The sequence below is a fragment of the Sorex fumeus genome, unplaced genomic scaffold (assembly GCF_029834395.1).
Source record: "Sorex fumeus unplaced genomic scaffold, SorFum_2.1 ptg000002l, whole genome shotgun sequence".
Classification (NCBI taxonomy): Eukaryota; Metazoa; Chordata; class Mammalia; order Eulipotyphla; family Soricidae; genus Sorex; species Sorex fumeus.
The window spans coordinates 47,771,869-47,842,404 of NW_026606059.1; the positions used below are offsets into that span (position 1 = coordinate 47,771,869).

Below are 70,536 nucleotides of genomic sequence, written 5' to 3' on the forward strand. Positions count from 1 at the left end.
CCTCTTGTATGCAAATTTCATGACTTCATCTTTTCTAATAGCTGAATAATATTCCATTGTGTAGATGTACCAAAGTTTCTTTAGTCAGTCATCTGTTCACGGGTACTTGGGGTTTTTCCAGATTTTGGCTATTGTGAACAGTGCAGCAATGGACATACAAGTGCAGATGTCATTTTGATTGTACTTTTTGCATCTATGGTATATATGATTTGCCTTTATTTTATTGTATTAAAAGTTTAATGGGCTCATACTACGTTTTAGGTTGAGGATCACTCGATCACTTGACATTTCATTACTCATTGAGTTACTCGAGCTAGCGTCGGCAATTTGTCCCTGTCACGTAGTAGGCATCTGCTCATTCTAGGAACACGAAGAGCCTGAAACTGATTGTTCAGGGTCTTAATGAAGAAGTCTGACCATCTCGTAGGTGAGCAGCCACGCAATCTTTTGACATCCCGTGGAATCCAGTCAGTAATGGCTCTAGTCCAGTGGTCGTCTCCAAATCTCATTACGTGTCCAGCCCATCTGATTTTCAATGCTTTGGCAAATGAGACAGCGTCCCTGATTCTTGACTGTCGACAGAGGTTGGAACTCCAAATTTTTTCTCTCATTTGAGTGAAGCGTGATACTCCAAGCATAGCTCTTTTGATTCCTCTTTGGGAGACCCGAATAGCATTCTCATCCATTTTTCGTAGGGTCCAGGTCTCTTAGGAATATGTTAATGCAGGAAAAACAGTGGAATTGAAGAGATGTGCTCAGAGTTGGAGGTTCTTTGTTCTCTTAGCTATTTCTTCAATGCTCTTGAAGACATTGCAAGCCGCTCTCTTCCTCCTGTGCAACACAGGTGCCAGGTCATTCGTCATGTTGACTTCTAGACATAGGTACACATAACTGTTGCATTCGGAGATGTTCATTCCATTGAGAGAGAATGGAATGTCAGGAATGAGACTGTTTCTCATAAACATTGCCTTCGTGAGATTCAGCTGGAGTCCGACCTTTCCACATTCACGGTCAAAGTCAGCCAGAATTTGTGCCGCTTGGCTTATACTTGGTGTTATTATACGATGTCACCAGTGAAGTGGAAGTGGTGTAGTTGCCGACCATCTAACTTCATTCCCATTCCCTCCCATTCCAGTCATCGCATGACGTTCTTGAGGATGGCACTGAAGAGTTTCGGTGAAATGGTATCACCCTGCTGAACCCCTCTATTGACACCGATGATCTCTTCTTTGTAGAATGATGAGATCCTGGTAGTGAATCCCTAATACAGCTCACGGAGGATCCTTATGTATTGAGTTTGAACGTCCTGTTAGGCTAGGGCTCCAATAACTGCTTCCATCTCAACAGAATCAAAAAACCTTCTTTAAATCAATGAACATTAGACAGGGTGGCATCTTGAACTCCCAAGAAACCTCAATGATCTTGATTATCGTGTGGATATGGTCGATCATGCTGAATCCTTGTGGAATTCAGCTTGCTTACATGGTTGTCCTTCATCTAGTGTTCTGCCAATCATATTCAGGATGAGTCGAGTTAACAGCTTGTAGATGACAGACAATAGGCAGATCGGGGGATAATTGCCAATGTCCTGGATGTCTTCCTTCTTGTACAGTAGTACAGTCCTACTGGCTTTCCATTGGGATGGAACCTTGTATTCAGACAGGTAGCATGTGAGAAGCCAAGCCAGTGTATTGATGAGTACCAATGGCAGATTCTTCAGGTGTTTAGGGTCTGACCTTGTCTGGGCTTGGTGCTGTTCACTTCTTTTCTTTCTTTTTTTTAAAATTTTTATTAGTGAAACACCATGAAGTAAAGCTGTAGACTAACAAATTTTAGTGCTTGGCTTTCAGTTATACAATGATCGAGTACCCATCCCTTCACCAGAGCCCATTCTTCACCACCACTGATCCCAGTATCCCTCGCACCCCCCACCCCATCCCACCCTGCCTCTGTGGCAGGTCATTTTCTCTTGTTCTCTCTCTCCTTTTGGGTGCTGTGGTTTGGAAAAGAAGCATTGAGTGGCAATAATGTTAGTCTACAGTCTACTTTCAGCATGCATCTCCCATCCTGGAAGGACCCTCCCAAGACCCTTTTTTTGGTGCTCCTTTCTCTATCTGAGCTGCCTTTTCACCCAGCATGTGCGGCTGGCCTCCAAGTCATGGAGTTAGCCTCCTGGTACTTATCTCAGCTATTCTTGGGTGTTATTCTCTTATTTTGTTACTTTATGTTCTCCAGATGAAAGAAACAGTGACCAAAATACAAAGACAGTCTACAGAATGGGAAAGGATATTCACCCAATACACATCTGACAAGGGGTTGATATCAAGGATATACAAAGTACTGGTTGACCTCCACAAGAAGAAAACATCCAATCCCATAAAAAAATGGGGCGATGAAATGAACAGAGATTTTCTCAAAATAGAAATACGAATGGCTAAAAGGCACATGAGAAAATGCTCTACATCATTAATCATCAGGGAGATGCAGATCAAAACAACAGTGAGATGTTATTTCACACCACAGAGACTGGCCCACATCCAAAAGAACAAAAGCAACCGGTGCTGTTTGCTTCTTTACTGACAACATGGTGTGTCAGATTTTGGACGGGAGAATGTTGCGAACGACATATCCATCCTGTGGAATTTGGTATGTGGGCAAGTGGATGTCACTATCGAAGAGATACGAGTAGAAGTTACGGATAATCTTGTCCATTGCCCTTCTGGAAGATGTGATAGATCCATCAGGACGTCGAAGGGCAGTCATCTTGGTCTTATAATTGGTGAAGGACAGGCGGGCATTGCGAATGCTTTTTCTGGTTTCTGCCCCATCTGCCAGGACTGCTGCTCTTCTTTCTTTGAGGTCTTCCTTTATCGCTTCTCTGCACTGTTTTGCAAGCTCAGACGTGCGGTTGCCTGAGGCTTGCACCAAGCCATGCTGGTAAATAAGCTCAAGAGTTTTCAAAGACAAGATTTTGTGTGTGTGTGTGTGTGTGTGTGTGTGTGTGTGTGTGTGTGTGGCTATCTCTCTCTTGGCATTCCTCCCACAATCATGGAGGTGCTGAACCAGTCAATCGTATTAGGTTGAGGATAGAACTGTAAATAAAACTCAAAAATTTCAACTTTATGGAGCTCATTAAAAAATCTCATTTACAGTTTAACTGTACACAACTGTATGTATGGAAATGGAGAAAAAACAGACAAATTAACAAGCGAATTATATGGTATAAGAGGCATGGGGAAAAGCATAATTAATAGAGGGAGCAAAGAGAATTTTATGGTTAAATGACATTAGCCTGTAGCATTAAATAATAGGGTAAGGTAGAGTAGCATTGAGGCCAAGAATTTAGTGAGTTGTTAGATTTACAATGGACTTCTTAGAGTAGAGGGTACCATGTAGACTAAGGAAGTGTCTTAAGGTGGAAATGAATTCATTTCCTGGGAAAGGTAGACCAGCAGTCTGGATGGCTAGAGATGAACGGGAAGTCAAGTGAAAGATATGTTGCCATGGGGCAGATTATATTGCTCTTTCAGAGAGCTTTTTTTCCCCCTATTATTCCTATTTCAAGAGAAATCTGAGTAGGAACGGGGATGATTAAGGGTGGGAGCATTTAATTAATAAAGTTCTTTCTAAAGGTTCGGTCTGGCTGCTCTGCAGAGGCAAAGGGAAAGTCAGGAGCCTATAAGTACATTGGTGACATTTCAGAGAATGAGAAGCTCCTGTCTTGAATTTGGGAATTAAGGTTAGGGAAAATAACTAATCTGCAGATACTTTGAGGAGAGACACACAAAGATATGTAGATGGAATGTGTGTGTATCTTTTGAGAGAGGAGGTGGGGAGTCAAGAGTGACATGGAAGTGTTTGTTTGTCTAGAGAAAATGAAACAGTAAGTGGATTTTACAGAGATCTGAAGAGTAGGAAGGAATCACTGGGACTAAGGAAGCAAGAGAATTCAGCCTTAGACATGTTAAATTGAAAACATCTACTGGATATTCAAGGTAAAGTCTGAAATTCAGGGATGGGGATTGGAGTATGGGACTAGAGGCTGGTGGGAGGGGGTAGTATTGCTTTTAATGTTTTGACTATACCCAGAGATGAATGCCTTATCCTTACTGTGTAGTGAAGGAACTAGTTAAGGAACTTAAGTATTACACATGATCAATCTGCTATAATCAGAATTTGAACCCAATTTGGATTTCACCCTTTAATGCTAAATGATCTGTTTCATAGAAGATTTTAAATGAGAAAAAAAGAAAATACTCATGTAAATCCCCCATATTAAAAAAAATCCTTGTAGCTCAGTTCAAACTTTCACCTATCTAAGCTCAGAAACAGAGCCAGCTGGCCGCCCACTCACTTGAAAAAAGCAAAGTAAAATCCCACTTTCACAGAGCCTATGGTTGGCTTAAAAAGCAGTCACGCTTCACAGTCCACCCAACAGAGGATTGTTTTTGGCAGGCATAAGGAAAGATGATGTCATTTTCTGAGAGCAAGGAAAACCCCCAATGCCTTTGATTTCTCCTTCAAAATTCATCAGGCAGGGTTTCTCATACGTATTGCTGGCAGCAGAGTAAACAGGTGCAGCGTTTTGGATAAAGAACATTTATAAGATGTAGCAAGAATATTAAATATGTTTATGCCCCGTGAACTCAAAGTCATAATTCAGATCATCTAGTTTTAGGAAATAATCAGAATTGCCCCAAAAAAGGCTTATATGCAAAGATGTTTATCAAGACACACTTTTAATGCTAAAAAATTTAAAAGCATCTGATATACATAGGAGAAATGGTATAGTAAACTACAAATTATTTTTAGAAAGAATTTGAAAAATAATGTAAAATGGATCTTATAAAATATTAGACTTAAAACCAACGAGATAGGACAAATGTTAACGTACTTACCCAGAAGCAACTGTGGCCACAATCCTGGTTTGAATCCACCCTAGTGATGCAAACGGTCTCTTCAGCATCATCAGTTTGTCTTTCCCCTCCACCACACCCCCCACAAAAAATGTTAAGTTGGAAAGTCAGATGCAGCATTGTGTTTGGGTATAAATTAAATTGATATTGCAGTTAATTTAAAAATAAGTTGGTAGCTAGTCAAATAGAATGGGGACCTCACCATGTTATTCTAGAATGGAAAACCGAAGAAATGACTGAAAACAAAGACATGGGAACCTCACATTTTATTTATTTTATTTTATTTATGCTTTTTGAGTCGCACCTGGTGATGCACAGGGGTTACTCCTGGCTCTGCACTCAGAAATCACTCCTGGCAGTGTTCAGGGAACTATATGAGATGCTGGGAATCGAACCCAGGTCAGCCGCATGCAAGGCAAACGCCCTACCCGCTGTGCTATTGCTCCAGCCCAGAGAGCTTCACATTTTAACTAGTCACTTCCTCATGACTTACTCATAGGTGATATTTTAACAAAACAGCTTGTCCTCTAATCTCTTCCTCCACCAGTATCCTCCTTCCTGTATCAGTGGACTCTTAAGAAGAGAGAAGACACTTGATCATGAAATGTATGAATGACATATAAGTTTTAGTCCTCCTTTATTACTCTATTCCTCTCATATTCTAGGAATAGAGGATGCACAGAATTTCTCAGATTCAGAGTCTCATATTCAGAAGAGTGAGGAAGTAAATCACTCATCAAAGAGACAGCTGCAACCCACAACCAACATCATGTAATTTCATCCATTGGCCCAGCTTTACCGACTCATGATTCAATCTTGGAAGATATTAACAAGCCACAATAACTCACAGTATACCAATCTTTATGCTGAAAACTCTGGAGCATTCTGGGGGAGTGGGGAAATGGAGCAGGGAGCATAGCCTTCATATCAAAACCACTGCAGCCACACTCACACTCCCAGAACTGCTGCCATGCCAATAGTCCAACTTCACTGACTCATGACTAAGTTCTGCAGAGATGCCAAACAGCTGAAAACCCCAGGTACAGTGGTCTTTAGACTGAGACCTCTGAAGTCTTCTTTGAGTGGGGGCAGACAGTCTCCCCCAGGTCCCTGTACTTCTGGAAGCCCCAGGAACCATACCCACAATTGCTGTCATGTAAACTCACAGCCCAGTTAATAATCTGGAGTTTCTGAAGTGTGTTACTGTGTGACACTCCATATTCTACAATACTTACATTCCAGTAGTAGCATCCCCAATTAGATGAGAAAGTAATACAGAAGCCAACTAAGCTCAATAAACAAAAACATTATCACAGAAGGCTCAACTAACAATAAATACCTTAGCAAACCCTCAAACAAGGATCTAATGACCCCATGGTGATTCACAAATTTTCTTTTACTGAGGTATATCTCGATAATTATATTAGCCATTTAGTTATAACAAGCAATATAAAACCATTGTGTGCCTGTTAATGGGGTAGACTTGGAAGTGGCTGGGAAAATGAGGGCAGTGGTGGAAACAAAGTCACACTGGTGGTGAGATTGATATTGTAATACTGAATACCTATAACAAATATAATTGTGTACATCTTTGTATACCATGGTGTTTAAATAAAAGAGAACAAATAGATAGGTACAAACAAACAAACAGGAGAAACTGATTCTTAATCAAGTTTCTGTTTCACCACCATGCTTTCTGGACAACTGAAAAAAGAATAAGAATACTAGGAAGAGATTGTGGTAAAGCAAATGCCAAGCAGATAATGGCCCCTCTTAGATTTAAGATTCATAATTCAGGTATAACATAGGTCTAGTTGTGTACATTTGGGTCTAACCACTTTTATTAATAAACAAAAGGAAGAGGCATGAAACCCAACTCTTAATACAATGAATGTCAAATGATCAGTCAATATATTTGCTAAAGTTCACCTCTGTTCATAAATTACTTCACCACATGAAAAACACAATCATTCCCTCCAAGATCCTTCCAAACCTGTGCCACACCAGCATCAACTTCTCATTATCTAAATCAGGTCTGGGTTTAGTTTACAAAAGACTGACTTTGTGTATTTTTTAGAATATGATTCTTCTCAAAATCAAGAAGTCACTAACTACCAAATCCATGAGGTATATTGAAGAAAAGGTCGGAAAAACCCTCCATGACTCTGAAGCGAAAGGATTCTTCAAAGATGATACACCACTGACCAAGCAAGTGGAAACAGAGATAAACAAATGAGGCTATCTTAAACTAGGAAGCTTCTGCACCTCAAAAGAAACAGTGTCCATGGAGTAAACCTCCTGGTGTTTATCTTGGCTATTCTTGGGTGTTAGTCTCCTATTTTGTTACTTTATATTCCCCAGATGAATGCAATCTTTCTATGTCTGTCCCTCTCTTTCTGACTCATTTCACTTAGCATGATACTTTCCATGTAGTAAGGTAAAGGTAAAGGTAAAGGCCCTCCCGTTGATCGTCGATTTGCTCGAGCGGGCCCAGTAACGTCTCCATTGGAGACTTTGTTGTTACTGTGTCTGGCATATTGAATACTCTCGGTAGCTTGCCGGGCTCTCCGAGAGGGGCGGAGGAATCGAACTCAGGTCGGCCATGTTGGCCGCTTGTAAGGCGAACGCCCTACCCGCTGTGCTATCGCTCCAGCCCATGTAGTACCACTTGCATATAAATCTCATGACCTTATCTTTTCTAACTGCTACATAGCACTCCATTGTGTAGATGTATCAAAATTTCCTTAACCAGTCATCTGTTTTCAGGCACTCAGGGGGGAATGGGGGGTGGGAGGGATACTGAAATCTGTGGTGGTGGCAAATGGCACTGGTGGAGGGATGGGTATTGTATAATTGAAACACAAGCACAAAAATTTGTAAATCTAAAACTGTCATGGTATTTCAATAATAAAAATTTTTTTAAAAAGCAGTGACCAGAATACAAAGTCAGTCTACAGAATGGGAAAGGATATTCACCCAATATCCATCTGATAAGGGGTTCATATCAAGTATATACAAAGCACTGATTGGACTCTACAAGAAGAAAACATCCAATCCCATCAGAAAATTGGGTGATTAAATGAACAGAAACTTTCTCAAAGAATAAATCCAAATGGCCAAAAGGGACATGAAAAAATGCTCTTCATTACTAATCCTCAGGGAGATGCAAATCAAAACAACAATGAGATATCTCACACCACAGAGACTGACACACATCCAAAAGAACAAAAGCAACCACTGCAGGCATAGATGTGGGGAGAAAGGTACTCTCCTTCACTGCTGGTGGGAATGCTGACTGATTCAGACCTTTCGGAAAACAGTATGAATATTTCTCAAAAAATTAGAAATTGAACTCTCATTTGACCCAGCAATACCAATTCTAGAAATATATCCTGGAGATGCAAAAAAGTATAGTAGAAATGACACCTGCGCTTGTATTTCATTGCAGCACTGTTTACAATAGCCAGAATCTGGGAAAAAAACCCCGAGTATTGAGAACAGATGACTGGTTAAAGAAACTTTGGTACATCTACACAATGGAATACTATGCAGCTATTAGAAAAGATGAAGTCATGAAATTTGCATGTAAGTGGATCAACATGGAGAGTATCATGCTAAGTGAAATGAGTCACAGAGAGAGGGACAGACATAGAAGGACTGCATTCATCTGTGGAATATAAAGTAAAAGAATGGGAGACTAACACCCAAGGATAGTAGAGATGAGGGCCAGGAGGATTGCTATACGGCTTGGAAGCTGGCCTCACATGTTGGAGGAAAAGGCAGCTGAGATAGAAAAGGGACAACCAAGTAAAGGATGCTTGGAGGGCCCTCTTGGGATGGGATATGTGTGCTGGAAATAAAGTATAGACCAAACATGATGGCCACTTAATACCTGTATTAAAAACCACAACACCCAAAAGGAGAGAGAGAGTAAAAGGAAATATGCCTGCCACAGGGACGGGGGTGGCTAATAGGGTGGGAGTGGTGGGAGAGAAACTGGGAATATTGGTGGTGGTAAATGGGCACTGGTGGAGGGGTGGATACTCAGCCGTTGTATGACTGAAACGCAAGCACAAAAGTTTGTACGTCTGTAACTGTACCTCATGGTGATTCATTTAAAAAAAAAAACGAAGTACCTAACTTTCCACTATGCTCTGCATATTAAAATTTAATATGCATAAAATATATACAATAGAGGACAGGAAAGATAATAAAATTAGTAAGACACTTTTCTTGAAGATAGCTAGTTTTTGTTTGATCATTTTGAAATGCATATAGTTCCCTGAGCACTGCCATGAGTGATCCCTGAGTATAGAATCAGGAGTAAGCCTTGAGTACAGCTTGGTGTGGCCAAAACCCCAAACCCCCAAATAATTACATAAATATCTAGTGCTAAAAGTCTTTGGTCAGCTGAATTCTGTGAATGTAAATAGTCTTCATAAATGTCTTATGCTAAAAGATATTCCATCCAGACCTACTTATCATTTATAATTCTAAATTTATAAAAACCATTTGTTATCCAATGGAGAAATGGGTAAGAAAACAATAGGAGCTAAATATATTTTTAGAAATGAAATAAAATGCTATTGTAAATGATTGTATTAAAATGTTAGGCTTAAGTGTTTCCCAAGCTTTTCTGACTTGTTGGAAACTGTACCAGATACCATGAAGTATTCAGAATCTATATTTGCTTTTCAACAAACCTGCAGTCTTGTGCCACACAACAACATTTTAGTCAGTTATGAAGCACGTATATTTTGGTGGTCCTTGTGTATAGTCAAGGTGTGTAGTACGTCATCCAGATTTGGGGTATTGTAATCTGTGATGTTCATACAATGATGAACACCTACAGACACATTTCTCAATACATATTCTTATTTTCAGTGAATACTCTCGGCATATCGAATACTCTCGGTAGCTTGCCGGGCTCTCTGAGAGGGGCAGAGGAATCGAACTCGGGTCGGCCATGTTGGCCACTTGTAAGGCGAACGCCCTACCACTGTGCTATCCCTCCAGCCCCATTCTTTTAGTAATGATTTATAACAGGCAATATAAAATATATTATTGAAGACTTGCTATGGGGACAGGCTTACAGGGTGGTTAGGAAATTTGGAACTAATGGTGATGGGAAGGTGCAGTAGTGGTAGTACTAGTTTTGGAATATTGAATATAACAAATCATCATGAATAGCTTTCTAAACCAGTATTTATATAAAGTGTAAGGGGAAAATAAAATTTTAAAAAACAAATAAAAATGTTTTAAGTGAAATAAACCCAAAGTCATTGAAACAGACTCATACATAGTATGAATAATAAAGTTATAAGCATCAGGCTACAAAAATAATATATTCTAAAAAATACAAGATCAAGAATTTTGCAAAACTATTAAAATATTAAAATATCACAAGTGAAAAATATAAGTAATCACGTTATAAATTTATTTAGTAACATTAAACCAAGATTAGAAGAATCTTTGTAAATTAAAATGTGCCTATAATGAATGTGCCTGAAAACAAAAAATGCAAAAGAAGAGCTGGAGAGAGAGTACAGCTGGAAGAAGCTTACCTTGCATGCACGATCAGGTTCAATCTTTGGCATTCCATCTGACCCCTGAAGCACCACCAGGAGTGATTCAAATTTTAAAAGATAAAAGACTTCAGTGCAACAGATTTAAGAGTCTCTACAAACCCCAAGGAGAAAAAGAAAAAAGAAAATTACACTTTAGCATGTCAGAGTAGTGACCAATCAGGAATTGTAAAGAGGGGCTGGGTGTTGGGAGGGACCTTAAAAAAGAACTAGGAGAAACAAAGAAAACAGAGGGGAGAACATTGGGGTCAAGGAATTGTTCGATCAGGAGATGATGCTTAAGTTAAACCTTGAAAGATGTTATGGTTTGGTATAAAGAAACACCAGTGGAGAAGGAATGATTGACCAAGTTTCAGGAACTGAATATTTAAGACACACTGTCTTGGGTGAATGAGGTGCAATTGATTTTAGATAGGTAGCTTGGGGATAGATCGGGAGTTGAATGCCTCTTTATCTGAAGGTGGAAGGGAATATATACATATATACGTACACACATATATGTATGTGTATGTGTGACATTTCATCAGACGAATATAAAATAGTCCTCATTCCTAACATTATAAACAACATTGAGTTTGACATGGGAAAAGAGACAAGGAAACAGTCAGTAACTAGTGCTTTCTTTCTGTTATTGGTAATTAAAAGAAGCCATATGAAAGATAAAGCACTGTAGCACTATCCTCCCATTGTTCATCGATTTGCTCGAGCAGGCCCAGTAACATCTCCATTATGAGATTTGTTGTTACTGTGTTTGGCATATCAAATATGTCATGGGTAGCTTGCCAGGCTTTGCCGTATGGGTGAGATACTCTTGGTAGCTTGCTGGGCTCTCTGAGAGGGGCGGAGGAATCGAACCTGGGTTGGCCATACGCAAGGCAAACGCCCTACCACTGTGCTATCACTCCAGCCCAAGAAAGATAAATATTTATAAAAATATCAGAGTCATCATGATTTTGTAAACATGTATCACAATCTCTTTCATCACAATCTCTTCATTAGAATATTCATTTGTTTACCACATAGCTTCCATGAGAAGTTTTTGTCCTCCATCTCTATCTGTCAGGTAGTCCTCAAAACAGTCAACTACTACTTTTTGGCCTATCATTGTTCAGGTATCTATTTAAATGCAATTAATTCTATGAGCTGTCCAGAAAAATTTGTGGCTTTTTTCCCCATATAGCAACATTATTTTGAAATATATGTTCATTATAGCAATTATTTGTCTTATCTTAGTAACGTGCATATAACACTTGCATTAGCTGCAAGCTTTTCCAAGACTTAGCCAAGTCTTGTTCATCTTGTCTCCTTAGCACTTAGGGACTTCAGGATGTTGGAGGAGCCACAATCTTAAATACTGCTAGATATGATGACATGATACCAAAAAAAGACAGAGTATGGCAAATTGTAACCTGGCTCTTAAGGAAATAATAATCACTTTTGTTTTCTTTGCTAAAGTGAGTCTCGTGGTTGCACTTATTTTCCTAAGGACAAGGAAAGACATCACCCTTGTGGCAGGAAGAGAATTGGAAATGTGGGGTAGATGGTTCCAGTGACTGCTACAATGGAGGCACCTTGCAGCAACACATGAAATAATGTCACAAGTTGTAAGGATTAAGTAATGTACTTGTAAAGTGCTTAGAAAACTGTGAAATGCTGCCCAAATATTGTTGCTGAATCATCATAGACATATAATGCTGGGAATTTCAGATAAAAGCATTCAGCACAGAGTTGAATGTTGAGACTTCGTGGAGATCGTGGTTCTGTAAAATCATTAGAATGTGGATGTTTGGAAGAAGTCATTTTGACATTGCAGGAGAATAGCAACCCAGGTCTGAGACCAGACAGGAAAGGACACATTTGAGGAGTGAAATAGCTAGTGTTGCTTGCAAGAAGGCATCTGCTGTAAATATCAACTCTATAGAGAGGCACTTCCAATGGCCAGCTGGAAAATAAAATGCCAGCTGTGCCATTTTCTAAAGCAAAGGTGTCCAAATGTTAGAGCTCGGTGCCACAGACACGTAGGAGGCAGTCCACTCCAAGCCCACAGCTACTGCTGGAAATCCGATGAGTTCATCATCCTCGAGAGCTCATTATGCAGCCTGGCTGTATAATGTGAGGCGCTTCTGCCACTAATCCCCTCCCGCCACCCCCCCGCCCAGAACAAACTGCAGAGATGAGATCATCACCAGCTTTAAAAAAAAATAAATAAATACCACTTAAACAGCAGAAATGCTTGGCTTCATGCTGTCAGAAAATCTGTCACCATGGAAAGGAAAAAGAGAAAGTCCCCAAAATTAGTGTTGAATCTCTTCCAAGAACTGTCAATATTTTTGGAAGCCCCAGAGAACAAATGCTTTCCTGAGAGTAGCATGGCAGGAGCTGCTGCGTTGAGAAGTGACTGGCTCTGGGCTGATTGATGGTGGCCAGTAGGTGCCACATTCAGTGGATGACAGCTCAGACAGGCAGTCAGCTGCAAGAAATGAGAATTCAGTAACTCCCTCTATGGGCTGCTGAGAAAGCAAGCAACAGTCAGAAAGCTGAAAGTAGGCGACTTCTCATAGGCCTACTTCTATAACTGCAACTCCAGTTTTACTGGTTTTACATGAATATGTTTTTTTTAAAAAGCCCAGAAGTTAAAAATGTTGCCTCCCCCAAATCTTATAATAAGGGTCCTCCAGTCTTTTTTAAAAAATTTTGCCTTTTTTTGGTCATGTCCAGCAATGCACAGGAGTTATTCCTGGCTCATGCACTCAGGAATTACTCCTGGTGGTGCTTGGGAGACCACATGGGATGCTGGGAATTGAACCTGGGTTGGCCACATGCAAGGCAAACGCCCAACCCGCTGTGCTATAGCTCCAGCCCCCTAGGGTCCTCCAGTTTTATTGCTCATTGTGTCCATCAGAATCAAGAGTCTCAAAATTAGGATAATACAAGGCAAGCTTGTTTGTTTGTTCTTGATTGGTGTCCCTCTTTCATCAGCACTCAGGAGACAACAATGCCACACTAAATTGCATTGAAGGGGGTCATAAGGCTCATATCAAACTCAGGGCCCATCTATCTCATAGTCTACCAATTCTGATATCTCCCCAGCTTCAAGGACCTACTTAAAGACCACTTATAAAGTTGTGGAAAAGCTCAGGAGAGATCACGATGAATATAGTAGTGGGATCACTGTCCATGGAAGTTTGTTGTTAGCTGCCTAGAGCAAAATGTGATCTGAATGAAGAGTTCAGTCAACTCCCCATTGCAAACTACTAGAGGGTGTCTGCTAGTAACTCCCAGAAATGGCAGCAAATTTAGGGGGAAATGATCATGTCTTCTATAGGTCTCCACCTGTTCTGTTTGGTTTGATTTCTCTATATATGTTTGAGAATTCAGTCCTCCAGGGCTGTTGGGCTGTTAAAGGTAAGGTAAAAAATCAGAAAACTTTGATTTTTTTTCATTCATTCTTGATTTATCTTGCTGGTCAAGATAACAAAGTAGCTCTTACGTTCTTTATTTTGCTTGAAACTATAATCCAACACCACATATTTTGCCTTAACTAAACAAACTACTTCATAGGAACCATCACCATTAGGCCTGGGTGGATCATCAAGTTTCTTTGATGACAATGGTAGACGCTGTAACAACTTAGACTCTGGAAGGTAAGTACAGCTGTTTGGCTAATATTCAATTCTTTCAGTGTTCTGTCATTCTCACTGCTCATCTGCAAACCCATCTCCTGGCCTATGGAGGAGAACCATAGCACTATAGCACTGTCTTCCCATAGTTCATTGATTTGCTTGAGCGGGCACCGGTAATGTCTCCACTGTAAGACTTGTTGTTACTGTTTTTGGCATATCGAATATGTCACGGGGAGCTTGCCAGGCTTTGACATGCGGGCAAAATACTCTCCGTAACTTGCCGGGCTCTCCAAGAGGGGTGGAGGAATCAAACCGTGTCAGCAGTGTGAAACACAAATGCCCTAACCGCTATGCTATCGCTCCAGCCCAGGAGAACCATAAAATATTCAAATAATTTTAAATTTAATTAAAGAACCATGGTTTACAAAGTTATTGATAGTTGAGTTTTAGGCACATAATATTTCAATGTCAATTCCAGCACAAGTGTCAGATTCCCCCCACCAGTGTTCCCATATTCCCTCAATTCCCACCCCATCCCCAGCCTGTCAACTTAATAGGCACATTGCAAAGTTCCAGTGGTTGCAGCTTAGATCTCATGTTTGCAGTGCTGAGTTTGTGTTTTGGATATATGGCTATACCACTTGCCCCAAATACTATTATAACTGAAGCCCTGATGCCTGTTCCCCCATTACTTGTTATTCTCTTCTTCCCCCTTTATTTCTTTCCTTCTTAGTCCTTCACCTCTCTAAACACTTGGGTCAACTGTGATCTAGACATCCCACATTTATTACAATACATTTCCTCATCCAGTATTTTATATTCCACAGATAAGTAAGATCATCCTTTGTCTTCTGGCTTATTTCTATCAATTTTTGAAATACTGATGCACAGCAGAGTTTTCATTAAGCTTGTAGTAATTGTAGTAATAAGCCATTCCAGAACTCATCAGTGGTTTTCTCCAATGTAGAAATGTAACTCAATTACAGAATACCCACATTCATATTGAACTATTTATACTTTAATAATACTTAATTTTAATACTTTAATACTTTCAACCCCACCTTTACCACTTTCAGGGAAACTCTAGAATTTCAACACTGTTTAGATGGAATAATACTTTTACTCTGCTGCCAGGATCACAAATACAGACCAAGTCCATTGGTCCTTGATTTCATAAGTTAAATTCTATAAATCAAGAAGGTGATTTAAATTTTAAATCACCAGTTTAAATTTTGTCCTCCTTGCCAGTCTAGATGAAGCCTCCTTAGAGTAAATTCTAGTGCTTACTCTTCCAGAAGTATTGACTAGATCTCTATGTGTCCTCTCAACATAAGGGGACTGTCTATACTTCATTCAGTGACTCTAGTCTTATTTTTGTATTTATTATATTATTCCTACCTGTCGGTAAAATCGGGAAAATTTTTACCTGTTGGTGCAATTCAGTGAAAAATCTACGGAACAGAGAACAAAATGTGCACTGTATCAGGAAAATGAGGGAAGACCAAGACCTTTTTGGAAAACATGACCCACTGTGAGTGATCTCAGAGATGAGAACCAATAAAAAACTCTGGGATGTGGCAAGTAGAAGGTGACAAAAATCTGAGCAAGAGCTGCCTGATTAGCCAGGATAGTGACAGGAACTTGAGGATTTCTCTTGGTTAACTTCTGTGTTTTTCATTCTTCCTCTGGACTCAAACACAGAACCTAGAGTTCACTCTCTAGCAGAGAGAAGGATTAAATGCAGTTGGGTGACTCAAGATGAAAGTAATTTATCCCTCCTTCTAGGGATATATCTGAGTTCCCTGTATCCGGTCTGGATCACTTTCAGTATCAGAATGTTATGTGTGTGTGTGGGGGGGGGGGTGGCAGAGGGCGGGATAATATTCTTTTATTTCTTATATTGTAAGATTTATTTATGAGGTACAGTTGTTGACATTACAGGTTTTTGTGCTTGGGTTTCAGTTATACAATGATGGAGTACCCATACCTCCACCAGTGCCCATTCTCCACTCCCAATGATCCCAGTATCCCTCCCACCCCCTAACCCCCCATTCCATCCCGCCTCTATGGCAGGGCATTACCTTTTGTTCTCTCTCTCCTTTTGGTTGCTGAGGTTTGCAAAATAGTCATTGAGTGGCAATCATGTTTGGTCTATAGTCTACTTTCAGCATGCATCTCCCATCCTGCGAGAATCCTCACAACACCCTTTACTTGGTGTTCCCTTCTCTATCTGAGCTGCCCTTTCCCCTAGCATGTGCGGCTGGCCTTCAAGCCATGGAGGGAACCTCCTGGTACTTACCTCAATTATTCTTGGATGTTAATCTCCTATTTTATTACTTTATATTCCCCAGATGAATGCAATCTTTCTATATCTGTCCCTCTCTTTCTGACTCATTTCACTCAGCATGATACTTTCCATGTAGCACCAATTGTATGTAAATTTCATGACTTCATCTTTTCTAACAGCTACATAGTACTCCATTGTGTAGATGTACCAAAGTTTCTTTAACCAATCATCTATACTTGGGCACTCGAGTTTTTTCCAGATTTTGGCTATTGTGAACATTGCAGCAATGAACATAGAAGTGCAGAAGTCATTTTGACTATACTTTTTTAGCCTCTCCAGGATATATTCCCAGGATTGCCAAATCAAGTGGGAGTTCAATTTCTAATTTTTTGAGAATCGTGCATACTGTTTTCCAAAAGGGCTGAACCAGTCGGCATTCTACCAGCAGTGAAGGAGAATCCCTTTCTAGCCACATCCGTGCCAACACTGGTTGCCTTTGTTCTTTTGGCTGTGGGTCAGTCTCTGTGGTGTGAGATGATATCTCATTGTTGTTTTGATCAGCATCTCCCTGATGATTAATGAGGTAAAGCATTTTCTCATGTGCCTTTTAGCTATTTGGATTTCTACTTTGAGAAAGTTTCTGTTCACTTTATCCACCCATGTTTTGATGTGGTTGGATGTTTTCTTCTTGTGGAGTTCAACCAGTGCTTTTTATATCCTTAATATCAACCTCATATCAGATGGGTATTGGGTGAATATCCTTTCCCATTCTGTACATTGTCTTTGTATTCTGGTTGCTGTATCTTTTGAGGTGCAGAAGCTTCTTAATTTAAGATAGTCCCATTTGTTTGAAGTGATAGCACAGCTTTAGGGCATTTGCCTTGAACGCACCTGGCCCAGCCGAGCCAGGTTCTATTTCTCCACCCTTCTCAGAGAGCCCGGCAAGCTACCGAGAGTATCTCACCTGCACGGCAAAGCCTGCAAGCTACCCATGATTCAAAATGCCAAACACAGTAACAACAAGTCTTAAGATGGAGACATTACTGGGCCCTCTTGAGTAAATCGATGAACAATGGGAGGACCGTGACTGTGGCCCATTTATTTATCTGTTTTCATTTGGATGGTCAGTGGAGTGTTGTCTTTGAAGATATCGTTAGTGTCAATATCATAGAGGGATTTGCCGAACTTGTCTTCGATGTACCATATGAATTTGGGCCTGAGGTTGAGATCTTTAATCCATTTTGATCTGACTTTTGTGCATGGTATTAAGTCGAGGTCTAAGCCCATTTTTTATATGGTTGTCCAGTTATGCCAGTACCATTTGTTGAAGAGGCTTTTCTTTATCCACTTCACATTTCTTGCTCCCTTATCAAAGATTACGTGTTCATACATTTGGGATTGTGTGTACGAATATTCCATCCTGTTCATTGGTCTGTGGCCCTGCCTTTGTTGCATACCATGCTGTTTTAATTATTACCACTTTGTTGTAGAGTTTGATGTTGGGGAGGGTAATGTCTCCCCACGTCTTTTTCCCAAGAATTGCTTTAGCTATTCATGGACGTTTGTTGTTCCATATGAATTTCAGTAGTGCTTGATCTATTTCTTGAAAAAATTTCATGGGTATCCTTATAGGGATCACATTGATTCGCTTTGGGGAGTATTGACATTTTGACAATGTTAATTCTTTCTATCCATGAGCAGGGGATATGTTTCCATATCCTCGTGTCCTCTTTTATTTCATGAAAGTAGCATTTTGTAGTTTTCATTGTAGACGTCCTTTGACTCTTTACTTAGTCTGATCCTGAGCCTATTTGATTTTCTGGGGCACAGTTGTGAATGGGATTGTTTTTTTCCTGTCACTTTTTTCTGTCCCATTATTTGAGTATAGGAAGGCCATGGATTTTGGGGCATTAATTTTATAGCCTGCAACTTTACTGTACAAGTCTATTGTTTTTTGGTGGATGATTTAGGGTTCTCGAGGTATAGTATCATATCATCTGCGAATAGTGAGAGCTTGATTTCTTCCTTTCCTATCTGGATGCCCTTAATGTCTTTTTCTTGCCCAATCGCTATTGCAAGTACTTTCAATACTATATTGAACAGAAGTGGTGATAATGTGCATCCTTGTCCCTGATCTTAGAGGGAAGGCCCTTAGTTTTTCCCCATTGAGAATAATGCTTGCCATGGGTTTGTCGTAAATGGCTTTGACTATCTTGAGGAAAGTTCCTTCAAAACCCATTTTGGTGAGAGTTTTCCTCATAAACGGGTGCTGTATCTTGTCAAAAGCTTTCTCTGCGTCTAATGATATGATCATATGGTTTTTATCTTTACTTTGGTTGATATGATGGATTATGTTGATTGATTTCTGAATGTTAAACCATCCTTGCATCCCTGGGATGAATCCCACTTGGTCATGGTGTATGACCTTTTTGAAGAGTTGTTGGATTCTATTTGCTAATATTTTGTTGAGGATCATCGCATCTGTGTTCATCACGGATATTGGCCTATAGTTTTCTTTGTTGGTGATATCTTTGTTTGTTTTTGGTATTAGGGAGATATGTGCCTCATAGAAGCTGTTTGGGAGATTTCCTGTTTTTTCAATTTCCTGGAAAAGCTTGAGAAGAACTGGCAAAATATTTTCTTCAAATGTTTGGAAGAATTCATTAGTGAATTCGTCTGGGCCTGGGCTTTTGTTTTGGGGAAGAATTTTGATTACCACTTCAATTTCCTTGATATGAATTGGTCTACTCAGGTATCCCAAGTCTTCTGGGTTTAATCTTGGGAGATTATAGGAATCCAGGAATTTATCCATTTCTTCTAGGTTCTCTTGTTTCATGGCATACATACTCACAAATTAGTCTCTGATGATCTTTTGAATTTCATTGGTTTCTGTTGTGATGCCCTGAGTCCATTCAGTCCCTCGTTGGGACCCTGGTTTTGGGATTCTAGGAACTAAGGGCAACTGAGTCAAGAAAGGAGTATTTAGCTGGTCCCTCATTAGATGCGTATACATTTAAGAGTGTGATTTCTTCTTGTTGTATGTATCCCTTGATAAATAGAAAATGGCCCTCACTGTCCCTTCTAATCTTTTTCAACTTGAAATTTATATTGTCAGATACTACTATGGCCACCCCAGCTTTTTTGAGGGAGCTGTTTGCTTGCAGAATTGTTTTCCATCCTGTAACTTTGAGTCTGTGTTTGCTCTGATTGTTCAGATTGTTTCTTGTTAATAAGGTAACATCACAGAACTCATCACAGAAGAATGTTGGTTTCAGTTTCTGGATCCGTTTTGCCACTCTGTGTCTCTTGATTGGTGCACTTAGAGCACTAATATTCAGAGAGATTATTGTCATGAGGTTTTGTGCCATCTTTTTGTAGGGGTTGGTTGTGTTTATAAGTATTTTTCTTCTTATCTTACAGGATCTCCTTTAATCCTTCTTTTAGATTTGGTTTTGAGTCTATGAAGTTCCTGAGCTGCTGTTTATCTACAAAATGGTGTAGCCTTCTATCGAGTTTGATTGAGAGTTTAGCTGGGTAAAGTATTCTTGGTGAGGCGTTCAATTCATTGAGTTTTTTCCCACCATTGTCTTCGGGCTTGGAGGGTTTCCTCTGATAGGTTTGCTATAAATCTTAGGGGTGCTCCTTTGTATATGATTTCCTTCTTTGAACTTGCTGCTTGCAGTATCGTGTCTCTATCCACAGCATCCATCATTCCGACTATGATATGCCTTGGAGTGTTTATTAGGGTATCTTTTAGCTGCACTCTTCTGGCTCCTTGGATCTGAATGTCTGCATTCTTTAACTCTGGGAACTTTTCAGCAATGATTTCTTTGATTGTGGCTTTTTCATTGGGGTCGCCTCCCTGTCCTTCTGGTACTCTGATGATTCTAATGTTGTTCCTCTTGTCATCATCCCCTAGATCTCTGATTCTCCTTAGAGCTATTTTGAGGTCTTTTCCCATTGTTTGTTGTTCCATATGAAGGAGGTACTCTTTAATATTGGGCTTGTACAGCTTCTTTCGTACTGGTCTCATATTAGAATTGGAGTAGGCCAGTGAATTATTGTTGTATTGTAGTTGAGGCAGTCAGGAATTTTTCCACAGAATTAGGTGATAAAGACTGGAATGTGAGTCAAGAGTGCTGGGATTGGGAAATGTATCCCAGGGATCCGCTGACCTAGGAACCTGCAGAGGAGGGCGGGGCCCTAAAGAGGTAGATGGAAGGTCCAGTGGAACTGGGACAGGTGTTCCACAAAGTCTCCTCTGGCTGTCTGCAGTGGGGGCGGGTCAGGCACCCCAGGAAAATGGGCGCGAGAAAGGGATGCACTCCCTGGCTCCCTGACGAACCTGCCTTAACTTGTAAGGTTTAAGAAAGCTACAAAAATAAAATGGACCCAGCAAAGTCTTGTACACATTAAGTGTTCAACAAGCATTTGTTCAAAAAAAACAAATTAAGTAAATAAGAGAGTTGGGAGATCAGTGATACTCCCTTACATAGTTGGCTATTTATTTAATATACCTAAGTTAGCATAAATAGGGAAGAGGAAGCTCAAAATAATGAATATTAAGATTGGCTCATAAAAAAGGATTTCTTATGTGATTTGGAAAAGGAAGCTTAGAAGTGGAATTTTTCTGCCTATTATTTTTCATTTATTAATTATTAAAGATTTTTTAAATGTTGTTAATGGGCTGGAGCGATAGCACAGCGGGTAGGGCGTCTGCCTTGCACGCAGCCAACATGGCCGACCCGAGTTCGATTCCTCCGCCCCTCTTGGAGAGCCCGGCAAGCTACCGAGAGTATTCGATATGCCAGACACAGTAACAACAAAGTCTCCAATGGAGACGTTACTGGGCCCGCTCGAGCAAATCGCTCGAGTTGATGTGTCTACTAAAATTATCTATTGATTGTCATAATAAGGTAACATCACAGAACTCATGCTGCAAAGCCAGCTAGCTAGCTTCTTTTATACTTAACAGCTCATTTCACAGATGAGACTAAATATTCAGGTCGTGAACATTTGAGACTTTATAATTATTCTGAAATCTCAGTCAGCCCTAAGCCAAGACTTCATACAGAGTACCCATGAACATGAGATTGCGTGGCATATCTAATATATATGACTGTTGCCTTAGTCTTCCCTGGATCTGACAAAACAGAAATAGTAATCTCTGCTTTACAAATGAAAAATTGGGTAACAGAAAGGAATCCTCGACTTAAGATCACATGGTCACTTACTGTAAGAGTCTCATCCTAGAGACTTATTTGAATCTCATGTTCATTACTCACTAGGATTCAAACGGTAGAAAATAGGAAGATAAGTTCTCAGCAAAGAAGTTGGCTCATTGCTCCAAATGCAATTAATGTCAGTGTGTTCAGTCCCTTTTGTGGGCATTCACAAAGGAGTGGAGAGGAACATTGTATCTCTCCTTGGGAAGCTATAAAGCCACTTAAACAGGGCAGGGCAGAAGGAAAGCAACATGGACCGGTAATAAAGCAGATCCATTAAAGAAGTGAAACATAAAATAGGGGAGAATAATAGGCATTAACTAACAGGAAGCATTTCATCCAGATGAGACAGTCCAACCAACTGATGAATAGATGAAGAAAAGGTAGCATATTCATAAAATGCAACATTAGTTGGAAATAAAAAGAAATGAAATTGTGTTGTAGGCTGGAGCATGGATAAACTTTGAAATTTGTTGTAGCAGGTAAAATAAGCTTGACTCCAATGACCACAGATTGTATGACTCCACTTATGTGAGATATCTACCATAGTTATTTATATCTATAAAGATAGAAAGTTTGTTAGTGATTTTCTGTGGTTGCTAGTAGAAAGGAGAATAGTCACTCTAGTGAGTTTAAGGTTTATTTTGAGGAAAATGTAGTAAAACCCATTGGAGAATGATTGTGGTGATGACTACACAGATAATTGAACATTCTACAAACTATTAAAATAGGTGAATTACATGGTATTTGAATTAAAGCTGTTACTTAAAATACAAAGAGGATATTAAGATCTGCAAGAATGCTATGAAAGTAGGGGACTATTAGAGAACACCCACAAGGAGGTTCAGTAGGAATACAAATGAGTCTGTTTCTAGAGCCCACATCTGTAACCAAGAGGCTAGATGGTGTCACCGGAGCTGGCTGTGAGGTTGGCCTGACAGGAGTAGCCAACCCAGTAATGGCCGTGAGAAGCATGTCTGTGCAGAGGGATAAGTTTAGGTAAAGGCTTAGCACTGGTTCCTGGGAAATGGCTGATGTTGGGATTCCTGGAGCAGAGAGTACATGATGAAAGTGTGAGCAGGTCTTGAGACTGTGGAAAAAAATTAGACCTGTGTGGGCCATAGTAAGAAGTTGGATTTTAAGAGCAGAGAAGTATTCTCAATATTTCCAAAAAAAATCAGGTTGCCAGGAGGGCAGGAAAGAGGACCATTATATAATTTATTTTTTCTATCATTTTTTTTGGAGATACATGCAAGGTAAGTGGCAAGTGTTCTACCATTAGAGTCATTTCCCCAGTCATATTTATTTGTTTTTATTATTTTTTCGGTTTGGACTGGAGTGATAACACAGTGGGTAAGGCATTTGCCTTGCACGTAGTCAAAATGACCGACCCGAGTTCGATTCCTCCATCCCTTTCGGAGATCCCAGCAAGTTACTGAGAGTATCTTGCCCGCACGGCAAAGCCTGGCAAGCTACCTGTGAAGTATTCAATATGTCAAACACAGTAACAACAAGTCTCACGATGGAGATGTTACTGGGCCCACCCGAGCAAATCGATGAATAACGGGAGGACCATGACCATGACCGTGATTTTTTCGGTTTGGGAGGTTCACCCAGCAGTGCTCAGAAATTACTCCTGACTCTGCACTCTGGAAGCATTCCTGGTGGGTTCGGAGGACCATATGGGATTGAACCTGGATAGACCACATGCAAGGCAAGTGTCTTACCCACTATACTTTCTCTCCAGCCCCACGGCAATCTTATTTATTCATTTTTATTATTTATTACTTTATCTCATGTCTTTTTCTCTCTCATATCAATCTCCTTTTTTCTTTAAATATTCTATTTTTTTTTGAGTCACACCTGGCTTAATCTTGACTCCAAGCTCAGGGATCACTCCTGGTAGAACTTGGGAGACCCTATGTGGTGCCAAGGGTCAAAACTGAGTCGGCTGAGTGTAAGACAAATACCTTACCTGTGGAGCGATAGCACAGCAGGTAGGACATTTGCCTTGCATGAGGTCAACCAGTCGACCCCGAGTTCTATTACTGAACCCCTCTCAGAGAGCCCAGCAAGCTACTGAGAGTATCTTGCGCGCACAGCAAAGCCTGGAAAGCTACCCGTGGTGTATTTTATATGCCAGTTACAGTAACAACAAGTCTCACAATGGAGACGTTACTGGGTCTGCTCAAGCAAATCGATGAACAACAGGAAGACAGTGACAGTGTACCCTTATATCAGTTATTTTTAGGGGGAGAGTTGGGATTTTTGGTTTGGGTCACACCTGGCAGTATTCAGAACTTACTCTTGGTTCTGTACTCAGGGATAACGCTTGTTGATGGTCAGGATATCATACACAGTATAAGGGATCAAACCAGGGTCAGCCTTATGCAAGACAAGCACCTTACACCCTGTACTATCTCTCCAGCTCCTCATATATGTAAGCTCTTAATTGGATAATTGTGTCAAAGTCAGTATGCTAGGAAGAAGTCTGTGTTCTATGTAAGTCTACTCTACATCTGTGTCTGAGACTGAGGTCTCTACTCTCATTCTTTTTTAAATTTATTTTTATGTAGTAGTACTGCTATTTATTCAGCCACTGATTAGCTTATTGAATTGGGCATGAACTCCACCTTACTTTTTTTTTCTTGTGTTATTTATTTATTTATTTATTTATTTTTCGTCTTATATTTATTTATTGAATCACTGTGGGAAAAGTTACTAAGCTTTCAGGTTTAAGTCTTGGTTATACAATGATCAAACACCGTTCCCTTCACCTGTACTCATTTTTCACCACCAAGAACCCCAGTATACCTCCCTCCCACCCCTCCCTATGCCTGTGAGGCAGATGATTTCTACTTAACTCTTTTCTACATTGATTACATTATTTCAACAAAAGATGCACCATTATTGTTTAGAATTTCTCCCCCAACAATCAGAATTGCTGAAAAGGCATTGTGAAATACTTTGTTTTCAGCAGGTTATGAGAATCATATGTCATGCAGCCACGATTTTGGATTTCTGCAAAGAGCCAGATAATTACGAGATTGATTTCTGTGTGTCTTGTATTCTGGCCGTGCTGGAGAGGCGCTCGTGGGGGGGGGGGGGGCAACTCGTGACCTTGGTAGAGTGAGAAGGGCGAACCGGTACTGCCCCCCTTCCCATGAGACTGCAGTTTCCCTGTCACCATCGGCTCATACCTGGCTTTCCTATAAGCTCTGAGGTGGTGACCACCTTGCTGCCAGGGGGGGGGAAAGGCGAAAGGGAACAACACCCTTTCCTTCCCGGTGAGGCACGGCGCCGTAGTTTAATGCATGGTCCATTCACTTTTCTGCCACAAGCTGCCAGGCTCTGGATTAAGTCCTTTTGCCTCTGGAGCCATGGCCGTGCCAGAGAGCCGCTTATGGGGGGCAACTCGTGACCTCCATAGGGTGTGAAGGACGAGCCGGTACCATGCCCCTTCCCATGAGACTGCAGTTGCCCCGTCACTGCTGATTCATACCTGGCTTTCCAATAAGCTCTGAGCCGGCGGCCACCTTGTATGCAGTTCAGATGCATTTCTGCCAAAAGCCACTGGGTTTCAAGATTTGTTTCTGAGTCTCCGGGATCATGGCCATTAATCAGCTTGATCAGGAGCCAGAGAGAACGTTTGTAGTTGGTGACTCGGTGTCTCATTGGGATGGGGAGAAAAGGGTCGGCTCCACCCCCATCTGGTGAGGTCCCGTGTGTCTTGTCACTGCAGGCCCAAACCTGACTGTCCAGTGGCCTCTGGAGGATGGTGGTCACCAGGCCTCCAGGGGGAACAGGCCAAGGTATGAAACCTATTCCCACCTGGAGTGGCCCAGCGCCAGTAATCTACTGCAGGAACAGGACACATTTCTGCCAAAAGCCTTTGGGTTCCGAGATTCGTTTCTGAGTCTCTGGGATTACGGCCATTAAGGAGTTAGATCAGGAACCAGAGAGGGCATGCCTCCAGTGATATCTGAGCCAGAGGTGGTTTGTGGGTGTGTCTTCCACATACCTAACTTTTGGCTGTTTACTTTCTTGGTAAACTTGGCCCCAAGTTTTTGGGGTCTGGTCAAAGGCACAGCAGCAATTTTGGGGTATCTGGAAGTCTGACATTGCCATCAGGCTGCTGATGCACTCACCTCACAGGTACAGATTGACCTGCTGGTGGCACCATACCCCCCTCTCCTCTCATTCTTAAAATGAATCTCCTACCCACTTATCACCCATGGCTCCTTCTCAGCATAAACTATTTAGACATTTCCCAAGCTCTCAGTTTTAACAGATACATTTCACAAACTATATGTCATATCAAGCTTTAGCTGTGTTTTCAGGAGTAAAAACACTAATATTATTATTAGAAACAATCCTTTAAAATTTGCCATATGGTCTGAAATGAGTGTGACTGTGGGATTTTCCCTTTCTCTACATGCAAATGTCTTGGGGAGAGTAAACATCATATACAAATGAAGAAGAGTTTGGACATCACTAGTAAGTATGAGGAGGAAAATACCTAAACCCATCATTTCCAAGTAGTGAAAAAATGTCATGCAGGTGTCTGGAAATCCAGGAATAAAAGAATAGTCTTTGCCCCCCCCCCCCCCCACACACACACACATACAAACGCACATGCAACTGCACTGAGGGATGTTGTTAGTCCTGTCTGAGCACATGTGAGAAGCCCCAACCTCCCACCCCCACCCAATCTTCTCTTTTGTAGGGTCTTATGCATGAGTCTGCCCCACCCTACTCCACAGGGATTTTTGTCTCCTGAATTTTTGTCTCCTGGATTTTTGTCTTCTAAGAGATCTGCCTTGCCCATTTTTCCATCCTCTCTAGGATCTTAGCTCACATTGTTCAAGTCCTACATTATAATTCAGATCGCACTTAGATAGATACACATCCCTGATGCACAAAAAAGAGCAGAAGTTTTGTTGCAGCATTTTGATGAATGATAGAGTTCCCTGATCCCCAATCTTCCTCTGCTTGCAGTTTAATTGACCACAGTATCCTTCTTTGAGATGTACCTTGCACATCTTTGTGCATCCTACAGTAGAATGATGGGACTGACCCCAAGAGAATTGTGAGACATAAACCAGTCTAGCTGACCTTTATAAACCTCAAGTTCTTGTAATGGTGAAGATACAGTACTTTTCTTATGGAGCTTGCAAATAAGATGTCAGGCAAAGTTCTTGGAAAAGATCTGGGTTCCAGTTCTCATCTGTCACTCTGTGGTTGAGCTGTGCAGGTGACTCTAGGGAATGGGGTTAAAACATGTCTCTAATGCCAGGGCTCTGACCTGGTCCATAAACACCTCAAAGGACACAGGGGAAATTAGTTAGACTTTCTGCGCCTCTGTATTTATTTTTCAACTTGCCACCGAAGTATCTCACATTGACCCCCTCCCCAGAGGCAATGATGGAACCACCTCCATGTGTAGCTACTGAAAAGATTTCATATAAATTATGGGATTGTGTCTGGCAAAAGGTAAGACTTCTAAGTGTTAGTTTTGCTTGACATCTTTGGGTTATATCCACTTGACTGATGTGGAGAATGAGGCTAAGAAGATCAGCTTGTTTGGGGTCATGATATTAGCTGAAGGTTTGAACTAGTTATAAGATGTTTTGTCATTGCCCAGCACCTTGAGTGAGGAAAGGGAATTGGTGCTGAATCCCTAAAACCTCGGCTTCCTCTCCACTATGGAATTTCTCCTGCTTGCCTACCCACTCTTCCAGTTCCCAAGGGACAACATCTGATCATAGATATATACAGATGCTCATCACCTCGGTTGGAGAATTCTGCTCCCCCAGGCTCCTTCCATTCTCTCTCTCTCTCTCTCTCTCTCTCTCTCTCTCTCTCTCTCTCTCTTCTTTCTTCAAACTGAATTTATTTAGAAATGCAGTTTTTCATATGTGTTTCTAGAAAACCTAGCCTTCAGCACACCACTTCAGTAAAAAGTGCCTTTTCCATATAAAGGAACCAGGAAGGCTCCTGAGTCTCTGTCACAGAGCCCACTTGGGACTTATGTGTCTACAGGGAAATGTTACAAATAACTGAATTCTGGAGCTGATGCATGGGTTACAGGATGCTGGAAAAGGAGAGAGTCCAAGCATTATCTGAAGAGATGGGCAGGATGGAGTCAGAAAGAGCAGAAAAACTGGGGACTGCTGTGTCCATCTGGTACAGATCCCAGGAAGGGGTGCAAGCCTGTTAGAGGAGCTAAGAGCACTGAAGGGTGTATATACCCACTAGGCCTGAATTTCACTCCACTGAGAAGAAACAACATACTTTTTCCACAAATTACCTAACATTGTTGTGCCTGCAAGTACAAAGAACATGAAAGACAATAGTGTTTACTTCCTGGGATCATTCTTAGTCAATCACTGATGCAGGCAATGAAAGCTCAATTCCTTCACATGCTTGGGGAAAATTGTCTCAGGTGTATTCCTTGTACTCTAGAATTTTCTGCAAGAGTAGATTGAAGACTTGGCCTGAAACTGCACTTCTGTTTTGTTTGTGTTTTTTCTCTTTTTTTTTCTGGGAGCAAGTTCTAAAAAATGACTTGCATATGAATCTTTGAGTCATTAAGGGCTCTGGGAAGACCAATCCGGTTGATTTGTGAAGATGGAAGTGCATTTTCCAAATGAGAGGACTGAATATGAAATATCTTTTCCTGAGGCCAGAGAATTAGCACAATAAGCAGAGTGCATGCTTTGCATGCAGGAGGCCCAGCTTAATCCCCAGTATGGTATGGCTCCCCAAGTTCCACAGTGGAAGTAGACCCTTAATAGTGCTGGGAATGGCCCAAAACAAAGAAAAAGGAAAAGAAAAAGAGAGATAGAGAAAGAGATAGAGATACAGAGACAGAAACAGGAAAAAAAGGAAGAAAGAGAGAAAGAAAGAAAGAAAGAAAGAAAGAAAGAAAGAAAGAAAGAGAGAGAGAGAGAGGGAAGGAGGGAGGGAGGGAGGGAGAGAAAGAGAGAGAAAGAGAAAGAAAGGAAGAAAGAAAGGAAGAAAAGAGAAAAATAGAAGGAATAATTTCTGTCAGGATACAAGGAGGCTGGGGGAAACTGCTGCCTAGATCTAGGTGGGAAGTAATGTGCAAGGAGCAAGAATGTGCCTTAACACAGAAAAAATAGCTCAAAGGGCAGTGTGAATACTTTGTATGCAGGAAGTTTGCACCAGTAATGAATATACTGCCTGGAGTGACCCCCTGAGCACAAAGTTGGGTGTAGCACACAAACAAACAAACCAAATACACACACACACACACACACACACACAAATATTGCCGCCATCATCCAGAATCACTGACTAAGTTCTAACCAACATGTCTAGTTCCAACAATGAAAAGGTAGATTAGAAAGGAAACGCTTGGGGTCAGATTGATAAGGTTAAGTCACTGGCCTTGTATGCAGCTGACACCAGTTCAATCCTCAGTACCACATAAGGGATTCCCAGGCAGTGACAGGAGTTATTCCTTGCCTCCACCAGGTGTGTCCCACTCCAAAAGCAAAGGAAGTTTGCTCTTAATTTAAGAATAGCTTTTTGAAGTTTCATATTGCTAAAGGTCTCTTCAATTTGCAGGATATTGTTGCTGAGGGAGTGAAGAGAAGGGAAGGACATAGAAAGGAACTTATTATAAAATCCATAAAATTGGGTGTCCACGTGTGGAGGCAGTCAGAGAGCTAGAATTCAGTGACAGCTCTACATTCATGGTTTGTGAGATTGGGTGGAGACTGTGCTTCGGTAGTGAGGTGGAGGGATGGGGTTGGAAGTAGCTTTGTTTGTGAGCCTGTTATGCTTGCGGAGCATCCAGGTAGAAATCCTTGCCACAGTAACACAGAGGGAAAGCTTCAGGCACAGAGGGTGCTAAGTATATGTATTTGGGCTACAAAACTGTTAGAGCAGCAAATAGAAAAACAAAACCTGGGGAAAGGAAACACACAGGAATAGCAACACAGAAAAATGACGAAACAGGCACAAAATGCAGAAGACTCTGGATCCACAAACTAAAAAGTCCTTCCCAGGAATTTCTGATTCCATCTTCACTACCATTCATCCAAAACATCTTTCCCCTAGTTGAACTAATCCTCACATTAACTTTATTTTCATTTGTAACTATCCAGCTCTTTACTTCTTGCCCCTTCACATCTGCAAGTCTTATTTTTCAAACCTCTAAAATGATTGTCCAGCAGATGGGGTTACTCTAAGGTTTTGTCCGGGTTCCTAATTGAGCAATCTAGACACCGTAGGTGTCCAGCAAACATCACTGGCTCATCCAGCTGCTCACTACAGATCCTCCTGTCATGCTCTAAGGGTACCGTACTCTCAAGAGGACTGGTGCTGTTCCTTCAGCACTATGCATGTGTACACTCACATTGTGAACACCATGTCCACCTAAATTTAGAGCAGAGTCTTAAAGATTGCAGAATACTTACCAGTATACACTCATCCAATTTGAACCAAATTCCTTCCCATTGCTGTTTCTTCTTCTTCTTCTTCTTCTTCTTCTTCTTCTTCTTCTTCTTCTTCTTCTTCTTCTTCTTCTTCTTCTTCTTCTTTTTTATTGAATCACTGTGAGCTACAGTTACAAAGATTTCATGGTTGAGTTTCAGTCGTATAATGATCTAACACCCATCCCTCCGCCAATGTACATTTCCCAGAACCAATATTCCCAGTACTCTCCCACCCCCACCACCGTCCCACACTTATCATTGCCTCTATGGCAGACAATTTCACTCTTACTCTTTACCTATTTTTGGACATTGTGGTTTGCCATACAGATATTGAGATACCATCATGTTTGGCCCTTTATCTACTTGCAGCACACATCTCCCATCCTTAGTTATCCCTCCAACCATTATTGACCTAGTGATCCCTTCTCTATCCCAAGTGCCTTCTCCCTCAGCTAATAAGGTAGGCTTCCAATCATGAAGCAATCTTCCTAGTCCTTGTCTCTACTGTCCTTGGATGTTAGTCTAATATTGATCACTTGATCACTTGACATCCCGTTACTCATCAATTTGCTCAAGCGGACGCCAGTATCATCTCCATTTGACCATGTTGCGTGCTAGTGTAGCTCAATGGCATCTGCTCATTCTAGGAACACAAAGAGCCTCAAACCAATCGGTCAGGGTCTTGACAAAGAAGTCTGACTATCTCGTAGGTGGGTGGCCACACGGTCTTTTGACGTTCTGTGGAATCCAGTCGGTAACAGCTCTAGTCCAGTGGTCGTCTCCAAATCTCATTACGTGTCCAGCACATATGATTTTCTATGCCTTGGAAAACAAGACAGCATCCCTGATTCTTGACTGTCAATGGAGGTTGGAACTCCAGATTCTTTCTCGCATTTGAGTGAAGCGTGATACTCCAAGCATAGTTCTTTCAATTCCTCTTTGGGAGACCCAAATAGCGTTCTCATCTTGTTTTTGTAGAGCCCAATTCTCTGAGGCATATGTTAATGCAGGAAGAACAGTGGAATTAAAGAGATGTGCTCAGAGCCGGAGGTTCTTTGTCCTCTTGGCTATTTCTTTGATGCTCTTGAAGGTGTTCCAAGCTGCTCTCTTCCTCCTGCGCAACTCAAGTGCCAGGGCATTTGTCATGTTGACTTCTCAGCCTAGGTACACATAACTTGCATTAGGAGATATTTGTTCCATTGAGAGCAAATGAAACGTCAGGAATGAGACTGTTTCTCATAAACATTGTCTTCGTGAGATTCAGCTGTAGTCTACCGTTTCCACATTCATGGTCATGGTTGGCCAGCATTTGTGCTGCTTGGCTAATGTTTGGTGTTATTAGAACGATGTCATCAGCAAAGCAGAGGTGGTATAGTTGCAACCATCTATCTTCACTCCCATTCCTTCTCATTCCAGTCATCGCATGATGTTCTCGAGGGTGGCACTGAAGAGTTTCTACAGTTACACCTTCTACAAGATCATTGTCGGTGATTTTAATGTCCAGATAGAACCGAGACGTCTAATATTATGATATTTTATATTCCACAAATGAGTGCAGTCCTTCTGTGATCTGTCCCTCTCTTCCTGACTTATTTTACTTAGCATGATACTCTCCATGTCCATCCACTTATAAGCAAATTTCATGACTTCATCTCCCCTAACAGCTGCAAGTATTCCATTGTGTAGATGTACCAGAGTTTTTTTAACTAATCATCTATTCTTGGGCACTCAGGTTGTTTCCAGATTCTGGCTATTGTGACCAGTGCTGCAATGAACACACAGGTGTAGATGTCATTTCTACTGTGCTTTTTTGCACTCCTGGGATAGATTCCCAGAAGTGGAATTGCTGGGTCACATGGAAGCTCAATTTATAATTTTTGAAGGAATTCCCATATTGTTTTCAAGAAAGGCTGGACCAGTCAGCATTTCCACCAACAATGAAAGAGAGTTCCTTTCTCCCCACATCTGCATCACCATGGTTGTTCTTTTGGATGTGTACCAGTCTCTGTGGTGTGATATGATATCTCATTGTTGTTTTGATTTGCTTCTCCCTGATGATTAATGATTTAAAGTATTTTTTCATGTGCCTTTTGGCCTTTTGTATTTCTTTTTTGAGACAGTTTCAGTTCATTTCTTCTCCCCATTTTTTGATGGTGTTGGAGATTTTTTCTTGTACAGTTCTACTAATGCCTTGTATATCTTGAACATTAACCCCTTATCTGATGGGTATTGGGTAAGTAATTTTTGCCATTTCGTGGGATTTTTCTGTATTTTGGTTACTGTTTCCTTTGAGGTGTAGAAGCTTATTAGTTTAATGTAGTCCCATTTGTTTGTGTATGTTTCCATTTGCTTGATCAGTGGTGTTTCATTCTTAAAGATGCCTTTAGCTTCAATGTCATGGAAGGTTCTGCCTCCATTTTCCTCCATGTACCTTATGGATTTAGGTATGATATTAAGGTCTTTAATCCAGTTTTATTTGAGTTTTGTGGTTTCATTAGACAGAGATCATAGTTCATTTCTTTGCAGGTAGCTATCCAGTTTTCCCAGCACCCCTTGTTGAAGAGGCTTTTCTTGTTCCTCTTCACATTTCTTGCTCCTTTATCAAAGATTAAGTGATCATATATTTGAGAGTCTGTGACAGAATATTTAACTCTATTCCATTGTTCTGTGGGTCTGTTTCTAGTCCAATACCATGCTGTGTTAATTACGACTGCTTTGTAATACAGTTTGAAGTTGGAAAAGGTGATGGCACCCATCTTCTTTTTTCCAAGAATTGCTTTAGCTATTCATGGGGGTTTATTGTTCAATATGAATTTCAGGAGTGTTTTGTCTATTTCTTTAAAGAATGTCATTGATATCCTTATGGGGACTGCACTAAATGTGTATAATGCTTTGGGCAAATATTGCCATTTTGATTATGTTAATCCTCCCTATCCATGAGCAAGGAATGTGTCACCATTTCCTGTTGGGGAACAGTTTTTCCCCAATGTGCCTAGACAACTGCACACCAGTTCCAGGCAGACATGAGGCAAAGGATGACAGGTGTGTGGAGAAACCACTCTGGGATACTGCTGATGGCCACTCACCTTATTGCCAAATACACATATTTTATAGAGGGTCTTGGCTTAAGAGGATGATCCAATCACATAAAGTTTAGCATTCCTGACCTATCACCTTTTCAACTCTGCTTTGCCCCGGCCCAATCCCAATTAGGACTGCGGTTAGTTGACAATTCTTGGCAGATGAGACTCAACACCTGATACCTGGTGTTTGTAAAATGCACCCAGACACTCCCTACTGGGTCATGTCCTATGCAGGGACAGGTCTTATTTGCTATGCAGGATCACATCTCATCTGCTCTGTGGCCCATTGCCATGCTTCACAATTTCCTATTCGTCGATTGCCTCGAGCAGGCCCCAGTAACGTCTCTTTCATCCTAACCCTGAGATTATATTCAAGGCTCTTTAGGAGAATGAGACCCATCATTGTTACTGGTATTTGGCATATTTGGTACGCCACGGGGAGTTTGCCAGACTCTGCCCTGTGGGCAGGCTACATTCGATAGCCTGCAAGTTTGTCCAAAGTAGGAATGAGATAATAAGATGTCATAAAAAGATGTCCTGATAAGATGTCGCGTGGCCGCATTCGGTTCCGGGAGCTGGATTTTATAGTCTCTGAGTCTTGGCCGTTGATGGGATTACATGGTGCCAGGGGGCCAGGTGGTGGGTGTGACCCCCGCCTACTGGAATTTGGAGGATCTGGGTGGAGGATGCTCGACTCCAATCCGAGTAGGCTGGGAGATCTCGGCCCCGGAACCCGCGTGGATTTGTCCCTCTGCCAGTACTTTCATGTGTGTGGAGAATGGTCTCAGCATGGTGGTGGCTGGTCCTGGAGGTCTTCGGCTGCCGGAGCCCTGGTCGGGGCAGGGAGGAAAGCTCAACCTGCTCCCCTCCAACGGGCCCCGGCGAGGAACAGCCAGGTGCGGGGGCAGATGATTGCCAATTTCCTAATGTGAAGGAAATTTAATTTTAAATTTGATTTCTTGAAGTAGTGTTTTGTAATTTTCTTTGTATAGGTGCTTCACCTCTTTAGTTTAGCTGATTCCAAGGTATTTGATTTTCTGAGGCATTGTTGTGAATGGGATTGTTTTTTAATATCTCTTTCTTCTCCATTATTTGTATGTAGTAAAGTCATGGACTTTTGGGTGTTGATTTTGTAGTTTGTCACTTTACTATACAAGCCTATTGTTTATAGTGAATTTTTAGGGTTTACTAAGTGTAGAATACAGTCTGCAAATAGTGATAGCTTGACCTCTTCCTTTTCTATCTGTATGCCCTTGATATCTTTTTCTTGCCTAACTGCTATAGCAAGAACTTCCAGTAGTATATTGAATAGGAGTGGTGAGCGTGGGCAACCTTGTCTTGTCCCAGATGTTAGAGGGAAGGTTTTTAGTTTCTTCTCATTGAGAATAATGCTTGCCATGGGCAGGGGTAGATGGCTTTGACTATATTGAGGATCCCATTTTGATGAGAATTTTCATCATAAACAGGTGCGGGGGTCACAAAACAAGAAAAATCTCAGTGAAAATTAAGTCTTGCTAATCCAAATTCTGTCTATCACATGGAGTTAAATAGTTAAATAGAACCCTACTAAATTTAATATGTGCAAGCAGGTATTGTGGGTGTTCAGGTGTATTTTGTTCATGCATATGATTAAAGGAAATGATTAGGGGTAGGGGTATCTTCTATAGACATTTCTATATTGTATTTTAAAGTTAGAAAATAAGTTAAAGAATAATTAATTTAATTTAATTTTAGTTTGTGAGGAAAAAGATAATGTAAGTATGTTTTTATAATATACTTGCAAGAACTATGAGAAAATATGCTAATAATACAGGTTACCTTGGGGAGATGGATGGTAGTGGAAGACATAGAAGATGATGTTTGACTGGTAATATTTGGAATCACTGTTTTATAGCAACCTGTAGGGTGTGTTTGTGCATCTGTGTGTGTTAGTCTCAATACTTTAAAAAATAAAGAACCTTTAAATATTAAGATACTGGAATAATGAAGATTATGAGTTTGATTTAAGTGTGTAATTTTATTGTTTTTGAAATTTAATTCAATTAAGTTGTTTATCCATAATGATTTTGATAATACAAGATTGGTAAAAAACATATAGCAGATAAAGAAAGGTATTCCTGTAATTTTCTACAACTTGAATAGAATTAGAGAATTTCATGTTAAGGAAATAAATCAACATTTTGTAAAAAGAAGTTCAAGAAAAATGAGACAGAAAAACAAAGACATATATCACTTATTTTATCTTTTTTCTTTTTGGCCTTTTCCCCTTTTGGGGTCTTTTTTTCCTTTTGGCCCATCCCCATCAGTGCTCAAGGCTTACTCCTGGTCTGTGTTCAGGGATCACTCCTGCTGGGGTTCAGGAGACCTTATGTGGTGCTGGTGCTCAAACCTAGGTCAGCTGTGTGCAAAGCCAGTATCTCATCCACTGTACTATCTCCTTGGACCTTATTTTATTTTTTCAAGTGAATGGTCAAGACATTTTCCACATCTCTCTCTCTCTCACACACACACACACAAACACATACACATGTACATACATGTAAGACAATGAACAAATTCTGAATTCTACTCTTTCTCACTGCCAAGAACCAATTTCTTGACCTAGATATTGAAATTATTGAGGGGGGAAAGTGCTTTCATACATTTTTACATCCTTGGGTATTCCATAGTGCTTGGAAAATAGATCTTTTGAACAAATAAATGTATATTGAGTTGTTGAGTGACTGAATGAATAAACAGATGCACATTGGCATTAATTATCTGCAAGATTACACTATATTCCACTGGGAAGAAAGCATCCATGGAGAGAGAGCTAGAAAAGTAAAAGGAAATTTAGGACATAGCTTCCAAATCTGCAATTTGTGTTTTTTTGTGGGAACAATGCTGGGGGTGGTTATTAGTCTTCTAGTACTTCAAATATATTAAAAATTAAATATGCATTTCATATTTATATTATGGAGTATTTTTAATTCTAGAAAATGTCAGAAACACTTTGAAAATAATGTTTAACATCCCCCAATTTGTGAGGGATACTGCAAATTCTTTCTGAAATAACTTTCATTAAAGTATACAAGATATATATATATATAAATAAATTTTAAAAAATTTGGTACTTTGAATGACATTTGTACTTCTTTTAGTTCATCCTCCTTATTAATGATAATAAAATTAAGCCCAGAATGAAGAAGTTATATGCACAAGGATCATGTAATAGCATTTTACAAATGCTTCTTTCCCCAACTCCTCGAGCAAATTATATTATAAAGCCATAATAATCGAAACAATGTGGTACTGGAATAAAGACAGTCTCTCAGACCAATGGAATGGAATTGAGAGTCCAGAGACAGATCTTCAATTAATCTTTGGCAAAAAAGCAAAAACCTCCTCCACAAATGGTGCTCGGAAAATTGGTCAGTCATTTGTAAAGACTCCTTATTTTCACTCAAGCAACTCCATTTGTTCATTTATTCCAGAAATACTCTTAGGAGTCTCCCAATGCCAGGCACTGTTTGACATGATGATGACCCAGTGATGAAGTGAGCAGACTAAAATCTGACCTAATGAAACATGTCCTCTATCTGTGAAAATAGATAGCAGAGTCATAAAAAAGTGAAATGGGCTAACTCGACTTCAGATTGTGACTAGTGTGTGTACAAATATGATGCAAACTGGGTGAATGGAGATTAAATGGGTGATTTTTGCCAGATGGTCAGAGGAAGCTTCAAAGGAACAAAGTGTGTGCATGTGTCAGAATATGACTATGGACAGAGTATGTTATATTAAAAAACTCCACTGTAAACTGGCCTCATTCATGAAGAAACAGGTTTATCTCATATCAGGAAAGTTTGGTTCAACCAAGATCAAGGCTGAGAACACAGAAGCCATCTTGACTTTCCAAATTTCACTCCTCAAAAGTCTGTTTTTGAGACAAGAAATATCTTGTAAAATCTTAATGGGGGTATGGGGGAGGGTTGGATTACACATGGTGGAGCTCAACGCTTACTCCTGACACTGTCTGGGGAGTCATTCCTGTCAGAGCTCAGAGGACCAAAAGCAGGGATAATAATCAAACTGGGACTGGCTCCATGCAAGGTAAGTACCTTCACCTCTGGACTCTCTCCCCCTCTCGTCTCTGTAGAGGTTAATTTTGCTCTGTGTGCTTATTTTTCAGTTTTTATTTTTAAAGTATTCACAGTATTTGATTACATTTAATATTTGAAAACCAATCTCACCACGATTATACCTTCCCACTATCACATTTTTGATGTTTCCATCCTAAACCTCAACCCCTTCTCCAAAGTGAGCTGAAATTATTTATTTTGTATTGTTTGTTATGAAAAAGCACTGAAAATGCTACAAAAAGTTTCCTTAGAGGAAAGAGTGTGAAGATTGTTGTATTTCACACAGGGTCCATTAAGCTCTTCTATAAGAGAACACTAACATGCTATTAAAGGCTGAAATACCCGTATATATTTAATATGCCAAACACAGTAACAACAGTCTCAAAATGGAAATGTTACTGGGCCCACTTGAGAAAATCAGTACATATATATATAGTAAAAAAATTTCCCTCTAAGGTTGGTTGCCTCCTACTTTAAACCCTATCAAATATGGTGCAGTACTCTTGGAGTATGGGTGGTCTGAGGTATGAGTTGTCGAGCAGCCATGAATGCGGCTGTGCAGTCCAGGAGTAGATTCAGTCGTGGGTAAGGCTCTTCCTGAGCATGTGGAGAGCATCCATGAGCAGGGCAGTGGTTGAGTTCTGGAGGGTTTTGGCTGAGGGGGCTGGGTCCTTCAGGTGGAGAGGGGTCTCACCCACCTCCCTCTGAGGTGCCCCAAATGAAATAGCCTGGCATGGGGGTTCAGCAACATGGTTATGGCATGTGTTGTGTTATGCTCCCTTCCAGGAGAGAAAGACATGCGACTCTGAATCATGACCTATGACAAGATTCTGTATAGGTTAATTTTGAGGGAAGAATAAACTATTTTTAAGATATCCATTGAAGGCTTCTTTCTCATGCCATGTTTCCTAGAATAAGGTCAAATATTTGTTCCTACATTATTCTTTGACTAGAAAGACATAATTAGAGGATTGTTGGATTAGTCAACTTGGACACTATCAGCCATGCCTTCAATATGTAAATTTTTGCGTGTTGCACACTGTGCGTTAAATACTACATATAGGAAAAACCCTCAAATTAAAATTGCTAGTAGGAGTTTTTTAAAGCTTATGTTTGTATTTTAGTATAGCCACTCATTTTGCATGCACACACCTGCTGTATACTATATAATTGTCAGAAAGATGCCAGTCCTGGTGTGGTCTCTCCATTTCCTGGGCAACCTTACATATTTAGTAAGCCTCCTCATGTCTCTACTCCCAGTTCAAAAAATTCTTGGAAATAAGTTCATATCTCCTCAAATTGCTGAAAAATCAGACTAATAAATGTATATGCAACAGAAAGTAATTCCTCATTATGTCAATTATCTATAGAATGAGACTATGGTAAGTCAAGTGAGATACCCAAGATCTGGTTCTTTGTATTATTTATCAAGCAGATCAACTTTCCATTTATGTGGCTCTGCAATCAGCCACAGTCAAAGGCCACTGGAAAATACCCATCCTTGAACAGGTTGTGGCAAAGGCAGTTACATACCATGGAGAACAAGTAGTTCTATGTTATGAGGATGCTAGCAAGAACCTGTCCTAGTATTTCGTTTTTATTGAGAGCTAGAGACAGATCTAAAAAGCTAAGGATTAACCCCATGTAGTGTGATTTTAAATGTGGCAGTAATGACATGTTGGGTTTCTCAGGAAAAAAAAAAACCTACTCATTTAGAGATAAGAGGACTGACTATAGTCAGGATAATAAAGCCAGGAGTAGCTTCTGAGCACTGGGTCAGGAGTAGCCTCTAAACACAGGGTACTCATAAACAAAAACAAGAGACTGAGATTGATAAAGGGTCCCAGTCATTTCAGCCGAGAGAGAGTTTTTGATACTTTGCAAGTGGCAGAGTGACCTTATTTTCTTTCATTGTTAGGGAAAAATGATAAAATAGTCTGGTTTTGTCTCACTTTCTGCAGTCCCAGAATTACCTTGTCTGTAAGATTTTGTAATGGTGGCCAAGAGAATCAGGTGGTCCATTGGTAAGTGCATGCCTGGTCAGTTTCTAGATGGAAGGAGCTACTTACTTTTCTTGCTACTTGACGATGTTGACCAAACAATAAGTCCCTGTTCTCAATCTGCTCACAGACTGGAGGAAATAAATATTTACAATGCCATATAGAATGGCAGTGATGGGGGAGGGGCTGCTTTATCTGGAGAGGAGAGGGCTTGTGGGGATCGATGAAGAAAACAGGGACATTCACAAATGTGTACTGTATTGAATATTTGATATGGGACAAGGGGTGAAAGGGGCTGAGAGAGAAAAGAGAAGTTAGAGAAATAAGGCGGGGTCAGGGAGGGAAGGGAAGGAAATCTTTTATGTGTGTGGCAGTCTGTGTGTTCCAAATTGTAAATTCAATTCAAGCCCCAGCAACTTTGCAACTCTAGACATTTCTCTCTCTCTCTTTCCAGGAAGAAAAATAGCCTTTCTATTTTCATCCTTGAAATCGCCATTTGTCATTCTCAAGGTGCCTTGGTGCCTTTGTCTCTATCGTCAGCTGGCAGCAGCGTTGCTAAAAATAGCTGGCGGAGGGAATCGCTACACGCTGAACATTAAAAATAGAAAGGGAAGCACTGGTGTGAATAATGCATGGGAGAGAATCCCATTCACGCTGCCCTCTGGGTCCTCAATGCTGGGTAGAACCCCGCAGGGCAAGAGAGGATTAAACCGTAGCTTTGGCTGGAGCTGCAGGGAAAAAACATCCTATAAATTACATTGTGTCCCTCAGGCTGCTGTGGGCAGAAAAGGCTAAGAAGAAATGGAGACTTGGATCAGCATTCCGGAATGCAAATCAGATGTTTAATTTGTAGGCACAAATTCATTCAAATGCTAGCCTCTGGGAGACAAAGGAGGGAGTGAGCTGGTGTCATGACAGAGGGAAGGGCACACCGGCTCAAGAAATGTCCTTTTAAAAATTACACTATGCTTTTTAAAAGTTGCACAATGCTATCCAATCAGAATTGCTCTACAAGGATAGCTAGCTCTGAAACCATTAATTTATCATCTTTGCAAAAATCAAAAACAGGCTCCAAGTGGAGATCCATTGTATCTCAGTCAGCACACAGGGGAGCTGTCCCCCGAATCTGCAAATATCATATAGTATAGATTCCTCATTCCTCATTTCACTGCTGAATGACCACATGATTTTAGAAAGAGAAACTTCCCTTTTCGTCATCCCATGCTCCATCACACACACACACACACACACACACACACACACACGCACACGCACGCACACGCACGCACACACACACAGAGTCTGCCAGTACTACAATAACTCAAAGATTTTTTTTACATTTACAAATGCACAGCAAATGAATGTACTAAATTAAAATATCAACAAAAGTTTAGACTGCAAGATCAAATAGTGATAACCTGAATGGAAGGGGAAAAGAGATGAATAAATTGGATTAAAAAGAGTGAATTTATGGTGAAAGATGGAACTAGACTTTTAGTGATACACTCAATATATTACATATAGATATTCATTTAAATGATAAACAACTAAAACCTACAGAGTGTTATAAACAAGTTTATTTCAATACCTTTGTGTTTGGTTGTTGTGTTTGAAGAAAAATCTTAAATCTGAGTTGTTCAGTTGTTTTTTCCCTCTATGACCCCTTTTCAGAAAACACAAATTGTAGCATCCCTCCCTTTCACCCCCATCTTCTTTAAGTGAACAAGCAGAAAGCACACCCGCATTTTCACCGGAGACTTTACTACTTTCCCCTGAATAATTCCAGGGTAATTACCGTGATTGGTTGTTGGAGAAATGTTAGAGCCCACTTTGGATTAAATATAATGAATTAGAGGGTAAGGAGGTCAAAGACTAAGAAAGTTGTCTCACAGTGTTGGTCCCCTGTAAGTTTTCAATATAAGAAAAAAAAAAGTTGGGCCCTAACAGACTGGTCACGCAGGATTCCAGCTTTCAGTGGCCATTGACTGAGAAGTTGGAACTCTTCTCTATCAGACTCCAAGTCTTCTACTACCTACAAGTCTCTCTGCCAGCCACGTCTCCTACCACCTACAAGTCTCTCTTCTAGTCCCTTACGGCATAGTTATATAGGAATCACGTAAAGGTAAAGGTAAAGGTAAAGGTAAAGGCCCTCCCGATGTTCATCGATTTGCTCGAGTGGGCCCAGTAACGTCTCTATTTGAGACTTTGTTGTTACTGTGTTTGGCATATCGAATACGTCACGGGGAACTTGCCAGGCTCTGCCGTGCAGGCAAGATACTCTCGGTAGCTTGCCGGGCTCTCCGAGAGGGGTGGAGGAATCGAACTCAGGTCGATCATGTTGGCTGTGTGCAAAGCAAATGCCCTACTGCTGTGCATGTAGGGTGGGGATACAAAGGTGGGGTTGAACATTATCATAACAACAAAGGGAGGTAAAGGCCACTCCTTTAAGGAGATTAATTTAAGGACAAAATCTCATCTAAGGAGATTATTCAAGATTACTAGGAGATCCCGCTCAAGCACAGGATTCCATCCAGGGTGTATTGCTTTCCCTTTTCTCAGCTAGTAATCCATTTAAACAGCCATAGTAAATTTACTTCTTATAGCACAGCGGGTTGGGCGTTTGCCTTGCACATGGCCGACCAAGGTTTGATTCTTCTGTCCTTCTCAGAAAGCCTGGCAAGCTACCGAAAGTATCCCGGCCGCACTGAAGAGCCTGGTAAGCTACCCGTGGCATATTTGATGTGACAAAAAACAGTAACAACAAGTCTCATAATGGAGGTGTTACTCGTGCTCACTTGAGCAAATCCATGAACAATGGGAGAACAGTGATACAGACAGTGCTAATATTTCTAGAAATGTCATTTTGTATGAGCACAGTAAGATATATATTAAGCTTAAAGTTTGGCTCTTCCCGGGGACATCTCACTACATATTCAAGGCCACAGTGCTCAGGCCAGGTTAGTCTTTCCTAACCCCAGAAGGGTCCTTATTCAGTTACTTCTTTTTGAATCATGACAGTGTTTGTCCATGACCATGCTCTTAACTTATAGTTAAGTATCATGGCACTTGGCCTGGACCATTTTGATACCAGGGTAGCTCACAGCTTGCCCTGGTTCCATCAGTCCCTTGTCTGGACCAAGCTTTTGGAGTGTTAGGAACTCATGATTCCATCCCAGTCAAAGGACAACTGTTATAAAGAAGTAAATATGGATGCCCAGGAGTAAATATTATTTTGGAGTCAATTAACTCATGTTATATAGCATAACATCAACTGTCTTCCTATGTCTATGCAAAAAAGGACATTACTAAATAAACCATGCAAATGACATAAAGGAAAGAGAAAAGCAATATAGAATTATTAGTTCCTGATGGAATTGGGTGTGTCTCAGTTGCATTGTTGTGGGAGTGGCTCAATAAACCTTAAGCTCCCTGCGGGAGCAGCAAGGACAACCCAGTGTTATCCAACAGCTACCCAGCTCTGGAAGAAGACTGAATTGTTCCTTCACTGCTCCTGATTTTATTGCCTCGGTATTTCCCTCTGAGTCACCTTTTTTATTCCTTCGTGGAATTTGTATTGTTAGAAGTATTTCCGATTACATGTTTTATCTGTTACTCCAAGCTCTGAGATAACTAGAATCCACCCTGTCCATGCAGATTTGTGTGCCAAGCAGTTTCCTCCTGCTACTGCAGGACCAATAAACCCAGGTACCTGACATTCCCTCTGCAATGAAATATACTGAGGAATCAGGGGTATTCATTGATCCTAGTCCTGCTCTAACCAGGTTTTGCACTTTAACATCTACTTGACTTTGAGTACTCTACCTGATATCTCTAAGCTCCAGTTTCCTCCTCTTGAAGTGGTACCAATAACTCTTATCCACTGGGGGTTTTACAAAGCAAGACCAGAATGAGAAAGACTGGCTAGAAGTTATAGCCTATAAGTGCCACTCAACATATGGACCAATGGGAGTCACCCCTGTCCAGATGACTCTGGTCTTGACTGATGGAGAGGTGGAGGCAATGAAATGAATTTGCAGGCCATTCATTACAAAACCAGCTTTTGTTATGAAGGCACTGGCAAACAGATGAAAGAAAGGTAAGTATACCTGATTTGGGGCTGTAGGCAGAGGCCAAAGGGCTGGAAGCAGTAGGCATTCTGGAGGCCATGTTCAATGCCCAGAAATACATTCCTAAGAACTCTGCCAGACATAGCACCTGAGTACAGCTGGACTTCTGGTAGCGGCTGATCTCAAGTTGTGCCACCATGTCTGGCCAGTAGCGCTGGATATGACCCATAAACCAAACCAAAACAAACAAAACTGTTTTTTCCAGAGAACAAATCCAAATTAAATTAAAATTATTATTTAAAAAAAATTTTTTTAATGAATCTCCGCCCCCCCCCCCCCCCCCGAGAGCCCTGGAAGCTACTGAGAGTATCCAGCCTGCACGGCAGAGCCTGGCAAGCCACCCATGACATACCAAATATGCCAACAACAGTAGCTAAAATGGGTCTCATTTCCCTAACACTGATGGAGTCTTCAGCTGAGTTGGGAAGAACTAGAGGGCCCGTACTAAGCAGATTGCTCACAAGTCAACAGGGCGGTAAGGTGCCCCGCAGGCAGCTGGCCAATGAGGCAGCCTGCAAGAGCACACCAGCCACAGGCGGCATGAAGAAGCCACACCACTACTGGTCCGACATGGTGGCACAACTCGAGATCAGCCGCTACCAGAAGTCCATAGAGCTGCTTATCAGCAAGCTGCTGTTCCAGCGGCTGGTGCATGAGATTCTATAGGACTTCAAGACCAACCTGCACCTGGTGCTGCAGGAGACATGAAAGGCCTACCTGGTGGGGCTCTTCGAGTACACCAACCTCTGTGCATTCCCTGCCAAGCGTGTCATCACCATTATGCCCAAGGACATCCAGCTGGCATGCCACATCTGCGGAGAGAGAGCATTAAGTTTACGATGCTAAGATCTCAGGGCTAGGACAAATGGAGACACTACTGTCACCTGATTGAGTAAATTGGTGATTAATAACATGACAGTAACAGTGACAGTGACATTTTAATGACTCACCATGAGATGTAGTTACAGACTTAACAAATTTTTGATTGCGTTCCAGTCAAACAATGTTCAAGTACCCAACCCTCCGCCAGTGCTCATTCTCAACCACCAATGTTCCCAGTATCCCTCCCTCCCTCCCACCCCTACTTCTTCCTACCCCCTGCCTCTGTGGCAGGCACATTCCCTCTTACTCTCTGTACTTTTGGGTGTTATGGTTACAATACAGGTATCAAACGGCCATCATGTTTGGTCCATAGTCTACTTTCAGCACACATCTACCATCCTGAGCGATCCCTCCAACTATTATTTAGTTAGTGCTTCTTTCTCCATCCCAGATACCTTTCCCCCCAGTCCATGAGATCGGTTTCCAAGCCATGGGGCAATCCACCTGACCTTTATTTCTATTGTCCTTAGGAGTTAGTCTCCTGTACTTTATATTCCACAAATTAATGCAGTCATTCTATGTCTGTCCCTCTCTTTTATGATATGTCCCTCTCTTAGCATGATACTATCCAACTTGAACCACTTATATGTAAATTTTATGATTTTATTTTTCATAAAAGCTGCATAGTATTTCATTGTGTAGATATACCAAAGTTCCTTTAACCAGTCTTCTGTTCTCAGGCACTCAGGTTTTTTCCAGATTCTGGCTATTGTAAATAGTGCTGCCACAAACATACAAGTGCAGGTGTTATTTCTACTATCCCTTTTTGCACCTCCGGGATATATTCCCAGAAGTGGTATTTCTGGGTCAAATGGGAGCTTGATTTCTAGTTTTTTGAGAAATTTCCATGTTTTGCAAAAAGGCTGGACCAGTTGGCATTCCCACCAACAGGGCAGGAGAGTCCCTTTCTCCTCGAATCCACGCCAACACTGGTTGTTTTTGTTCTTCAGGATGTAGGCCAGTCTCTGTGGGGTGAGATGATATCTCATAGTTGTTTTTATCTGGATCTCCCTAATGATTGTGATGATGAGCAGCTATTTGATTTCTTCTTGACAAAGTTTCTGTTCATTTTATCGTCCCATTTTCTGATGGGATTGAATGTTTTCTTCTTGTAGAGTTCAACCACTGCCTTGTATATGCTCCAAGTTAAAATCAACTGACGATCCTGGTAATATATCTCTCCAGGCAATATTTTTTTTTTAAAAAAAGATAAAACTGAATTAAGCCAATCTGAGATGCTTTGGACTCCAAGTCTGAGGGTCTTTGAAGTCTTGTCCAGAAGCTCTGTCACTTCATTCACTAAACATATGTGTGCACCACACACACACACACACACACACATACACACACACACACACACACACATACACACATACACTGACAAGTGAAGGAAGTTCCTACAGGAAGGAGTTTACTTACTTCCTTCAGGCTGGCCTCCCAAACCTCAGCAAGTGATTTGTGTCCTTCCCCTTTTTACTATCAATTGGATTGTATGTTTTGATTGTTATACTGTAAATTAATCCCCCACCCTGTCCCCCAAATCATAATGTGATTATAAACAATTGGCTTGAGCCACAAGTTCTGTCCTCTCTGATGGAAGTCAGCACTTTAGAGATCAAAGTGCTTCTTATAACTGATGCCAGTGGGGTCGCCAGGGTGACTTATGTGAAATGGAGAGGAGAAAGACAGAAGCAGCAGCCTCAACAAGGGAATCTGCCACTTTCTCTCTAGACACCTCTGCCACCTCAGGAATGTCTGAGGAAATCTAGGTCTACGATCCTTGTAGTAAAGTCAGTCCTAGACCGTACTCAGGCCTTTCGTGTCCCTGCTTTCCCTCACATAAAAAGAATTTCAGGAGGAGACAAGTAGTGAAGTACACCAGATTTTATTTGGAAGTTTTGAGGAAGGGTGAGTGTGTGTGTGTGTGTGTGTGTGTGTGTGAGAGAGAGAGAGAGAGAGAGAGAGAGACAGAAACAGAGACAGAGACAGAGACAGAGACAGACAGACAGACAGACAGACAGAGTCAGAGATAGGAGGGAGGGAGAGAGGGAGTGTATTCAAGAGAGTACCTGGGCTTCTCCAGAGTGGAGAAGGAGTCCCAGTACACATCCAAGCATTAGATATGAAAGTACGAAAGTACACATCTCAAGAGGGGAGATGTGGGTGATACATGTGCTCGGGCACCACATGTGCTTGGCAGCAACACATGGGTTCAGGCAGCATATGCACACATTTCCTTTTGAAAGATTTGGCTACCCTGTCCAGCGCAGACAGAGGAAAAGAGAAGAATAAAGTGAAGGAAATACGAGAGGTATTGGGATGCACTCCCTGCAGATTCTACGAACCTCAGGTGAGACTGAGTGGAGCCACGTCCTAGAAGAGACTAGGTAGGATTTTTAAGTTGCCTTGGATGGGGAAAAGGGAACCAAGACCAGTGGAACTGGTGTGCTTGGTCTCGCTCCTGTTATGCGTCGGGTTGATGATGAAGCATGGAATGATTCCTGCCTTCCTTCAGCCGGAGCAAAGCTCACACCTTTGTTCAAACTGACTGTTATAGGGTTTTCTCAACCTACTCCATGTGTGTCTTTGTACCTAAGTAAGTCTGTGGCTTGGGGGTTGCCCAAGAATAGAGTTGGGAGTACTTGATGGTCTTCTTTGACATTCCTTTCCTGGTCTTTGTACTTGCTGGAGCTTCCCTGGAAGCAGCAGGGGGAGATGGGGTGAGTTGTTCTGCTTTCTCTGGGTCTGTGCTGGTGCCAGAAAAAAGGTCTTATCAGCACTTAATTCCTGTGTCCACAAGATGGGTTTCTTAGCAGTCTTAGGGCTGTTGATTTTATTAGTTGCCAAGAATTCATTGCCATGACAGCGCTCTTTCCTCTCTACTTGCCTGCCTGCTTTGTATCTGCCCTTTCGTGCGCTCTACCAATCTCCCTGGATTTCCTGTAAGCTGGTTTTAAATACCAGGCCATGTCTATAACAATCCCCCTTGGAGCCTCTGGATTTACTTATGGATAAATAAAGAGTTCTACCTCCCTGATTTTTCAAAGGCCTCATGCATATTTCTAGCCCCACCCACACCCCCAAGAGTCTAAAAGCCTCCTTTCTCCAATATATCCAGGAGATCCCCTGTCTTCCTTCACTTCAGGATGTACTCAAAAACAGACCTTTACTTGCATCTTGCATGAGGGTCTGTGAGACTTAATTAACCCAAAGGAAAGTCTCTTTTACTAAAAGCCGTATGCTCCTGAGTTTCCCTGATTTCCTTTGGAGCCTTTTTTTTTTTAAAGAAATAGAAATATGAAAATGACCAGACTCCAATCCCTGATATGAAAACTGCTTTCCTTTTAAGGGCCATAAAGTCATGAGGAAAGCTACTTAATTTGGTGGCAAGCAATCTTTAATTTTCCTGTCTTCCCCCAGAGCTCACTTTTTCATGCATTCTTTTTCTCATCTATGCATTTTGAAATTGATTTGTCAATTGATTTCTCTCACTCTCAAAGTTTCTACTCTGGACTGAATCCTATGCTGCTGTGTTTGTTACCAGAGGGAAGGATGTAGGATTCCTAGCCTCATGTGGAACCCTAAGAAGTAACATACCTCTCTGATTCACATTTATAAAGAACTTTGAAAATTCCATGAAGATCTACTCTTTTCCTGTTTTAATTTAGACCTATTACTAACCTCGTAAATGAATACTGTGGACTCAATAATATGCCCTCCAAATATGACAGTCTTAATAATATGCCCTCCAAATATGACTTAATGACTTAATGACCTTCAAATATGTCTTAATCCTTGAATTCTATAGGTGTTACCTTGCCTATCAGGAGAGAGTTTTACATATATGACTGATATAGGGAGATAATTGTGGGTGATTGTCATGGCATGTGCCCCGAGTCAGTATAAGAAAAAAAAAATATATATATATTGCTTTTTGGGAGTCATATTCAATGATGCTCAGGGGTTACTTCTGGCTCTGCACTCAGGAATTACTGCTGGTGGTGTTTGGGGAACAATAATGGATGCTGGGAGTCAAACCCAGGTCGGCTGCGTGTAGGGCAAGTGCACTACCCTCTGTGCTATCACTCCAGCTCCCGAAGTATCTTTATAGGAAAGAAAGGAGCACAGGAGATGGTCTTTTGAAAATGAAAGGCAGAGGTTGGAGAGGGTTGGCTAGGAAATGCCCACAACCTTACAAATAGAAAGGACTTAGGATGGATTCTCTCCTGAAGCCCCAGAAAGAACCATTTCTCTTACATCCTTATTTTTAGTCTGGAAAAATTCCTTTTGGACTTCTCGCCTCCAAAACTGTATAAAAAAACCCCAATGTTTTCTTGCTAATTTACAGCCAGAAAACTGAGGTTTGGAATAGATAGATAAGTCAAGCACAAATTTTCCAGCTCTGTTGATAAGTCAGTATTACTTTGTGTGAAGGCTAAGGAGGTAGAACAAGAGGGATCAGGGTCCATACAAAATGCAGGAAAGTAGACAGGGAAGGGTCCTCATGTCAGTGGAATTGCTAGGATGTAATAAAACTGCCTAGCCTTAAGGCCATCAGGGCCCACCTGTGAGCACAGGTACTAGACCTGATAAGATTTTCACCTAGTGCCAGCAATACACCCAGAAAAGGCTAGACCTGGACAGTATCCTCCCAGCAACCCCCAGAAACTCCAGCAGGAACAAAAGTCCAGGAAAAGGAATTTCAAAGATCATCAACCACTCCCAATTCAATCCCCCTGGCAACCTCCCTAGCAACAAACTTTTTTTTTTTTTTAGCAACAAATGTTTATCTAGGTAAAGCCCCATGTAGGCTGAAGTTGGAAAAATTCTATAAAGGCCACCTTGAATAAACGAAGGGCACACATATGCTGCCCAAGCCCATGAGCTGTTTGAACAACTCTGAGGCCGAGCACATGTGGCACCCGAGCACATGTGGTGTCAGCATCTCCCCACTTGAGATGTATACTTTTATGCTTTCATATCTAATGCTGGGATGCGTGTATGGGCTCTCTCCGCCTTTGGAGAAGCCTGTGTTCTCTCTTGAGCGTGTTACTCTCTCACTTTCTCGCCCTCCTTCCCCTTCATAAAAGCCTCCCAAATAAAATGTTTCACTTCACTGCTTGTCTACTCATGAAATACCTATCTTTTAGAACAACAAAGAATCTGTAAGCCCTGGGTAAGGCCTAGAACTCACTTTCCAGATTATCAGTTCTAGTCTTTCCAGCAGGTCATGGGGTGGCAGAGGTGGATGGGGGAAATTGCCAGTCTCTCTTTCTCCTCTCTGCCTCACGTAAGCCACCTGCGGGGTCCCACGGACCTCATATGCACTGACACTCAGGTTTTATCCTCAGCACCACATGGTCCCCCGGCAACACCCGGTAAAACCCTGTAGGCTCTGAGCACTGTTGTGGTGACCCCGGGGGTACCATCACCACCGGGCTCCAGAACACCACATCTTGGGTCCTATCATGGATCCAAACAGCTTGGTTGCTTAAGAATCACGGGGCTACCTGAGACTGCTCAGCAGTACCCCTTTTGAAATTTCTCTGTTTGGAAAAAGGAATTGAGCACTCACTCTTGCTTTATTTCTCTTTAAATATATGACTGTGTGTCTTCTAATAATGAAAACATCCAGTTGAGAAATGAACATTTGTAGTATCTTGGTCATGGTTGTGGATTTGAATATGGACTGTTCTTACTGCTTTCTTACAAGAAGGAAGCCCTTGAGACAAAAAGGAATAAATTAATAACAAATATTAACAATTTCACTGTACCAGCTAGGAGTTGTGTTCAGTTTTGAGATATATCCAACCCTACCTTCATGACTTATTCAGGGACGCAATTATTTTTCTCATGTTTTATAAAGTCCAGAAGTAGGTGCAATGATTCAAATATGCCATCAGGGAATGAGATTACCATTCTACTTCTTTATTTTTTAAATTTGTGTCTTTATTTTGTAAGTTCACATGGCTGTTCTGTTTCTAAGACTGTATCTGCAACGTATGCAGATGGGAAAAGGAAGAACAAAGTGTATATGGATTTCATGTAGTACAGGAGTTTTGGCGCTTGTCTCACATACGACCATCCTGGATTAAGTCTTCCATACACATGGTCTCCACAGCACCACCAGAAGTGATCCTTGAGTACTTACCATGAGCATTGTGTTGGCCCCAAGCCAAAAAATTTCTCCTAACGTAAGAAAATATCAGTCACACCTCTATTGAGTATGTGTGCACATGCACTCATGCAGATGTGTACAGTATTGCACATGTACACATGCATGTTCCTCAATTAACCTCTCTAGTTTGAAAAAATTAACAGAACACTTAATACCCATTCCTTACTCATTCTGTGCCTGAGAGAAAAATAATGCCCAATTTATATATAGTGACAAAAAAATTACAAATGAATCCCACAACATCAGAGCAATAAAACATCTGCACAGAGGTATCTGTGCAGGGACAAGATGGGTAAAATGACACAGTGACTAAGCAAAATATAGCATAGAATAAATCAATATACCTTCTAGATGAATAGATCATGCAGAAGTTAAGCAAAAATCCCACCTATAAGAAAATACAATTCACAGAAGAGAGGATAATCTGTCACAATCTCACATTATAGAATGACGTAGTAACGACATTCATTTCAAACTTAAAAGTAAAAGCAAAAATTGACTAAAGAGCAAGGTATGAATAAAGGAAAGTTGTGCTTAGTTTCTTAGTCCACTGGTGCAGGGATGGGTATTTGATCATTGTGTGACTGTAACCAAATATGAAAGCTTATAACTATATCAACGGTGATTCAATATTTTTTTTTAAAAAAGAAGGTACAGAACTAGAATTTTATTTAATTTTATATTTGTTTTACTTTTTATTAAATCGAAACACTGTGAGCAACACTTACAAAGCTTTCATGTTTGAGTTTCAATCATACAATGATCGAACACCCATCCCTCCATCAGTGTACATTTTCCAGAACTAGGAAAAGTCCCCAGAACTAGGATTTTAAAGAGAATTTCTTCAAGGTTCCAATTACAGTACAAGTCTATTGTTTCTAGGAGTTTCTTGGTAGAGTATTCAGGATCCTCAATATATAGTATCATAAGCTTCTATACCTCAAAAGATACAGTAACCAGAATACAAAGAAAATCTACAGAATTAGTCATGGTCACGGTCCTCCCATTGTTCATCGATTTGCTCGAGTGGGCCCAGTAACGTCTCCATCATGAGACTTGTTGTTACTGAATTTGGCATATCGAATACCTCACGGGGAGCTTGCCAGGCTCTGTTGTGCGGGCGAGATACTCTCGGCAGCTTGCCGGGCTCTCCGAGAGGGGTGGAGGAATCGAACTCGAGTTGGCCATGTTGGCCGCTTGTAAGGCAAATGCCCTACCGCTGTGCTATCGCTCCAGCCCAATCTACAGAATGGGAAAGGATATTCACCCAATACCCATCTGATAAGGGGTTGATATCAAGGATATACAAAGCACTGGTTGAACTCCACAAGAAGAAAACATCCAATACCAACAGAAAATTGAGTGATGAAATGAATAGAAACTTTCTCAAAGAAAATATCTGAATGGCTAAGAGACACATGAGAAAATGCTCTACATCACTAATCATCAGGGAGATGCAGATCAAAACAACAATGAGATACCATCTCACACCACAGAGACTGGCCCACATCCAAAAGAACAAAAGCAACCAGTGTTGGCGCGGATGTGGCGAGAAAGGGACCCTCCTACACTGCTGGTGGGAATGCCATCTGGTTCAACCCTTTTGGAAAACAGTATGGATGATTCTAGAAAAATTAGAAATTGAGTTCCCACTTGACCCAGCAACACCACTCCTGAGAATATATCCCAGAGAGGCAAAAAAGTATAGTCGAAGTGACATCTGCACTTGTTTGTTCATTGCAGCACTGTTTACAATAGCTAGAATCTGGAAAAAACCTGAATGCACAAGAACAGATGACTGATTAAAGAAACTTTGGCCGCCTTTCTCCCCCTGGACAGCAAGATGGCAGCCACCTCGGAGCTCTTTGCCAAGCCAGGTATGAGCCGATGGTGATGGGGCAACTGAAACCTCATCGGAAAAGGGGGTGTTCCTAGCTCGTCCTTCACGCCCTACCGAGGTCATGGGTTGCCCCCCACGAGCTGTTTCTCCGGCACGGCCATGGTTCCAGAAGCACAAGGACTTAACGCAGAGTCCAGCCCGGCAGCTTGCAGCAGAAAAGTGAATGGACTATGCGTTAATCCATGGCACCATGCCTCCAGAGCCACAAAAACCAATCTCAAAATTATCTTGCTCTCGGCAGAAATACTTCCAGGCTTAATAAGTAAAATATCAGAAATCCAAAATCATGCGGATGCTATTGCGGCCACGCTACATCATTTGGTTCTTGTAACCAGCTGTAGAAAACAAATTATTTTGCAATGCCTTTTCAGCAGGTCTGATTTTGGGGTGTAAACTCTAAACAATAATGGTGCATCTTTTGTCTAAACAATCAATATAATCAAAGTAGATAGAGTGCTAATCAGAATTCATCTTCCTCACAGGCATTGGGAGGGGTGGGAAGGGGGTATAATGGGGTTCTTGGTGGTGAAAAATAAGTACTGGTGAAGAGAAATGTGTTTGATCATTGCATGACCGAGACTTAAACCTGAAAGGTTTGTACTTTTTCCCACAGTGATTCAATAAATAAATAAATAAGAAACTTTGGTACATCTACACAATTGAGTACTATGTAGCTATTAGAAAAGATGAAGTCATGAAATGTACGTACAACGGTCACGGCCCCGGAGGCACAAGGACTTAGCACAGAGAGCCACCCACTTGGAGCAGAAAAGCAAATGGACTATGTGTTAAACCGCGCCACCAAGCCTGCCCGGAGGGGAAAGGGTGTTGTCCCGCTCGCCCGCTCCTCTCTGGAAAGAAAGATGGAGGCCGCACGGGAGCCTTGTGGACAGCAGGTTTGAGCCGGGGGTGGGGGGCAGCAGGGGCTTCATGGGAAGGGGGGCGTTCTGGGCCGTCCTTCACGCCTGACCGAGGTCGCCAGCTGCCCCCCACGAGCGGCTCTCCGGCACGGCCACGACTCCAGAGCACAGAAACCAATCTCTTAACTATCTAACTTTTAATAGAAATTCTTCCAGGGTTAATAAGTAAAATAGCAGAAATCCAAAACCGCGCGGCCGCTATTGCGGCCGTGCAACATCATTTTATTCTTAAACAAAGTTGTAGAAAGCAAATCATTTCACAACGCTGTTTCAGCATGTCTGATTGGGGGGGTCGTAAACTCTAAACAATAATTGTGCATCTTCTATCGAAACAATGTATCTAGCCAAAGTAGATAGAGTATTAACTAGAATTAATCTGCCTCACAGGAATTGGGAGGGGTGGGAGGTGGGGTTCTATTAGGGTTCGCGGTTAAAAATAAGTATTGGTAAAGGGAAATGTGTTTGATATTTACATGACTGAGACCTAAACCCGAAAGCTCTATAACTTTTCCCACAGTGATTCAATAAAGAAATAAATTATAAAAAAAAAAGAAATGTACGTACAAGTGGTACTACATGGAAAGTATCATGCTAAGTGAAATGAGTCAGAAAGAGAGGGACATACATAGAAAGATTGCATTCATCTGTGGAATATTAAGCAACAAAATAGAAGACTAACACCCAAGAATAGTCGCGATAAGTACCAGGAGGTTCACTCCATGGCTTGGAGGCCAGCCGCAGATGGTAGGGGAAAAGGCAGCTCAGATAGAGAAGGGAGCACCAAGTAATGGGTGTTGAGAGTATCCTCCCAGGATGGGAGATGCATGCTGAAAGTAGACTATAGACCAAACATAATTGCCAACCAATGTCTCTTTAGCAAACCACAGCACCCAAAAGGAGAAAGAGAACAAAAGGGAATGCCCTACCACAGAGGCGGGATTGGATGGAGGGGTGGGGGGAAGGATACTGAGATCATTAGTGGTGGAGAATGGGCACTGGTGGAGGGATGAATACTCGATCATTGTATAACTGAAACCCAAGTGCAAAAATTTGTAAGTCTACAACTGGACCTCATGGTGTTTCACTGTAGTACTGTAGCACTGTCTTCCTGTTGTTCATCAATTTGCTTGAGCGGCCCAGTAATGTCTCCATTGTGAGGCTTGTTATTACTGTGTTTGGCATATCGAATACGTCACAGGTAGCTTGGCAGGCTTTGTCTTTGCAGGCAAGATACTCTTGGTAACTTTCCGGGCTCTCTGAGAGGGGCAGAGGAATCGAACTCGGGTCAGCCTGGTCGGCTGCATACAAGGCAAATGCTCTACTCACTGTGCTAAAGGACTGCTTAGGAGAAGAGATACCACTGAGAATGTTATAGCACCAAGAACTGGTGAAAGTATGAAGTTGTTACTAATTCTATGTTTATGAGGGTGTGAAGAAACTTATTACCACCCAGGTCTACCCAATGAGCACTAAGTCACAGAGGATTGCAGTTACTGCTAATATCACAGCACTAGTGAAGGAGAAAAATGAGAGAAGAAATCCTCTGACAACTGGTTTCTCCATTTTTATAAACTCCCACTAGCCTTTCTCATCGATGCATGGAATCCAATCAGAGAAGATTAATGGAGACAAACAGGATAATTTGGTCTAGGGTCAGCTTATCAAGGTACAAAATCGAGCAGAGAAATGCAAATAAAAAAAATGGGAGGCCTGGGGGAAGCAAATGGAGAAATACCACACAGGTACACCAGGTGGTGTATTATTATTAAGGTAAAAAAAGGTAAAGTCCCTCCCGTTGATCGTCGATTTGCTCAAGCGGGGCCAGTAACGTCTCCATTGGAGACTTTGTTGTTACTGTGTTTGGCATGTCGAATACTCTCGGTATTGCCGGGCTCTCCGAGAGGGGCAGAGGAATCGAACTCGGGTCAGCCATGTTGGCTGTGTGCAAGGCAAACACCCTACCTGCTGTACTATCGCTCCAGCCCACCTGGTAATATTATGTAGGGCTGGAGCGATAGCACAGCGGTAGGGTGTTCGCCTTACAAGCGGCCAACATGGCCGACCCGAGTTCGATTCCTCTGCCCCTCTCGGAGAGCTCAGCAAGTGACCAAGAGTATCTCGCCTGCACGGCAAAGTCTGGCAAGGTACCCATGACGTTTTGGATATGCCACACACAGTAACAAGTCTCACAATGTTACTAGGCTCGCTTGAGCAAATCAATGAACAATGGGAGGACAGTGACAGTGATTACCAGGTATGCAATTTTTTCAGAAGCCTCCTAGCTCATATTATTCATATAGGGTAAAGCTCCTATGACCAGAGTGGTTTTTTTTTTTATCTGAACACTGCTATTATCTCTGCCTCTTCTCAACCCAACCTCAATCAGGCCTTTCCTAGAGGGAACTGAAGCTTCTTCATCACTGGATCTTAGCCAACTGACTCAATCTAATTCTGGCTTCCCTAGTGGCTGTCCCTGGGAGCCAAAAACCACTAATTAAATGCTCAAGAGTGTGAATGCTGTCATTTAATGAATTTTGATCAGCAGTGCATGTGTTAAGTCAGAAAAAAAAACAGCAATTTTTTACAACCTCCCCTGTGATAGTTTATCTGATCAAAGAATCAACTGTGTTTTCTTGAACTGCTATGACCAACTTGTATTTGCTTTTTTTTCTTCTCTGCCTCTCTCTTAAACTCCTGGGATTGCATCCACTTAATTGAAACTTAGCTCCATTCATTGCTTTTGAGGAAATCTAAACTAAGACAATCTGTTTAAAAAGTGATCCAAGAAAACAGGCCTTCATGAAGAAGCCCTAGACTAGAATTTCCCGGGAGTCTGAGGAAGGATAACCTAGTTGTATTTGGTAAGTGCAGAAATAATAACCTGCTGTATTTTCATGTCATTTCTGACATCAATGCTACTAAAATTTCACTGAATGTTAATTGGAATGAGTTGTGATTCAAAAATTAGGAGACTAAATGATTTCTGCTTTTGACCAAATGGAGGCAATGATACTTGTGAGAAGTGTGATATAGAGTGATCTCTTTTTATGACATCTACAACTTCAAAAATAATAGAGATAAGATAGTAGTTAATTGCTCTTAGTGTTACTATAAAAGGCAGACTATTCTAGGACAGTTTCATAATCTTACTTTAAATAGCCATTGGATAGACTGAAAATATAGGTCAGGAAGTGAGTAAATTCAAAGAACAATGAAATTTTGAAAATACTCATAGTAACATCTGAGCTATGGTAGGCGAAGAATGAGACCATGAGACTGACATGGAGATATTGGGGTAGATGAACTTGGAAGTCTAAAGCCAAATTCTCCAAACTTTCTGGCTGCAAAAGAGGTTTCCTCCTTGAAAAAAAAAGCAGCCTCTGATATGTTAAAAAAAAAATAAAGACCTCCTCTGAATTAGATGTCTCTTGAAATATTTAACTTTTTTCAAGATCTGTCCTCTCCAATACCTATAGACTGATAAACCATATTATATTTCACTGAAGTCACAGTCTTTGTGGGACATGTCTTACTCTTGTAATAAAGAGTTCATAGAAAAGAAACAGAATATTCCTCTTCATCATCATGAGTCAGCTTTCCTAACCTTCTTTGATTCACTGTCTACCATATGTCTCCAGTATTCTAAGTCAGAAGACATGCTTACATACTCAGTCATTATTTTTTCTTAGTGACTTACACTCTTTTACACAGGGAAAGAGAAATACACAGGGAGCTAGATAGAAAACTTCGGTTTTAAATTTCAGTTTTAAAGTTAATTAACAAAATGGCCCATCTAATTTCCTATTTTAAGCACATGTACTCCAACACAGAACTTTCTTAATTTGAACAGGTCATGGATTATCAACTAAAAATAATTGTATATACCACTCCCATTGTATATAGCACAATGTATATATAACACATTGTATACAAGACACACAGAGAAAAACCTAAACTGACAACAGTGTAAAAGTGATAGTTTACTTTTCTCTCACTTAAGAGATGTCAGGAGCAGAGAATCCTAGGCCGAAGTAATAATTTTATACTTTCTTCAGAGAACTAACTGCTTGTCTGTCAGAACCACCTTTTTCCTTTCATGAAGAACCTCCATCCTGAAGATGAGTCCTAACATGAAGCATTTGGAAGTGTGGAAGATGTGGAAGTCCAACATTAAGTATCCACTCTCTGCATTCAGCTGGAGCACCTGTAGAAGAAAATATATTAATCAATTAATTATTTTTTTTATTTTACTCAGCAAGTTGAAACCACTTTCTAAGAAGCTCACCTAGTCAAAAATTCAAATGTCCTCTTTTCATCATGTATGTTTTACCTATACGCACAGGGAGATGGGAAATTTTGAGCTTTAACTGGGTGCATTACCGTATTGAATAAAATTAAGTTCTTAACATTGAGAAAGCAGTGATGGGAATGGGGAGGCAAAAAAGTTTCTTTTCATCACCACAGATGCCTTTCTTCACTCAATGAATGCTGGGAACTCTGTCAAGAATGAGGAAAAAGCAAAAAATAAAAAATAAAGACAAACATATTGGCCCTGGTATTGAGGAACTCATATCTGGTGAGATGAGACAAATATGTCATAGGTGAATGTATTTCAGTGACTGCTGCCCTCAAAACAGACATTATCAGGTAAATTGGTACTAATAAAGTGGGTATTATCATCTGAGTCTAGGTTTTTATTGAGACACAAAATTTGTAGGTTACAGCCTTTGAAAGCACAAAGATTTTCTTGAAGTGAATTGGAAAAATATTTAAAACAAAATAGAAGGCTAGAAATTATAACCCATGCCTTAGGGACAGCCTGGTGAGAGTGCGAAGAATTTAAGAGAAGAAATGGAAATTGGAAAGGGGGCCAGGCTATATATGTCATCAAAGGCTTGAACACTACACTCAGCTGTTGGGGTGTTCTAATTATATGAGACCCAGTGAGCAGAAATTCATGATCAGCCACTGTCCTCTGAAGAGCAGTGGCCAATTTTTTTCTTTCTAATAATAGCCTGAGGATTCCCCTTTCAGCAAATACTTCTTTACAATAAGCTCAATCATTGCCTCCCTTTAAATCCAAAAGTTCACAAGTACTCCTGAGAATAATGTTCAACTTATAGAGTTTTTCCTAGGTGCACAAAAATGGGACTGACTCAGTTAAATTTTATTGAAACTCCATGTATTTGAGGACAGGGAACTGAGTCACACCCACCTGTGCTCAGGACATACTCCTTTCTCTGTGTTCAGGGATTATTTCTGGCAGTGCTCAGGAGACCTGTGCAGTGCTGGATATCAAGATAAAATCCCATGCATTTAGAAAGCTAGATTGTTTCAGCAGCTCTGACTAACTTCAGGTTCTTGAAGACAATGAGAGATGTTTTTAATATTGTAAATTCTTTATTTACAGAGCACATATATACATCCTTTGCTGTCTGACTCTTCAGTGGAACCAGTAGCAACTGTAATGGGGACAATATGGTGCCAGCAATAGCAAATTCCATGTATGGGACCAAAACTTCAACACATCACCTTTCTACAGAGAATTGAGTTTATATATGTTCCAGCTGAATTTATATATTTTCTATATTTCAATCCGTTAAGTACTTCTGCACCTGATTGCTTATTCCCTGTGCAAATGAGGTTTTGTAGAATGACCAAATGGGTTTCATATGCAAATAAGGGACTAATTGTAATTCTTGATTATTTGGACCCTTTATCCTCACTTCCTCCATAATAGGGTCACTGTTGCAAGATCACTAGGTAGGAGAATAAATCCTGGATAGCTCCAGTGAGAGTAGATGGAGTAGGGGAAAAATATGAGTTGAGAGGAGATAAATGGACTTATGTAACCATATTGGCACTCCTGGATTCTGCTATACTTGGAACTCCTAGACTTTGTATGTGTTTACATATATCCTATCTATTAAGTGGTCCCTTTGACATAAGCCAGTTAGAGTACTGTTTCTGTACTTGCAATAAGAAATTTTATTAATATGGCAGCCAGGCAAGATAAACCTTCCAAAGAAAAGAAAATGTATGCATCAGAATAAACCCTTAGAATGCACAAAAAAAGAAGAGTCATCCGTATGCTTGGTTTTCTAGGAATGTTTAGATCTTTTAATGGAAAGAAAAAATGAGACAGTTCTGTGTGACTCTGAGAAGAGTGGGATGAATGACTTAGTAGAGGCTATGGAGGTGAGAACATTAATAGGTAGATTTATCTTTATTATCAGGACTTTTTAAAAATAATTCTCAGAACTGTTCAAGAGTGGAACCAGCTTACCTTGGAAGGAGTCCCCAGAGGAAGGGTTGACATGGCCTGGCCCTAGATGGCAGAGCTGACTTTGAATGCTGGCTCTGGCACTCACCATCTGTGTGGCCCTGGGCATCATTCCATCTCTCAGCTTGCTGCTTCATCTGTGAAATGGTGAGACTAACAGTATCTACCTCAGAAGGCTGTTTGGAGGATGGCATGAAATAAAACTGGTAAGTCCTTGGAAAGTTCTAGTTGTCAATACCGAGAAGCTCAGAACTCTCTTACTGCTAATATAAGCTGGACCAACACTTCTATAGATGTTTTAGAGAGAGCCAAGGGCAGACACAAGCAAATTAGACTCAGGACTTTGTTGAAATTTTCTTACTAGGCAAGTTTATGTTTTGATTTTTATTTCATATAAAAGATGTATAAGGCCATATCAGAGATGGATGTTTGCCACAAATTTTGACAGACTTTCCTTGTAAAGCTCTTTAGGGCTTCCTTAAAATACATTTTGCTGAGCTTTAAAATATGTAGCATCTATCTGCTTCCAGCTTTCTGGACCTGGGGTTACTTCTTCCCTCAGCTACTTTAATGAAGTTGTTAGAGTGACAAAGTGTATTACCAGTCATGGTTCCGGAGCAGGCTCTGTCAGGAAGATGCTATTTTGCAGAAGCCTATATGAAAATTGATCAGCCATCAGGTATTTGCTGGTACCATCCCTCACCATCCCTGGCTCTCAGGCTAAGGAAGTTAGCTATAAGAGTTTCAAGATAATACTATTGCTTAGAGGTTAAAGTACCATCCTTTAATTTATTTGAAATGCTGGAATTTTTATCCAGAGATGCGAGAACATCTTTAATGTACATCAGGATGGCATTTGGTTTAGCTGTGTACCTCCATGTAATCACTGCCAAGATCAATATAAAGAATTACTTTCTCCAGAGCTCATAGTGCTGCTCATTACACCCCCATACCCACCATCGAAGAACCATCGAAAACCATGAAAGCAACCTGTGAAATTATTTTTACCCAATCTTACCCTTTGTGTAAATGGAATCATATAGTATATTGTGTTCAGCTTATTTTCATCAACTTAAGATCTGTGAGATTTGCCCATATTTCCATGTATAACAATAGTTCATTTGTCATATTATAGTGTAGTTACTAATTTTGCATCTAAACAATCATTTCTCAAAGTTAAAGATTTGACTTTGCACAAACATAAATTTAGCATGTATTTAACATTTTATTCAACTCATTAATTAATGAGTGAATCAGTAAAGCATTCAAAATAGGTTCCAGTGAGAATTTAACTTACTGAGATTTATATTCTCTACCAGATCGAATTTTTTGGTGTTGCTATGCACAGAAATCAATTTAATTGTGAAGGGCAAGAAATATTTGCCTTGCTGTTAGTTTTCCATAATTTAACCTCTAAATACCTCCAGAGATGTAGTCATTGTGTCAATAAAAAGAAAGGCAAACAGCCTAGATACTCAGAAAACCATTGTGAGGTAGGGCTAGGTGATAGTACAGCAGATGAGGTATTTGCCTTGCACATGGCCTACTCGGGTCCAATCCCTGGCATTCCATATGGTCCCACGAGTAATGCCAAGAGTAATTCCAAGTGGAGGACCAGAGCATCTCTAGGCCTGAGCATCTCTGGGTATGACTCCAAAAGTGAAAAAAATAATTGTGAGATCATCTGAATAACATCAAGCATTGAACAAGAAGGATTCCCAGAGTATCTGTGATTCTAAGTCTCATAAAATATTTCCTCACAATACTTTTATTTATACATTCATTTGTTGATGATTATTTGAGTTATTTATAGTTTGGTGTTATGAATAAAGATACTCTGAACATTTTTGTGTCCTTTTTGTAGACAGATGCACTCACTTTTGTGAAGTATATACCTGGGATACACTGAGCTTTAGTAGTTATTGATGAACAATTTTGTAAAGCCACGTTATCATTTCATACTCTCTATTAGAAACCAGAGATATAGTACAGGGGTTGGGTCTTTGTCTTGCACAAAGGCAACTTCAGTTTGACATATGCTAGTACATATGGTATACCGGGTTGGAGCGATAGCACAGCGGGCAGGGTGTTTGCCTTACACACAGCCAACATGGCTGACCCGAGTTCGATTCCTCGCCCCTCTCGGAGAGCCCGGCAAACTACCGAGAGTATTTCGCCCACACGGCAAAGCCTGGCAAGCTCCCCGTGACGTATTCGATATGCTAAACACAGTAACAAGTCTCACAATGTTACTGGGCCCGCTTGAGCAAATCGATGAACAATGGGAGGATCGTGATATGGTATACTGGCAGTATATATGGTTCCCTGAGCATCCCCAGCAGTGATCTCTAAGCACAGAGCCTGGAGTAATTCCTAAATATTGATAGGTGTGGTCTCCTCCCCCAAATAAACACACATACACACACACACACAAACACAAATTCTCTCTCAGTTGTACATGATTGCTCTACTTCCTTATAACTTTTGGTGATTGGAGTCTTTTTAACTTGTGTCATTTATGGATTATCCAGATACCATCAATTTTATCACCTAAGTTGAGAAATGTTCTGTATCCAAGTGCATAAGAATTACCTTAGCACCATATTTAAAATGTAGATTTGATGGAATTCAAAGAAAGTGTGGTCAATGATATAATTGGAACTTTAATGGGTAACTTGCTCGAGCAGTAGCACAGCGGTAGGGTGTTCACCTTACAAGCGGCCAACATGGCCGACCCGAGTTCGATTCCTCCGCCCCTCTCGGAGAGCCCGACAAGCTACCGAGAGTATTCGATATGCCAAACACAGTAACAACAAAGTCTCCAATGGAGACGTTACTGGGCCCGCTCAAGCAAATAGACGATCAACGGGAGGGCCTTTACCTTTACCTTAATGGGTAACTTAATTTATTATCTACAGATGTTGGTACATAATGATCATACCTTACACGTATATGATGTCAAATGAAATGTTAACTTTAATGTAATCATTGTAAAAATTAAAAAACAAAAATAAGACATGAATTCAGAGGTCCTAAGTTTGGTCTAAGAAATGTTGATGTAGTAGCTCTCAGCTAAGAAATCTACATTATTAATAAGCACTTCATTGCTAAGAAGATGTTTTTAGAAATGCTAACTTAAATTAATTTTAACTGTATAACTTATGTGTTCTTCTAGTTATTCTTTCTCCACTGTTCATCTTAGTAAGTGGAAATCAGGTTGGTTCACAACATTTCTGAAATTTTCTTCCAAATTAATAATTGTTCTTTATGCACTTTAAAAATGGAGACATTGGAGTTCTGAGGACAGATAAGGGCAATAAGGAAATTCTCCCAAGAACTCAAAGCCTAGAATCAGGGGGTTGTCCTATACTTAGAGTGATTTTTCTAATATGCCAGAACATTTTTACTCACTATTTTGCTAGAGAGGTGTTTTCTCCTTAATAGGGTCTCTAGTAAATTTCAGTTTATAAAAGAGATAATATTTGAGCTTCTGTTATAGCAAAGGGGAACTGGAGCTTAACTCCTTGCCTGTGTTACTTCTCTGAACTCCAGTATTCCTCTGTTTTTCGTTTACATAGAGACCTGTGATCCACGCCTGGTGTTAGGTCAAAAACTAGCAAACCAGAGGACCTTAGGTCCTTAACATTATTCCACAGGGCCTTTTGCACAGATATACAATTTATACAACACTCCTTTTTTGTGAGGGGTGGGGGAGTGGCACACCCATCTGTGCTATGGCTTATTCCTAGCTCTGTGCTAAGGAATCATTCTTGACAGGCTCAGGGGACCATATGTAGTGCTGGGAAATTGAACTGGGTGAGCTGTGTGAAGGGAAAAAGGCCTGCACACTGTACTATCTCTCTATCCCCAACATAATTTTTAATTTTTATAACAAAATACCATTCCTAAAATCTGAGTTTTATCTATCATCTTAAAAGCAAAATGACCTGAGAAGTGATAAGGGGGTAGTAATTAGTTGATCCTGGAGATATGAGTTGGGAGTTCCATGATAATAGAGCCTCTTGAGGCATCATTGCCAAAAGAACAGGAAAGATATATTCAAAAGGAATTGACCTTAAAGTCCAAATAAATTCATTTTTCATGTTGATATACTTCCATCCTCATATGCAATATGAGTCTAGTTAGATATCTCTTTTTTGTACTGTGTCATACTGACCCTTCATTGCTCAGCACTGTAACCCTGGACCAGTCATTTCTCACCACTTGTTCTTCTTTTTAACAGCTGTACAACTGGACAAGGAGCATTGACCTCAGAGGGGAGAAAGGATTATATGATATACGGGGTGTCTGAAGAGTTCTAGAACATGGGAGATGCTCAGAAAAGATATGCTTCTGTCCTTACCTCCTTGGGAGCACATACTATGCCCTGCAGGTCCCTCAGCCAGATCAGTACAGTGATATAGTGACAGCATGTGGCTCTTCTCTCTGCTTGCCTGCTGAGACCAGCATGAGCCATTTCATGCTCTGCACAGGCAAAGGGAGGAGGGCAATGATGATATCAGTGGGAGGGACTGCGAAGAAACATTTGTGCAGCAGATTCTATAAACTTGGGAGAATGAGATCATAGAATCATCAATTTCAAGAGCAGAGCAATACCCCAATTTGATATAGGAGAGTAGGTATCTGAAAAGCTATGATCTAAGCTGACTTGCAACAATGATCAGTAAAATGTACTGCACTTTCAGTGTGTGCCAAGCACTGTGTTGAGCAATGTTTATGCATGATCTCATTTATACTCACAGTGACCCTGCTGCCTGGGTGCCATGGGCATCTCATCTGACAGATGGGGGCACTGGGACACCTGGATTTATGAGGTGACTCAGCTACATGGCAATGCAATTCATCTGGTTCATCTGGCTCCCACTACACTTGATAAGAACTATATAGTTTTGGTGGCTATAATAGAGATTGAATACAGTAACTTTGACAAGTCAGAAGTTAATATTTTTCATGTGTCAATCTTAATTCAAGTTGTGAGGGAGAGGTTTTGCTCCTTCCATATTATTATTCAGCCCTCATGGAAGTGTTTCCCTATTTGAATGTTTCCTGAGGAGTTGTCCTCTCACCCTGGGAAGGATGGAGGGAAAAGGGTCAGGAGAAGAAAAGACATTTGGTTTTCATTAGACTTGCTGATATGTCACTGGTTTATATGGGATTTGAGGTCTTATGTAGCAGCAAAGGAGTATGTGAACGTCCATTTTGGTTAACACTTACCCTTTCTTTTACTTACACAATAATGAAGGGGAGTATTAGTGGGCAGTCCATACTCCTACCCACAGCCTCTCAGCTACATATTGAGAGATAGTGGGCAAAGGACAACTAAGACTTTGGCATCTAAAACAAAGCAGAAATTTCAACACAAATAAACCTTTGTAGGCATCTGCAATGTACAGGCAAATAAATGAGAAGTCATGAATTGAAATTGTATAAGCTATGGATCTGCATAGAAGCAGATAGCATGCAGTATATATATAGGTATGTGCGAGCACTTTATCACAATAAAGCAAATTGGTTGGCACCTTTGACCTCTGACCAGTGGGGGTTGGTTGCAGAGAACGAGACAAATACATAAGAAAATAACAAAAACACAAGGACTGCCCGAGCTTCAGGGTCATCTGGGTATTCATCGGTGAGCTCACAGTCTGCCATTTATTTAGTATAATCTCGCTTCTCCACCATGGCTCCCAGCATATGAGATGTTATTTAAGTTGACAGAGAGACATTCTGGACAGTTAGTAAGTACATCAAAACTCAGTAAGTACATGAATAATGGAAGATGGGGTTTCACATAGCCAATCACCAGGCACCCTTAAAGTATAAAGTCGTGACAATCTCCTATTCTATTTTTGTCTATGTTGTTCTCTGCATCTTAAAAACCTTAATGTTTTTATTATTCTTTTTTCCCAGTTTTTGGGTCACACACTGTGCTCAGGGATCAGTGCTGGCAGGCTCAGGAAACTATATGAGAGGCCTGGGGTCAAAACTGGGTTGGCTATGTGCAAGTCAATAGTGCCCTACCTACTGTATAATCTATCAAGCTTTTGTTCTATTCTATTCTTTCATGAGTGCATTTTTGCTGGCCCCGTTATCTGTTCTATCCTATTGTTTCTCCTGTGAATTTTTGCCTACCCAAAGACCTAAACTGCTTTGACCAGAGAAATATCCTAAGCTTGGGGGAATGATTTCCCACAGATATGCGGGTGTGATAGTATGTTGGCACAAAGTGAGAACTCCTTGAAACTAGCCTGAATATCCCCCACTATCTTACCAGTATCTCAACACATCAGTTGAGAATCTTGAAGACATATAGGCACCCAGGGATAAAGTAATTTGCTAAAATCTATTAAAATTGGCCTTACTGTTACTAAAGCACTTTGGAGAAGGCCTGGTATATCAACTGGCTTGATGCTATTATTGTGGCTATTGATATCAGAACTAGTATTAACTATATATTACTTCAACGCTGCATCTGACAATAATGAAATGTGGTAAATGCTCTATTAGGAATACAGAAGGCTAAATATGTCCACAAAGAGGGTCAACCCCCTTTGACTGGGGTTGGAGTGATAGCACAGCAGGTAGGGTGTTTGCCTTTCACGCAGCCAACCTGGGTTTGATTCCCAGCATCCCATATGGTCCTCTGAGCACCGCCAGGGGTAATTCCTGAGTGAAGAACCAGGAGTAACCCCTGTGAATCACTGGGTGTGACTCAAAAAACAAAAAAAAAACCCAAAAAACCCCTTTGATTATAAGGTAGATAAGAATTCATAATTGAAAATGAATTTTTTTCTGAGTTTGGTAGGGTGCTAATAGTCAGAGATGAATGTATGTGAGGCTGGATAGAGAAGGTATTCCAGGAAAAGAGACCAGCTTTAGAATTTAGCAACAACAACAAAAAAAAAATTAAAGAAAAGCACGGAGAAAGGAAATGTGAAGTGTGACAGAGGGTTGTGAAATGAGTGGGAGATGAGGCAGGAAGGGTGGGGTGAGCCCAAGCTTGGAGCTAATTTAAGGAGGTTGGCCTTTTACCTGAAGGCAATGGGGAGCCCTCAAAGGTTTTGATCAGCATCGTGCCAGGGGAAGATTGCCATGGCAACAGCTCTGGGGAAATACCGGAGGGTGGCGAGGCCAGCTCAGAAACTAGTACTGTGGTCTAGGCAAGAGATAATGAGGAGCGGAATTAAAGCTATGGTATGGGAAAAGGCTGAGAAGAAACCCAGACTGGTTCTCTGTGAAAGGAGAATGAAAGATCACAGTGACTGTGCAATCAGTTAAAGGAAGATGTAGTGAGGAAGCTAGGTCTCTACCCACTGCCAAAACTGCAGACGCTGAACAGCCTCACAGCATAGGACACTCTGCTGATCATGAAAAATCACTAAAATGATTTTGTATTACTTTTTTGAGGTCCCTCTAAGGTAGTCATTCACTCACTCGCTTGCTCATTTGTTAAGACATGTGTTCAGAGTCTATAGTAAGCAAGTTTAATCAGTAAAGAATCCATGTCTGCCCTAGACAACCTTTGACATGAGAAGACTAGAGCTAAGGGAGGGGTGGTACTGTACCAAGAGGCCCTGACATGAGTGGGGCTCAGTGTATCTTCCCGTCTCACCCATACATGTATACATTGAACCCATTCTTCCAATGTAATGATATTAGGTGGTGGGGTTTCTGAGAGTTAATAAGGCCATGAGGGTAAACCCCAAATGAATGGGATTACTGTCTTTATAAAAGACATGCTAGATAGTTCTCTTGCTCTTTCTACACTGAATGGACATGGCCAAAACCTGGTCTTCTATGAAAAAGGAATTGGGATCTCATAGTACCATGAATCAGCCAGCACCTTGTTCTTTGCTTTCCAGTCTTTATGACTGTGACAAATGTATTCTATTGTTTGCCAGTAACTGAGTATAAGGTATTTTGCCAAAGCTATCCAAATAAGACCAAGATGTGCCTCTCAATATATTGGTTTAAACAGGCTATCTTTGATTTAATTTGCTCACCAGTTTAGATTCAATTTGGAGATGGTGTGAAGAACTACCATAAAGGAGAAATTTGCTGCTTTAACATGTTCTCTTGCCATTGTTCTCAACGTATCACTTTCATTCTTATGATACACAAGAACTCTTGCAGGGTTTGCTCTTATGTCAGAACAGCAGAAGAAAGGAAAAGTCAGGTAAAAATTCCCTTTCTATTAAGGCCGTAACCCAGAAAATAAACACAACACTTCAATTCACACCCCATTAGTATGAATTCACGTGATCATATAACCATATTAACAGCAAGGAAGGTTTCCAAATGCATGCATTATTTACTTATTATTTGTTTATTTTATTTTGTGGAGGGGGCACACCCAAGAGTGTTCAAGGCTTACTTCTGACTCTGCACTTGGGGATTATTACTGAAAAAGCTCAGGGAACCACACGAGGTGCCAGAGGTTGAACCCAGGTCAGGTGCATGGAAATGCCCTCTGTCCTATCTCTCAGGCCCCAAAGTGCATGCTGTAGTTGACTGACTATGTACCTACCTACCACCATGAAAGAAGTTGATTATAAATAACAGTCTCTGCTACTGTATTGTCAGTCAACCAATGCCTAATGAAGTTCAGGTAATTTTAAATGGACTTAATAAATTTGTACTAAAAGAGTTAATGAAAATATAATACTGGTCAGAGAGATATAATAGTGGGCAAGGTACTTGCCTTATATGTGGCTGACATAAGTTTGAGTCCCATTATCATGTATAGTCCCCTGAACCCCACCAGGAGTGGCCTTTGAGCACAGAGTCAGGAGTAAGCCCTAAAAACAGCCAGGTGTGTCCCCCAAACAGTAAAAAAAATAAAATATCATGATAGATACTGAAGATACTAAGCTCAGAAAACACATTTTCTGTTACAAAGGGTCTTTTAGTCTACTGGGGGCTAGACAAGTAGAAAAATGAATATCATGAATTTATTTTGATGGAAGAGCAGCCTTGCTGTCACATTTTAATTAAGAGAAATTACAAAGAAGAAAGGCAGCAAACTAAAAGGGCAAGAGAGGTCAGAGAAGGTTTCGTAGAGAACATGATGCTCAGCTAAGACCGGAAAGATGAGTAGATATTTGCATGATGAGCAAGGTAAGAAATTCTATTCAAGGGCAAAAGGAGACCATAAATCAAGGTAGAATTTAGTAATAGCCCAATATCTTTACAAGAGGGCAGGTTTGGGTAAATACAGAAGGAAAAGATGGAAGAGGAAACTGGAGGAGGCAGGTGGGGTCAAGGACAGAGGTCTTTATCTTATTGGAAGTGGTGACCTATTGAACACATTTAAACACAGGTATTAAAGATGTCAGGGTGGTAGACACAATTAAAATTTACATTGTTATGAACTCCATTGGTTGTACCTTGTAGAAGATGGACCAGCAATGGAAATAAGGAGAAGCATTTTCCTTTGAGTGGAAGAAAGAAAAGGTTTGGTAGATGTTAATTTTTCTTAGTAAACCTTAATGTTTGATGCAATATAACTCTTTTTCTTTTCATTGCAGTACTTGGTTTATTTAATGGTGTCTAGAACAGGCATTGGGGCTTTCCTGTACTCTTGATGTGTGATAATCTTGATGTATAAGTCTCAGACTTCTTGTTCTGCCAGTTCATCTTGGGCAATGACACCAGGAAATTAACCTCCAGGTGGATGTCATAGACAAGATGTTATAGTCATCGCCTGTTATCTTCACATGACTGACAACCACCACCAGGCACAGCACATTCTTCATCTGGAACTTGATTGTGGACTTAACTTCATCAATCTTGGCCACCATGTTCTCATTGTGGGTCAGCAGAGAAGAAAACTTTTGGCAGCCTTATTCAGTACCAGGACCAGGATTCTGGGGAATCTTTTAATGAGGGACTCTGAAGCCACAAAGGAGTCATCCTTCTTGGCCAGCTTCTTCACCAGTTTCTGATTCTTGTTGAGTTTCTTTAGTGACTCATTCTGCATATGGGGGATATCCACGGCCTTGGCCTCATCTCAGTGGCGCTGGTCCTCCAGAAGACACATGGAAAACTTGGGGCTAGGGGTCAACTTGAATCTGATGGTGTCTTAGGAGCGCTTGTCCTTCTGTGAGTCATAGTTCTTGAGGTTGATCTGCAGCTTCACTGCCTCCAGGAACTTGCGGTGCTTGGGCTGGTTCCCACACAGGACATCTCGCACCACCTCGTATAGGGTGTCATGGGACACTTTGCTTCTCATGGTTCCAGGTGTCACAGTAACAGAAAAAAGCTGCAATATAACTTTTAATAAGTTAGTATCACTTAAAAAGTGGGCAATAGTTTATTTAAAATCAAAGTTACAGTTAACTATTTTAAGACCAAGACTGCCATTAGTTTTTCTCCTAGGGACAATTTTTTTGTTGCCTCGGTTTTCTCTCTTCTGCTGAGGTCTAGAACTTGATATTTAGAGAAAAGTTTATGCCCTTAGGAAGAACTTCTTTATGTTCTATACCTTAATAAATAATGGGTGCATTGTAGGGATAAACCGCAAGACTCCCTCCAGTTTTTGATGCTCTGCTGTAGGAAGACTCTGTATCACCCGAACAATGAAAATTAACCAATACAAGTTATTATTACAAGCCTGTCATTTAAATGTGAGCATACATAGAGAAATTCAGTGGTAAGTCCACGTGGGTTCAAGGTCACTCAGATAACACCAACAAGACCAGAAGGCATGATACCACCTTTAAGTATTTTCCTACTAATAAGATTGAATTTCATAGACTAAATGAAGACTTGGCTAGTCCCTTTACTTTTCACTGATCATTTCTTTCTCATATTGAGAGTACATTTTTTGAAATGATGCCACTCTAAAATTTTTTACAGTTCTAAAACCCCCTGATTTTTAGTCTTTATCATTTATAGCATTTTGTGTCTATTTCTCTACTAATG

The 70,536-nt window shown here is 40.9% G+C and overlaps 2 pseudogenes; one reads left to right on the top strand and one right to left on the bottom strand.

Annotated features, from left to right (window-relative positions):
• The first annotated feature begins 6,996 nt into the window (after positions 1–6,996).
• LOC130039427 (histone H3-like) lies at positions 6,997–44,278 on the top strand (annotated as a pseudogene).
• Positions 44,279–69,162: 24,884 nt separating this feature from the next.
• LOC130039534 (60S ribosomal protein L10a-like) lies at positions 69,163–69,844 on the bottom strand (annotated as a pseudogene).
• Between the last annotated feature and the right edge of the window lie 692 nt (positions 69,845–70,536).